The sequence below is a fragment of the Saccoglossus kowalevskii genome, chromosome 14 (assembly GCF_978046115.1).
Source record: "Saccoglossus kowalevskii chromosome 14, keSacKowa6.1, whole genome shotgun sequence".
Taxonomy (NCBI): domain Eukaryota; kingdom Metazoa; phylum Hemichordata; class Enteropneusta; family Harrimaniidae; genus Saccoglossus; species Saccoglossus kowalevskii.
This window is the reverse complement of record NC_140654.1, coordinates 20,411,928-20,484,016: the sequence shown is the minus strand read 5'-3', so window position 1 is coordinate 20,484,016 and position 72,089 is coordinate 20,411,928. Positions and strand designations below refer to the sequence as shown.

General features: G+C 35.8%; 2 protein-coding genes across 2 annotated transcripts; both read left to right on the top strand.

Annotated features, from left to right (window-relative positions):
* The first annotated feature begins 28,833 nt into the window (after positions 1-28,833).
* On the top strand, positions 28,834-35,958 carry LOC146734542 (beta,beta-carotene 15,15'-dioxygenase-like). Its single transcript, XM_085507507.1, has 8 exons — positions 28,834-28,928; positions 29,354-29,523; positions 29,727-29,868; positions 30,577-30,670; positions 31,033-31,147; positions 31,499-31,634; positions 32,018-32,223; positions 35,777-35,958. The coding sequence occupies exons 1-8, from the start codon at positions 28,834-28,836 to the stop codon at positions 35,956-35,958; spliced, it is 1,140 nt and encodes a 379-aa protein (XP_085363633.1).
* A 16,966-nt stretch (positions 35,959-52,924) lies between these two features.
* On the top strand, positions 52,925-65,200 carry LOC146734541 (beta,beta-carotene 15,15'-dioxygenase-like). The gene is made up of 11 exons (XM_085507506.1): positions 52,925-53,069; positions 53,309-53,450; positions 54,542-54,635; positions 55,016-55,130; positions 55,484-55,673; positions 55,993-56,198; positions 57,951-58,102; positions 58,887-58,988; positions 59,150-59,344; positions 64,657-64,804; positions 64,995-65,200. The coding sequence occupies exons 1-11, from the start codon at positions 52,925-52,927 to the stop codon at positions 65,198-65,200; spliced, it is 1,695 nt and encodes a 564-aa protein (XP_085363632.1).
* The last annotated feature ends 6,889 nt before the right edge of the window (positions 65,201-72,089 follow it).

The window sequence follows — 72,089 nt, the reverse complement described above, 5'->3', positions numbered from 1 at the left end:
ACCAAAACAAAAAATAGATTGATATAGTGCCCCAAAGCAATTGTCAATTTGTCCTTTCATATTTGGCAGAAAAAAAGTGATGATCGGATTCATAAAAAAACGATTACTGGTGTTATCAACTAGCCTGGTCTTCTTAACAACAAACCGTGTAGGACAACAACGGAATATCTGCTTTGATATCATGTAAAATTTGGCAGACGAGGTCGAAAAGTCCAACTAAATTAACGAAATAGTCAAAACTCAATATTATAAAACTGGGACGAAATATGCTACAATATCATTCGAAAGACTAAAAAATCACAGTGACACAAATGGCAGGCTTGAATGTATGCAAACAATGGAGACAACAGCCCCGCTCCTTTCTTAACTTGAAAACAAACAAACAAACAATACTTTACAAAATGGCAGACAGAAAGCAATTTTCGACGGTTTCTGTCTTCAGTAGCGGATAAAAGTATTTTTTTACTTGTATTCTCCTATTGGTGAATCCGTATTTGATGCCATTATGAAAATGTCAGCATCTACACCGAGTTTACACGAGTGTACACGAGTGTACACACGTGAATGTACTAGCGCTTATACCTGCAAAGTCTTAGGTGATGCAAGATTCGATTCATCCATATAATGTATTCAATTGTCCCATGAATGAGGCAAGTACTATTTCAATTGCCATTCAACTAGTCAACAGAGACAGTTATCACCATCTCTGTTCGTTACAACCTGATCTGTACCACCGACGCCTTTCCCAGTATAAGTTCGTCTTGCTTCACACATTATCATTCATATACACCACTCCTCATCCAATATGGCGCTTGGGTAGTCATTATTGCTTAGATATATCATTGATTGCATATGCAAATTTTGTGTTTGGACAAATCAAATCGATGGTTTGACACAAATAGTGTACTGGTACAATATAATACATAACTACGTGCAACTAACAATATATTGTTAGGACCGTTTGAAAATAAGAAACGTGACCAAATTGAGACAGAGAATTACGTGAATTATAGTTGACGTTGACACTTCACTTAGTTAAACACATTTGCAGCAAATAACTACAATATAAAAGAAGAGTTTCAATTTAAAAAATCTCTTCTTTCATTCGCTACAGTACATTTAAAACTATTCGTCTGTATTAGGAATCATACCACAGATTGTGATTATGGATTTATCTAGGACGATTTTCATTTTCATAAGTGCAAATTGCAAGTGCTAGTGCTGACACATAGTGCATTTTGCCACAGAAGTCATTTCCTGTTTGGGACTACATGATAGGGCTGTGTGGTCATCTCCCTATCAAATGGCAATTTTATTGCGCTATCCTGGCGTCAACCAGGCCCGGTCGAACACAAGCACCTGCAGACCTTGACCAAAGTTCCACCAAAGTCGCATTCGTTAGTGAATGAATCTCGGCCAATGGAATTGGCCTTTCCACTGAGTCTGTGGCACACTCACCCAGTGTAGGGGTCGACCCTTTGATGTTCAGCCTAAGGTAGGATTTGAACTACCGATCATAAGTCTGGTGCGACAACCACTATGCTACCAGTGACCGGTCTCATGTTAACATGAACGAGGCAATATTCACTGACACAAAAGCAGTAGGTACATTGAGATAGAAGGCGTAAATCAAATCAAATTGTGGCTAGCTGTTAGTGCTTCCTTTGATTTTGAATACTTAAACAATACATTCAAATTTACATTTAATCTGAATCAAAGATTGAGACTAAATAGTTAATTATTTTTACCAAATGTTGTGCACTAATAAAGCCATGTCAATAAGATAAATCTAGTGAGTGGGGTCATATGTGGTCAGTAATGATGGGAATCTACGTCTGTATTCTGCATTAATCTGATTTTCAATATAATTTGCAGGCGATTTGAGAGACGCAAGGCTTCTAGATTATCACTCACGATCAAATGCAAGCAATTTGACCTTGGACAAAATGCCAATATATAACACAACGTCACTTGCAGGCAAGGTAAGGTAAATTTACAAGTTATTCCTATGAAGAGGACATAATAAACTACATTAAATCATTTTAATTTTGGCCATTATTTCTTATTAGAAAACGTGCGCTATAAGTATTTTACCACTTTCTTTTGAATATGATTAGACCAGAGGTATTTTTTAGAAAATAATCGAGCGCCCTCTAGTGTTTAAAATCGTATTTTTTTTATCAACGTAGCTTTAGGATTATGTTGTCGGAATCGTTTTTATAGCATTAATACACATACTAAACAGTATTGGTGTGTATGCAGATGCGAGTATATAATTGAAGAATGCACTATGTGTGTTTGATTTAGCTAGCTTGTGTGGCTAATGTTTGCATGTACCAACTATGCAAATTTGTATTATTATTGAAACTGAATCTGTTTTTTATGTTTAGTCTACAAACTCACTTTTTTGAGTGCAAGATGGCGTCTGTATCGTTGACTCACGGTATACTCGCCTGCCGGGTGATAAAAATGTAACTTTAAATCGTCCGTTGATGATAAAATTACAAGCAGTATATAATTACTAGCTGACTGGAACTTGATCATTCTAATTCTCAATACACTAGTTGGAAAAAGCATCGTCCACAATTAATAATTTCTACTATTCCATAACTTCAAATTTCATTCACCCTCTGTTACATAATACATGCAATGATAATCATATTTCCTTATATATTTTCCATTATATAAGAACCATTATTTTTCAGAACTTATCTAGAACCCGGATGGTCGAAACAGACATGCGCAGACGCCTGTCATTTCTGCGATGTACATGTCACCAGCTGCAAAATACTAGTATACAGGTTTCTAATAAATATGTGAACTGTTCAAACGCTAGTGAACAAAACATGATGGCTGCTGAAAGTGGGAAAATACAGACAGACAATTATAGACAATTGCAGTTGTCCCATGAAATGTACATCGATGACAAGTATAAACTGATTTACTGTCCTGTTCCCAAAGTTGCAACATCAAATTGGCGAAGAGTGCTGATGGTAATGGGAGGGCGCTACAACAGCACTGCTGAAATAAAGGACAGTACATGGGGTATTTACACAAAGAAATTCAAAGAACTTGGAAGCTTTGATCTAGAAGGTAGAGTAGGCGCCTTCAAACATATACAAAAATAATATTTGTAAGGCATCCATTTGAACGGTTGCTGTCCGCATATCGCGATAAAATTGATGGAAAAAATTCGAAGATACCAACGTTTCAAAGTTTTGTGAGGTTTGTCTTAAGCCACCAGAAAAATATTGACGTTCACTGGCAAACGTATGAAGAGCTTTGCAAGCCTTGTGATGTACATTACGATATTATCGGGAAGTACGAGACCTTTACACGTGACGCCAACCACGTGCTGCGCAAGATCAAGGCTGATGATATAGTGACCTTCCCGGACTTGGAACCGCATGGAACAAATACGTCATTGTCTTTATTGGTCAAAGAAATATATTTCGAATGTTACAGAAACTGAAATGAAAAGTTTATACACAATTTATGAGAACGATTTCAAAATGTTTGGTTATCAATGGTAGTACACGCTCTAGAGATCTTCCTAATTGAGTTATAGCTCTTCATGTAAAGCCGCGAGAATTTCCATTTCATTGTCTTGTCTTGTCTTGTTTGTTCTGTCATTACTCTTTCGTTGATCATAAAGCGCGATTCCCTAAATCACAATAACACTCTCGCGAAAACAATTGTGGTTCTACTTCACGTTGCCACGATACAGTCCCCAACGTGGTTTCTTCGACTTCCAACTAAAACGAACGAATAACTCCTGTGGGCTCTGGGTGGCGCTCACACAACATTTGTCAAAAACCGTGAAATCTACATAATGTGCATACAAACCAATTAGTGATATCATATTACTTTTGCTAGTGCCCGTAAAACAGTTGAAATATATTATTAGACTTATTAAAGTAGCGAAATTAAATTTCCTTTTCTACTGCTTGCAATGAGTTTATTAGTCAAAACAATTATTTACAATCACTCTACCACTCAGAAATTGCAAAGCTCTTAACGTCTTCCATTCATATATAAATGTCAATAAAGCGAACTATGTTCTATAGAGGTTGGTACCAGAGTGGTATGTATTTTTTCCCGATGTACTGGATGATAGTGGCAATTTCCTCACCTTTAAAACTTTCTCGGACAAATATAACATATCATCAAATCAATTTTTAAAATATTTCAGTCATAATCTTGAATTTCAAACAACATTTATAAAAATAAATGTTATGAAGAAACGTTTTAGCTACTATTTAAATATCTTAACGATGGTCGACAGATGGTCGACATTTTCATAATCGGAAAGAAAAAGCCACTACAGTAGCTCCGCATAAGTATTTACATATGAAAATTTAAAATTAAACTCACTTTTCCGGTCAATTTGCCTTGAAAAATACCAAAACACAGCAACCTGATATTCAGTACATAGGAACAGAATAGAGCCAGGTACCATGCTACATTCGACCTTGTATTGCTTCATGGTAAATGGCGGCCTAATTGTGAACTGGCTTAATCTAAAATTCTGCATCCGATGGCCACACACACCCAACCCAATAATGCAATCAAATATTTTTCACTGTGTTTGACAATATTCAATATGTATGCTCTCTTCAACTAAATAATACATGCCACTATATTGACGGCATTTCTTTATTAAATGTTGGTAGTTCCCTCGAACTAAATAATACATACTACTACATTGACGGCATTCCTTTATTAAATGTTGGTAGTTCCCTCGAACTAAATAATACATACTACTACATTGACGACATTCATATTTTCAATGATAGTAGTTTCCTCGAACCAAATAATACATGCTACTAATTTGACGACATTCATATATTCAATGTTGGCAGTCCCCTCAAACTAAATAATACATGCTACTACTTTGACGACATCGCTATATTCAATGTTAGCAGTTTCCTCAAACTAAATAATACATGCTACTACTTTGACGACACCGCTATATTCAATATTAGCAGTTCCCTCGAACTAAATAATACATGATATTACTTTGACGACATGTCTGTATTGAATGTTAGCAGTTCCATCGAACTAAATAATACATGCTACTACTTTGACTGCATTCCTATAATAAATGTTAGCAGTTACATCGAGCTAAATAATACATGCTACTACATTGACAACATTCCTATATTCAATGTTAGTAGTTCCCTCAACCTAAATAATACATGCTAATACCTTGACGACATTCCTATATTCAATGTTAATAGTTCCAAGTCCTACTGGAATAAATAGTACATGCTAATAATTCGATACCAATCCTGAAATCGTAGCAGCCATCGACAACTACACTTTTATGTGACATTGATTCGTATATATATTATTACCAGTTCTCATGCACTACATGCATGTATTAGCTGCTCTCGGCAACTAAATGTTTTTTGCTGCTATTTTTTTAAAATTTCTCTCCAGTAATACAAGTTCTGATGAAATAAATAGCACATGCTAATATTATGGTAAAAATGCTAAATTAGTAGCAGCTCTCGAAAAAAAAATTATGCTGTTTTTTTATTTGTGCCATTGATCCCAATATTCAGTATTACCAGTCCTTTTGAACTACATAATATATTACACTAGTTTAGTACCATTAATGAATTATTAGCAGTACTAGCTAGATAAATGAATTGTATGTACTGCTATTTTTGTGCCACACTTATATTCATTATTATATAAGTTTCTTTGAACTAAATAGCACATGCTAATATTTCGGTACAAATTGTGAATTATCAGCAGCTCTCGATAAATAAATTGTATGTGCTACTATCTTTGATACCATTTATACATTCATTATTACCAGTCCTCTTTAACTAAATAGCACAAGCGAATACTTTGGTACAAATTGTGAATTATTAGCAGCTCTCGACAACTTAATTGTATGTGCTACAATTTTTGATACCATTTATACATTCATTATTACCAGTCCTCTTTAACTAAATAGCAAAAGCTAATATTTTGGTACCAATTGATAATTATTAGCATCTAATTATTCAGCAACTAAATTGTATGTGCTGCTATATTTTGATATTATCAGTTCTCTCGAACTAAATATCGCATCCCAATATTTTGGTTCTATTTCTGAATTATTAGCAGCTCTAGACAACAAAATTATACAATTGTATTTTGATACGATTCGTATATTCATTATTACCGTATAAGTCCTCTTCAACTGAATAGCACATGCTACTATTGTTGTACCATTTCCGGATTGATTATTAGCAGCGTTCCACGCCATTTCCATATTCATGATAACACTCCTCTCGATACATGGTACTTTTTTGGTACTAATATTGAATTGCCAGCTACCGAAAATTTAATTAAATATTTGGTACTATTCCTATATTGATTATTTTTAGTGCGTTAAAGTGTAATATTGCTTATATTTGCTAAACGTGAGTGAAAACAAGAATATTTCACAATACTAAATATTTTAGCATTAAGATTTATTTTTTACAAGTGCTCTAAGCTAATGTACGAACATTCCATGTAGCTAGACGAAGCACATTGATTAACTATGTGTTTGTATTCGTATTGTTCTGAATTGATTAAATTACTGCCATTGTATGCACAAGAAAGGTTGCTAAGAACATGACAGTGATGGTAAAAAGATACATATTTGAACTAATTTGATGAAGATAGTAGTCGAATAACACAACTTAATTTGCCAATGCTTCATACACACTTGAATAACATGTACAAAACGACATGTAAAAATAATCAAGGCAATTATAATTGCTAATTGGACAATGATGTGGAAGCTGTTGAATATAGGATTAGAATAATTCATATCTCTCTCTGGTGATTTGAACTGAAATTAATGTATATCACATTTACCGTGTTATTTTATATATTACTGCCCGAATATAGTCGTTTGCGCCCGGGCGCAGGTGATCATTTACCCGACGTTAGGAAGGCAAATAATCTCTTAGTCCTTGTATGTAAAAATGATGATCGCAGTAATTATAACTGCTAATGAGGCTATGGTATTTCTGTATTGATTGTACAGTCACAAGCTGGTGATTATGGGATTAGAATAATTCGCACGACTGTACTATGATGTGAATCGAAATTAATTTAGTTTAAATTTACCCGTTATTTTTCTTATATATATATGGAATCATTCATCAACACTAATTGTTGAAGTTAGAAGATGTTTTTTTCTCGAAGTCGACTAGCTATGTTTCGATTTCTTCACAAAAATATAGAAAGACATATATAGAACACTTCATTGCTTCCTTCGTCGTCATCGGTGCATCTTCGTTTTCATTAATGTGTTGAGTTCATCTTTTAACGTGAAGCTAAATTAGACAGTTTTCCCTAGTTGACTATCTACATCTGCAACCCAATTAGCAGTCGCAAACGACGTACAGGAAATCGCAATGTAACGCGACGTGTGACTTCATCCCATGAATTAGAGCTAGTTTACTAAACGAAATACGCCAGTATGGTGATATAATCGACAATATGTGACATGGTTTCGACCTGTATTAGCGAGTTATATGTTCAAAGTGAAATTATATAAGCTATACATCAATTATGTCAATAATTTGTGAGAACGATTAATATAATAATAATTCTTAATGAGTCAATGATGCCCACATTTAGACAAATTGATTTTAAATAAAAAAAAATAATGGTGAAGGAAAAGTTGGAAGTAGCTTTATATTTGTTTAACATGACTGTAATTTACTGTAATTCAAAAAGAATTTAGAAGATTATATACGAACACAACAAGCAAATATATCATCATTCTGGAACAATACTAATAGCAAGCTGCTCCTCAAGATGTATGTGTGTGCCAATGCAGAACAATGTATAATAATAAAAGCTAAACATCAAATGTTGGATGTCAGTCCAAAATAATTTTAATTAGTTCAATATTTTCTGCTACATTATATTTCACATCTACACAAATATGCTTATATTTGCTGAACATGAGTGTAAACACGAATGTTAGAGTAGAGTAAAACAAAAAAATTGCTATTCGGAAACTAAAGATTTTATCATTCAGATATGCTTTTGTACAAGTGCTAAGCTGCGTACGAACATTACATGTATGTAGACGAGGCACATTGACTATCTGTGCGTTTTTATTCGCATTGTTCTGAATTTATTATACTACTGCCGTTGTATGCACAATACGGGTAACTAATAACACGACAGTGATGGTAAATCATGAAACGATACATATTTGAACATATTTGCCAACGCTTCATTCACGCTTGAATAACACATGCAACTATCATAGAGCTGCTCAATGATATGTATGTATGAAAATGATCAAGGCATTTATACTTGCTAATGAGCAATCATTGGCAAGGTGTTAAATATAGAATTAGAATACTTCATGCCCCTCTCTGGTAATTTGAACCGGAATTAATTTGTATCACATTTACCGTGTTATTTATTATACATCGTCATTTATTTCTACATAGATGTAAACGTATATTTCGTAAATTTGTAATGTAAATGATATTGTGTACAGATAATAAGATTGGTTTTGATAACACTGACTGTATTACAGCATAAAATAATATCATTGTAGAAAAATACAAACGACTCTCTTCATTATTCATATATTATTTCATTACGAGACCTAAACTACTAACGAATATTCCATATGAATAGACGAGTTTTTTAAAAGTACATTAATTAACTGCACATTTTAATTCCCAATCCTCTGGATTTATTATACTACTGTCTTTGTATGCATGATAACAGTAATTAGAATTGCTAATGAGGCTATAATATTCATGTATTGAATGTACAGTCACATGCTGGTGATTATGGGAATGGAATAATTCGTGCGACTGTACGGTGATGTGAATCGAAATTAGTTTTTGTTTAAATTTTCCCATTATTGTTCATTCATCGTCATTCACATTTACACAAATATGTGGCATCGTTTATAAATAATCTAAATAATTACAAAAAATATTGTGTATCGATAAGAAACATTTTTGAAGTTCCTATGAAATGGTCAGTTATCATATTTTGCGCCATCTTATATTTCTGGCAACAGCTGTCACAGTTCGTGGCATTTGTTTCTCGCTTTAACGTGTTGCATGTATACCAAATCTTCCAATGAGACAAATAAACTATTGTCGATCAGTAACGTCCTTTGACCGCCATTTTGGATTACTAGCAATGTTGTGGTATATATGAGATACAGTGAAAAATAAAATAATTGTGATTTGTCTCTTGTTTATTGTCATGGTCGTGGTTTTACGAGAACATTGAAAAAAAAAACTATACTTCTATGGGCATAGGAGGACCGAATTTACCTGTATTCATTACTATTAATTCTCCCGGAATAAATAGTACATGCTGCAATCATGGTATCAATCTTATATTTATTATTATCAGTCCTCACGAGCTTAATAATACATGCTGCAATTAATTGTACCATTCCTATATTTATCATTATCAGTTCTCCTGAACTAAATATTACATGCCACAATTTTGATACCGTTTCTGTATTCAGTATTATCATTCCCTCCTTACTAAATAAAACAGACTGTTATGTTGGTAACATTCCTATATTTAAACTATAATGTACTCCCCGGTGGCTCACAATTAACGTAAGCAAACTTTGGACGACATAACAGCCTGACCAAATCGACCCTGTCTTTTACCTTTCTGACTGCCTGGCTGAAACTGGCTAGATTTCTGATTTATACCACTAGTCTGTCCATGTGCATCTCTAAACTTATCAGTTAATTCAGGAATTTACTTAACTGACTTGGGTGACCTTTCACCTATAAAAATGGACAACTCATTACCAAAAGTACTCGTCAATTGATCTCTCATCACTAAGTCCTTAGCTCCATCAAAGCTCCTACCAACTTCAGATCAGACAGCTCTACCAATCGGTCAAAATAACTACTTAATCTAGCTGCAAATTGCGAAATGCTTACGCCACCTTCTTCCCTACTAGTTCGAAATTTCTTTCGATAACCTTTTTTATTCATATCATGACGATTCTACAAAGCTGCCTTTACAAAATTGTAATCAATGGACTCTGCTGCAGACAACACATACAATGCTTTGCCTGTCAATAATGCACTAAGATTAATAACCCAACTACCACGGGCCATTTCTGAGTTTCAGCTCGAACCTTATAATAAATGCATCCATCTCGTCTCTAGTCTCATCAAACAAAGATAGTGTTGGGCCCTTAGAACTAGCAACGGACTGTGCCAACTGTTCTAAGCCTCCATTTTGACCATTAGCTTTCGCACGTAATCTCAACACTTCAAGTTCATGCTCTCTTATTTTCTCTTTTTCTTCACGGTCTCGTTCTCTCTCTATTGCCTCAATTTTCAACCTTTCAACTTCACGTTCATCCTCACGCTCTCTGTCCCTTTCCTCACGTTTCAACCTTTCAGCCTTACGTTCAGCCTCACGTTTGGCTGCTCGCTCATCCCTCTCCTCACGCACTCTCTGTTTCTTCTCACGCTCAGTCCTCATAAATTGAGTCAGCTCTTCCCCTTATAGTCTAATCTACTACATAACTCTTCGAGTTCAATAACAATATCCATGCTTGAAAAGGTGCAAATCAAATTCCAGTGATATTAAATAAAGCAATTTAATGTCAACCTGACAAGCTGGTCTGACAACAACGCGTTCTCTAGACCTTAAGCAGTTACGAAACAGTCAATTTAGTCAAAGGATTGCTGACAATAAAATCCAAATCAGAATCACAATCCGAATCAGAATTACAATCCCACTTCTGACACCAAAATGTCACAGTGTAAGTACTCAGGTTCTTTTAATGCTAGTATGGGGTAGACAAGACGATAGTACTGAAAATGAAATACACACACACCAAAATGTCACGCTGAAGCTCCTGGTTTTAATACCTCTCAAAATAATTACAAGAAATAAAGCACAGAAAAATACAATGAATAAAGTCACTAAAATAGGGGATTGCTCTGGGAAGTGTGCATTGGTGATAACTCACAGTTCCAGGATGCATTAATGGACGACAGTGAATGGATTTAGCAACACAACAATGAAGAAATACAGGAGTCTTGCTTGCAGAGGAACGCTAGTATTCTGGAGGGCACCGATGGAAGCAGGAGATCATACAAGTCTCACAAAATGATGGTTGTAGCCTGTATCACTTGTCACACAATATCGTAGCAGGACACACTGTATACCAAGTTGAACTGATGGAGCACAACTGTCCTGAGTCTGTCCAATTTATAGGCTTGATTCAGTGTCACCACCTGGGTTTCCACATGAGCCAATCAGAATGTCATCTTGCTAGAAGCTGTGTCACGTAGGTAACTCAGTAGATCATAAACATCCTTTGTTATTCAAATAACAGCACACTTGGTATATTCCTATTCTCCTTCCAAAGTTTAAAACACCATTTGTTATGTAAATTACCCGCACAATTGGCAGATTCCACTGTTTTTCCAGAGTTGAAAACAAGTATTACCTGTCTATCACCTTTATGACAGTTATCACAAGACAATGCACACAATTTCTTTCCGTGATTCCATGCACACTTCCATTTGCAGGGTTTGGGGTAATATGACAAAAAAATAAATAAAGGATGCTGACATATTTGTTATCGCTACAATGAATACAATAATTATCATCATTAGGTAGCAACAATGTTTTTTTAATAATCGGTATATTACTTTCTTGTATTCTTTCAGTACAACTAACAAAAAAAAATAGTACTAATGTTATTTTAGACGCAAATTTGTGAGAAAACTGAGCACAGCAAGCTGACTTTCAGTTGCCATTCAAAATGCAAACAACCACTTAATTATTTACATAATTCAAATGATGAACAAATTGTGGACAATAGCATTACGTTACTTCAAGTAATCTGTTGTCTCTACAGCTTGGCTGTTTGCTATGGTAAATAAAAGCCCATCTTATCAGCTTCTGTTATATTGTCAGTGTCAAGAGTTTCTGTATACACACATTCATTATTGAAAGAGCAAACGCACAACACCATTTTTTCAGCAAGGCAAAGCAACATCATTTTAACATGAGAAAAAAGAGAGGTCGTCAAAAAAAGTATTTTGAACCCATGAGTGAAGAGAAACGGGTCCGACTGAGTGGGTACAGCCGAAAATTAGATCCTGTTTCAGATGATTTAGAAGACACTACTTTTGTTCGGAGAAGATTGATTTGTATAGTGACAGCGACACTGTCATTTCCGTTGACGAAGAAGTACGCGCGCACAAGTGACAAACATTCGTTAATTTTAGTGAAATTAGAGTCTTTAAACGAGCAAAGTAGCGACATGCTGGTTTGTTGTTTATGAAAGAAAGGTGTAATTCGGTTAGTGGAAGACATGGACAGACTCCATGGATGGGGTAGCTATTTACACTACCGCACAACTATTAATTCATGGTCTCTTAATTTGCCCACCTATATATTGTATTTTATTATTATTTGTGTCATATTAATTGGCCACGTTCAAAAAAAATAATCAGTATCCTATTAATTTGCCATCAATATCGCTATATAACTTGTTTTCAGTATGTGTTTATCTTGTGCACTTTATCGAGAAGCTGTGACCACCGGCGATCGTCGCAACAAGCACAGCTTTGACCGGAAAAACATGTTTCATTCACGCACAATAAAAAGTTTTTTGCTGGATAATTATATGGTCATCGAGCAGTGAATATACATTGTGAATATCTATGATAAGCAACAATATCGAAAGAGTATGACAGCCACAGAGTTGAATCGGTATGCGTCCGCCACGTTGGAAATTAAATTCAGTTCTTACAAGGGTCTACTTTATGGACCGCCCGGGTGCGTGAATTGACGATTTTGATTGGCCGAACGTTTGACCGCTTTTCATAATTCTGTGATTGACGAGATGAGTGGAGCCTGGTTTAATAACAATGGTTAAAAAAACAAGCCCAAGTTACTAGTATGGCTTCGGTGCTGATTGCTGACCACGTAGTTTTGCGTTACACTGAAAGGGCACATGACCACGTAAATAGTCGCTAGATTCAGATCGCATGGCTTTCTTTTATTAATTCAAGCCAGTAACGTCAGAGGCAAAAAACAGTCCCCAGCACGCATATCATTTGGTACAGGATAACTCTTTCTGAGGGATTTTTGACAACGTTTGTTTGGTTACACCGGGATTTTACCGCTGCAGGGACAATATTCAAACTCAGACCTAGTGTGAATTCTTCGTAATGTTTTTGTTGCACTGTGACAGGCAAACGGTGCGTCTTCGGTCTCAAAATAATTTATCAGACGTTACACTGACTACTTCCTGACCCCTTCTAGTCATCTAGTCATTGTAGATATTATGAGCTCATTTGAAAATTCAAAGTTGTAAATAGATGGGCACGTGCCAGCTTTGTTTTTAAACGGGATGTGTCGAGCAATACTGACAATTTCCTGTCCCTTTCCAGTCAACAAAAGTGTTTCGTCTTTGCTCAGACAAAAGAAATATTTATTGTTTGTCTGAGGTCTTCGTACACGATATGCTTTTACAGGTGTTTCTCTTGTACATCTCCTTTTTCACGGCGGATTGTTTCAGTTTTTCGCATATCTCCCCTGGCTATGGTGACAAAAACCACGGTTTATAGTAACCGAGCAAAAACAATTTAATAGACCTGACGAAGATGCGTTGAATATCGCAATCACGTGAATATGTTAATTTGGTGACAGTGCAGGAAATGTATTTCTCAGGAACGCGTTAGACAGCGTAGTTGTAACTGCAGTCGCAACTAAGCAAAAATGTATGAAGTTCTAACGGTATTGATAATTTAAACTTAAACCTATTGATGATTTAGTTTACATAATCCGCAAATAAACTAGATGCGATTAAGTAATCAGTAAATATACTTGAGTGGGATGACCCACCCATGTTTAGCATAACAAAACATTTGAATTAATGAAGTGAATATGACGCCATGTTGACGAAAAGACAAAAGACAAAAATGTGTTGTCATCCAGGTAAATTTGTTTTTTGTTGTTTCCTCAGTTCATACATCTGCACTGTTTTGAACTTATATAACTTAGAAATAATTAGTATTTATGATAATTATTAGAAAAATAATCACATACATACGTTCATTTACACTTTATAGTAACCTTTCACAGCGACATTATTCCTAAAATTCCCAATCAAATGGTTAAATCGCAGCGGCAGAACTTTTTGATTTGTTATTCTGGCAGGGTACAGTTAATCCCTGGGCACATGACCCCTATGTAAACAATCATTTCAAAATATGAATTATCAAATTCCTGAATATTTCAGCTTTCATAAAATATATAGTTTGCTATTAATATGTTTTGATTTGAGTTGCTCAAATCATGTTGCTACCTTAACACCGTATATTTTGATACTAATAAAAAAATCCCCACTTAAATTGCTTACGAGTTGCACATTGTACTTCTTACTATAGGGTATCATTGAACCGACATCACCTTGATATAACTTGAATTACGACACATAATAACCCGGGAATCAACAACATTATTTATTATTCATTACTAAAATGCAAATAGCTATGACAAGTATCTTGAAAAGTAGTCGCCAACTTATTATGCAAATCGATTTGTGTACATTGTAAACATGTACAATGTACGTGAACCATATCGCATAATCTAGACTAGTTTGGCATACCTCCTTATGAAAAATGCGAATGCACATACAACACATATACAACATACGAGAACGAATAGGTTACATATCGAATATAGCACGTGATGTTGGGATGTGAATGGAACGACTACACTAATTAAGATATTTCAATGTTAACATTTAGAATTGTTTGACTAATTTGGTTTAATTAACAATTGTATCACAATTGTATTATTTGATAAGATAATAGCTAAATATAATGTTCACATCTACAACTGTTGTTCTTGTATTAACGTTTTGCATAAACACAAAAAGTATGTCAGTATAATGGAGTTCATGGTAGATTAACAAAGATGTAAACAGAATTGCTGAGAGGGCCACCCTCTCCGTTAGGTGAACACTGAAATGAAGGACCATACGTATTGTATGTTTGGCAAGCGGTGCAACTTGATGCGCACCATCCTCCATTCTGAACCGCAAACATTCCGTAACCATTATCTAGAGCTACGGCAGCACATTTCTCAATAGGGTTTATGCGTGTTTTGTAGTATCCATCGAGTCGTGCATCAGTACCTTCAAGGGTGGGGATAGCACGTGCATATGTGTCAGTAAAACACCCAATTAAAAAGTAACCTGTAAAAAAAGAATACAAACGCATGTATCTAGTAAATATTGAAAATATTGTTTTTGAAATTACTCTAGTAAACATACTAGTAGCTAATATACTTACCACATGTCACCCCGGTACATGGACATAATGGTACATTATATAACGAGCAAACATCACCACAATTAGCAGGACATGGTGTTTCTGCTGTGACTGCAATATATTACAAGACATGGTGTTACATTGTATAAGATATATATGTGTTATAGCATGCTTCTATGTAACTGTGGTGATTTATTTATTTCAATGTATAAATAGATAAGTTTATATTAATTAGGTTCACATGTTAGTAATGTGACAATGCATTCATTTGGAAATACGCTTACCTGTTTGAATTGAGAACATAGTTGTTTTGTTGTCATTGCCTGTAATGATGTTAGTATTATAATAGGTTTTTTTTAAAAATTCGATACAATTTTATTCAACAATAACACAACTAGGTATATTATGCGTGTTATCACAACATCAATCCTATCTCGCCTTTTAAAAATATCCTAGACTAAGGCGAACATTCTCACGAGTTTTTGACGTAATATCAACTACTTGTAAACGCTTACCTGTTTGCAACGTCCATTGTTTCTGCATAGTTGAGAACATGGCTGTACCGTTGCCATTGCCTGTGTATAAGATATATATGTGTTATAGCATGCTTCTATGTAACTGTGGTGATTTATTTATTTCAATGTATAAATAGATAAGTTTATATTAATTAGGTTCACATGTTAGTAATGTGACAATGCACTCATTTGGAAATACGCTTACCTGTTTGAATTGAGAACATAGTTGTTTTGTTGTCATTGTCTGTAATGATGTTAGTATTATAATAGGTTTTTTTAAAACTTCGATACAATCTTATTCAACAATAACACAAGTAGGTATATTATGCGTGTTATCACAACATCAATCCTATCTCGCCTTTTAAAAATATCCTAGACTAAGGCGAACATTCTCACGAGTTTTTGACGTAATATCAACTACATGTAAACGCTTACCTGTTTGCAACGTACATTGTTTCTGCATAGTTGAGAACATGGCTGTATCGTTGCCATTGCCTGTGATGATGTTAACATTTAAGATTGATACAACTTCGAACCCATTTTTTCAACAATAAGTACTTATATTGTGCGTGTTAACATATAATATCAAACTTATATTTGTGAAAAGCAAACATTGTGTAAGTGTTTGTTTTCACGATTTTCTGAAATATCAGGGTCCAATTGTTGAAATTCACCACTTGTTTGCCTGTAATAATATGCATTAACGTGCTTATTTTATTTGTAAATTCATACGTACCCGTTGTCTCTATAGTGAATTGTGCAGATGATGAGATGTGCGATGGCTTTCTTTCACGTGTCGTTTTTAACATTGTTGTTTGCAAATCTGCCTCTATTGTATTCTTCTCAGTGGTTGGATTGAATGTTATATCCTTTATTATGCCTGGTGTCGTCGAAACGGTGAAACCATTGTGCATAAATGAATATTTTTCACGTGAGACAATTCTGCAATCTGCATAGTAACACAAAAGATGGAAAATAAGTGTTGCCTATACATATCCATGGCAACTCAAACACATTATGATAGTGAGCGCTATACTGTCCATTACTACAAAACACATATACTACGTGTACCCGTAATGACGACGGATGGAATAAAAACGCCGTTGGTGCACTCCAAGGGCCAATATTGTTTAAGGCGGAAGACGCCAGGCTTCCTGCAAGACATATGAATAGTTACTACAGGGATAAAGAATTATGTTGTGTTTAGTTCAAGCAATGATACTTTGACCATCTAAACATCCCGAGGTGTCGACAGTACGTATGGGGAATACTAGGCAAATATCGAAAGCGGGTAAGTCGGGAACGGGAATGCACACTAGAGCTCAACCAAAGGAGCTAAAATGATCCTCCACCAGAGAAAGGGAAGAGATAATCGACAAGTCGATGGTTGATGCTGCAAATTTCTATGGAAACCAACACATGTTTGAAATGATATCCCACTAAGATACCGATATAGTATCGCTAATATAGTTTTAAGCCCTTAAATCAGTGGGTTATTGTTTGACTAATAATAAGTTATAACTTCTTTTGATTCAAACATCTGTTTTCACTACATATGCGAATATGACACGCCCCTTTGATATGTATACGTAAAAATACATGACGGCAATTGACAGTAAGTATCGTGTTCCATAAACAATACCACGAGTTATCCCATCTGTTATATGTATAAGTGGTGATTATTTCAAAATAAGAAAGCGAGTTCTAATGAAATAAATGCTTTTAGATATCACAAGAGTTAGGATTAGTCAAGGATAGTTTGCAACTATAATATACACATGTTTTAAATTCTAATCCTATCTGCTTTTCTTACAAATTAAAGTGGAATCTGACGGACATATGCTAAAAGAAGGCCACCCCAGGAAACATACATGTACATTGTAATTATGTTGCAGGCATTCAAACAAAAAACTCTTACAATAATACGTAATAACATGGCTGAATGAATCGCAAATGAAATATGTAGTTTACTTTGATCACCTTGTTATACAATAAAATTTGTAATAAAATTATGTCATACTCTATAATAATGTTATCTGTATCGTGTTTCAAATAAACCATGTGAATTACCCATTTCATACAGTTCATAACTGATTCCCTGTACGCATGTCTCTCACTCATATTGCAATTCAATGTTTAATTTAATCAAGTTCAATATTACGCGGCTGCTTTGCTCTTTGATGTCTTCTTGATTGTAGTAGTTAATCCCGTCAGTCTGAATTGTTATACGCATTTTTGAGTTCCCATGGGAGTGTTACGACACGCCCTTTTTCCGAAATATTATTTTTACTGCTTTGAACATGAATGAAGGTTTAAATATACTCGCAAACTGCCATATGTCAAGAGAGTCTGAACTGAGCTTCTCAGATGAAGTTTTCATCAAACAGCTCAATATCTTAAATTTCGGAATTAACATCACAAGTATGGGGTGGTTATAACACAAATATACACTCTCACCCAGGGTGATGGTAGTGCCGATATACAACAATTCTACCTATATTTTCGAGGACACTGATATCAATAGTTCTTGGAAAGATCATTTCAAATTGAACATCACTTGAACTTATAACAGATGAGATGGTTTGGAGGGATAAACAAATATAGTATTGTTTTATAGAACATAATACTTACCATCACGAGTTATGTATTCGTACGTATACAGATCAAAAGGGCGTATCAATTCACATATGTTGTAGAAATATAAGATGAAACAAAAAATTGAACACAGCCGTCTGACCTTTTGAAAGATATTTCCGAAAACCACCATAAGGTCGAGGGCCGACTGGTGTTTGTAAAATTATGCCAACAGAGAGGGCAAATAATGTCAAAGCGTACAGATTTATATCTCAAAGCGTGCCGACTTATATCTCAACAAACCGGAGGCTACGTTGCAAAATATAAATATCAGCTAAAAAGGTTTACAAATTATAGCGTTTAACAATTTTCTTTTGAATACAACTGCACCGGTCTACTCTGGGTATAATTAAGAATGGACTTAGTTTAAAGAGAATATCTATATTAGAAACAATTCACACACGTACAAAATTACACCAGGTTAACGGAGGTAAATTTAATTTAATTTCAACACTAAATTGTCCTTGTTCAACATTCACTATAAAATACACGCGCTTTCAAATTTGAAAGCAGAACAGAAGCATACAATCACAATCACAACCACACTGTCCTCCACCAAATGTACATAGTGCTACAATTACTCAGTGTGGCGTCATCAGAAACTTGACACAAAATGACAATCATGTCTTCTGTTAGCAATATATTTACATATATGTGCAATATCATGAACATATTTAAACATTGAACAGTTTGTAACATACATCACATACTAATACTAACATATATACGTTTAGCTTGCACTTGAATTGTGTGGAAATGGGGAAATACTAATAACCTTCTTAAAATATTGTCAACGCTAATATATCACATGAACAAACATATAGATAAACATTCAAGTATTCCCATTGTTGTTAAAACAATTCTGAGGACGTGTAGAAAATATTAAGCACATGCGTTGTATAAGTAATACTTGCCAGTCCTCATAAATCCAAGTATATATACACTGGGGAAAATGAGTATAACTACTCCAATCACAATTGGTAGAATTACGGCATTGCGGTGTTCACGATCGCGTGGTTCCATGATTACAGTCTAGGTTATGATAGGCATGTGGTACACGTATGAAGCATCGACGCATGCGCTATAAAATCACAAAAACAGTGAAAAAATTGAGCAATATTGTTATTGTATGAAAAAATTAGGGTGGCCAATCGCTGTGTTGGTTGGTTGATGTAATATCATTAGCTAAACATAGTGTGTAAAAGAAAAAAGGCTTACTTTGGAAAACGTTGCAGCTAAACATAATATACCAAAACAAATAACATTTATTGTAATTTTAGCTACGAGTGAAAGGCAGGTGTATGAGGTACAATGAACCGTTGATTGGAACTCGTATTACAGCGATGAGAGGTAAAATTAATTGTCGTCCAGCATTGAATAGAATTGCCTAACAGAGAACCGTTTGCAGGTTTCGTTTGATTGTGGGTGTGTAGGTTCGAATCGTCATGTTTTTGAATATTATTTACAGAAAAAATTAAAGATCTTATTCAGACTACACATGTTAACGTTGCATTTACAGCGTATAGTGGACGTGCTTCTTCGTTAATCACAGTACTGCGTCTTTCTTGAGAGACGCAAAGTACTCAAGAATTAGAAAACGATTTTAAGAATACCTGCGTCTTCTAGTTATACTAATGTACATCAATTATACATCAAACAAAACCAACATATATTACATTACATGTGTGTGTAATCTAGGTGAAAATTCGATATACCCTGTATAAATATAACATCTCAATAATGAAATGATTTTGTTATCACTTATTATTAAATATCTGTAGTCTTTACTTTGTCTTTGTTTAACACATTGCAAGACTGAGACACTGAAGGATTTACAATGGAAACTTAATTTGTATATGTTGCTGACTCCACAACTTTAATTTTATTTTATTTAGGGCGCTTCGAATCATTAATTGCAACACACACATAACCTGATGATGAACAACAACTTGAAGGATCTAGTAGAAAATGATGATGTATGTGAGGCCCTTATCAAGAAAGGCAGTGATATCACCACATGTACAGCTTCAATGACACAGTTTCTAGTTACAGTCATTTCCAGGTAAATGAAGCGGACCATACTGGAGCAATTCCCAGTGGTTCACTATATTCACCCTAGCACATAACACGGTTCCCGAATTTGTGTTTGGTTTATTTGTTGGTACATTTCCTTCTATACAAACCTAATGTCTCTGCCTTGACCAATGGAACGTACATTATGTATTCAACTATTATGTGGTCAGTGACTAACTGACTGAAAGACTTATATTCTGTTTAGTGATGAGAGAAAGCTGTAAAAACGGTTTACAAAGCCTAGAAATACAGGCCAAAATTACATGTGCTGTACATGAAAAGGAAAGGCCACTGAGAGAAACAAAAGATCTAACATCATGAGTGTGGCAGACCGCAAATTGTTGATACAAATCTCCTAGAATATTCTAGTGTAAACCCCAAATACAGCTGAAATCCTGAAAAATAAGTTTGTCAAAGGGTTCAGTAAAAAACATTGACATCCAGCCAAAAACATTATTGAGAAGTTTGGAGAGGAATCAATTGAGAACTCGCCACTCCTGAATACCTAGTCTTAGTGGGGAAAAAGTGAACCACTTTATCGAGACTGATGATGTTTACAAACGTTATGTATTGTGCCAGGTTTTCGCACCTGGTACAACATACATTATGATAATAGTGGTGGCGTTTATTGTATTTATTTAATTTTTAAGTTTAATGAGATCAAGTCAATTTTTACTTCAATTTTCCTGGATTTCCGTCAACCAAATAGTTGTCTTCTTTGAGCTCTCTTTGTTTTGTTTTGTAATCCCCAAAACACATCTCCCTGAATTTTGCAATCTCGTGGTAGGGGTGCTTGAACGCCCATATTACCAAATGACTGGGGACCAGACTATATTTTTTATAAAACTGCATAAATCCGTGTGGCTAATCAGAGTTGGCATATCACGTGATAATTGGTTCTATTGATGTAGAACGCCTTACGAATATGTGAGTTAGCACAAATTATTAAAATAGCCATTTTTACTCTATTTTTACTTTATTACACTCTCCAGTGTGAATTGATGTAACTATTCAAATGTTAGTTTGGTGGAATTGTAGCACGATCTCTGCGATTTGATTGGACAATGCATCCTATGTATTGCCAAAAAGTCGCACTTAAATGCACATATATGAATATGAGCTGTTATGGAATACAATACTCAAATATTGGCTGGAGAAGATGAGGGAGCTGTAGCCTGACACACAAATATGATATATAAAATTGAATCTGAATATCTCAGGGAAATAGAAATTTAATTTACATATCCCATGTATCAAATAGAAGAAACAATCGGATTAGATTTCCTCCATTTTAACATTATCGGCGTAACTAACATTCACTAATTTTCCATACTTTAAGTTATTATAGGGAAACAGTAAAGCTGGAACAATATATATTGAAAATTCAAAATGCCCCTCACTATCAAAGTGATCTTCCAATGTAGACTAACTTACATTTAAATCAAATTACAATATACTACATCTTCTGCATAATCAATGATTGTGAAATTAGTTGAGAGTAGAGTGTTGTGATATTATTTTGTGTGTTGTAATTGTAATGTACAATGCCCAGTTAGCTAGCGAGGCTAGCCCAGCTGCAGAATTAGGATAGATAGCGTGTATTCTCATTGCGAATTACTTGGGCCAAACAACCGTGAACACGAGTTAATCAGTCTTCACACAGCTCCAGGCCAGTGTCGTACGTTACAATCCAGCTCCAGTGCAGTTCAGCGCAAACGTCGACGTGGCAGCTAGCAAATGTTTTCAACTTGAAGATTAGTCTGTCCAATACGGGACTGATAGAGGCAAGACATCTTGCAGTGGTTCTATGCCGTAAACCAACCTGTGTTTCACGAGAAAGAGTGGTTTGCTGAGCATGTCAATTTCTCTACATGGGCAAGTTTGAAGTAGCGTGAGATTACGGTTAGTGTTTTTGTACACTATATTAATTCAGACATCGTCATTTGGAGCTATAAAACTTATTTCGTCGTCGATGTTACAGTGTACGACCCAAATCTCGTTGGAACTACATGGTGCAAATTTCGGAACTCGGTAGAGCAGGCAATTCCGAACTGGGCTATTATTGTTACTATAATGTTTATTGCAAATTGTTAATTACTCCTGTTAATTGTCTATGATTATTGTCTTATTAGTTATTAAATTAGTATCATTTATTTGTCATATTCTGGATGTGTGTCTTTGTTTGACCTCCAGTGTTGCGTTCTGGAGTGCGGGATATTGACGGCTAGGTTCGCGGGTGACTAACCCGTTCGTAACAGTGAAAAGCAAAGTAGTTCTTGGACATTCATTTGAAAACGTTCATAATATTCTGAATACAATACAATTTTGCTAAAATTCAGGTTAAATTTTGTAACGCACATTTCAAGTGAATCCTGAAAACACAGGCATATAAATCATTGAGTTCAACTGTTATGAACGTGACTTCCAATATATCATGCAAATTGTTACTATAAGATAACTGTCAGGGCGCTTCTTAAACAACTGGTTTTATTCGGATGCCTTTATTTATACGACAGGAAACATAAAAAAGCTTAAAACAGGCCAATTGTTCTACTCATCCGCAGTTCACTATTCTGGTAACGTAAATTTCACGATGGTGAATTTATTTCACATTTCTAAAATGTATACTGGTAAGGCAACCTGCATTTCACCACAGACATTAGCTAGCCTTTATGCTTATTTTAAACAATGTGGACTGGTATCATAGCGTTTCTAACAAACATGTATTGTATATTATACAACTTACAGTTGATAAAGAAATTATATATTGGCGTATTTGTCATATTTATAGCGCGCATCAATTTCCTCCATCAGGCCATTTAGGTGTGCATTTCATTTGAACTTGGAGCTTCGACATTTCCATCAATAACATTTGCAATAATATAGTATATTTATAACTCATTGTAACTATCTAAATAGTATGTTATTTTAGGGGTATAACACTTTTCGAAAATATAACATGACAGCCGCAAATTAAAACAACTCTAACTACAAGTTTAAATTAATTGAACAGAATTGACAATGCATATTCACAAAATTAACACTAACATACAAGGAGAAAAAAAATGATTCCACAGGGAGCCCAGGAACTTTGATCAACTTTAGGCACTCTCTGTGAGCGGGGGGGGGGGTATCGGCTGGTATCTAGTGTAAGAAATACACAAGGGATGAAAGCACCAGCGAGCTCATATTTTTTTAAACTGGAAAAACAGAACAGAAAGCCAAAGCCTTACCTATATTTTACCTCTATCTGCAGAATAAATCAAGAAAACTGGACTATCTGTAATTAACGAATGTGTATAGCTTTGAGTCAACCTTGTATTTCTACGTGTTCGTGTGAGCAGGCGAGTCAAAGTTTCCTGAACACACGCTATAAGTAACGACGTCCCCACCATGCCAGTGAGTCTCACATGATTAACTCAGTAACAGAGGCGGTGGCACGAGATGTGTGCATAAGGGGACAATATCTGTTCACTAACCTTGCGCCGCAGGCGCGACCTTACACGGGGGTCCGGGGCATGCTCCTGTCAGGGGGAAATTCTTCTCTCCGGGGGTTCTCCACACGTGTCAGGGGGGAATCTCGTCTCGTCTCTCTATCTCGTCCCCTTGAGGTACGGGATCGGGAAAGTCACTTTAACTTTACAGTCAAATAAGACACACACAACGAAATACGTTTCAGCTCTCGTCTTAGTCGATCTGTGGAGCACTCTATAAGACACAGTGCCCTGGGGAAAAGTCCCCAAGACTCTCACAAGGCTGAACCAAGACTCGCCCAAGACTGGACTGCCTCAAGGCTCGCCCCTGGACTGGACTCTCGACTCGACTCGACTGCGTTTGTCGTGGAGTATTCGCCAAGACCAACTCAAACTCTCTTTATTCATTTTCAAAACTCTAACCAATTACAAAACAGTAAAACGACTCTAGGGCGTAACCTTCAATCATAAAGCCAATCACACTAAGTACTGAATACATCATATCTTTTGATTAATCGTTCACTACATTAATAACTATGAATATAAACTGTCAGAATCGCGACGGTTATCTGGTAATTACATGTAGTTCCAAATCACTGAGCCAAGTTCCGTCCAAAACTTCAAATAGACCTAAACGATGACGGACATAACACAGCAATTCGCTCGTAATCAACTAATTAAGTCGGTTAACAGATACGCAAAAACAAATTCATGACACATCCCTTCACCCAAACTGAGATATGCCTCTCGGCATTGCACGTTCACAAATCAAAGATACCGTCAGCCACTCATCGTCATAGGGTTAAATACAATACTAAGAAAAGGAATAAATCAAAAAGAGTAAAACACACTAATTAAGTACAATGATTATAAATTCTAAATACAATGGTTATAAAGTTTCAAATATCAACGGTTATAAATAAAAAAAACAAGGGAAAGGCTACCAATCGACTCACGTTTCTCAAAACGGTTCGCTGAGATAACCCGTCGCTTCACTTTCTCCGTTACTAAGGTTACAAACTCTATATCAAAAGGTCAAAAAACTAAGGCGTGGCGGTGTAACCAAGCAATCAGCCAATCGCTGCAGTCGACAGCATGATCACGTGATTACCAGGGATGCGTCTCTCGGTTAAAGCATTGCAAAGCGGTAACTAATAAACAATGAATAAAAAGCTATTAATCAAACTCCTGTCATATACGCTTATAAACTTCAACTGAACTCACAAGTCGTTAATCTAAACACAAGTCATACGGCGTAGAAGCGGAATGCAAAGACAAATTCGCTTTCATAACACATTACTTCTCTGGCAATAAAGACGGGAAAGTAAAACGATAGAAACTACTGAATTACATATAAACCTGTCAATCATGAACAAAAGCTTGCGTTATCAAACAATACGTATATAAGCGCACCATATTCCTATCTCAAAAAGACATTAAAAAACGTTACAAAGTGCTCTCAACTCAAAAAGCGTCAGAAGTATTCCGGAAACAACACATAAACAACAACAACTCTTAAAACGTCGATATCTCTGTACATCGACAAATCTCAAAACTCTGAAAAACTCATTGGGGCATTACTTTCCCCATCATAATCCGTACTCATAAACTCATAAAAACTCCATAAAAACTTTACAAAACTCAAAACACTGTGTTGCAAATACTTGTCCACTGAGGCGCGCTTAAATCGTTATAAAGGACCTCGCACGTCACTAAATATCATTTCAAAACAAAGATCTGGGCGCTTACATAACATACAATTCGACATCACTAAAAGAAACGGTAAAAACGATAGGAAAAGCAAGCAATACATTACATTACTGAGCAATAGGGTTAGGATTCTGGAAAAGAGTTCAACGTCCTTGAGTTACACAGTGTCAGTTTCAGTGTCCAACGAGCGGTTCTCTAAGCAATACAAAGATAGCTAAAGTTAAAGTCTATAAGCGTCTCTTCTCTTGTCATCGCGTTAGTCCGGGTCGTTCTTTCATCTTCTTGTCTTTAATGTCGCTCAATTCTTAATTATACAGTCCTATCCGGTACTGGTCCTTCCGAAGGGGTTCTGAAATCTTCATCTCTTCAGCGTTGTACATCGGTGTCGTACTGTTAACGGTGTTAGTCATCGAGCGCGGTTTCGTCTCTGCCATCGAGCCAGTTAGTTCGGTTCACAAGAAAGACACATCTTCGCCATTTCACTTCTCTTCACAGGATGTCAATGTGTGTAAAACACAATGCCCAGGGTTCTCACACCACGTATCAGTGGGAAATCTCTTTTCTCTGGGGTTCTCCACACTGTCAGGGGGAAAATCTCGTCTCGTCTCTCTATCTCGTCCCCTTGAGGTACGGGATCGGGAAAGTCACTTTAACTTTACAGTCAAATAAGACACACACAACGAAATACGTTTCAGCTCTCGTCTTAGTCGATCTGTGGAGCACTCTATAAGACACAGTGCCCTGGGGAAAAGTCCCCAAGACTCTCACAAGGCTGAACCAAGACTCGCCCAAGACTGGACTGCCTCAAGGCTCGCCCCTGGACTGGACTCTCGACTCGACTCGACTGCGTTTGTCGTGGAGTATTCGCCAAGACCAACTCAAACTCTCTTTATTCATTTTCAAAACTCTAACCAATTACAAAACAGTAAAACGACTCTAGGGCGTAACCTTCAATCATAAAGCCAATCACACTAAGTACTGAATACGTCATATCTTTTGATTAATCGTTCACTACATTAATAACTATGAATATAAACTGTCAGAATCGCGACGGTTATCTGGTAATTACATGTAGTTCCAAATCACTGAGCCAAGTTCCGTCCAAAACTTCAAATAGACCTAAACGATGACGGACATAACACGGCAATTCGCTCGTAATCAACTAATTAAGTCGGTTAACAGATACGCAAAAACAAATTCATGACACTCCTCTTAAATTTGGAAATCTAGATTCTCTGAAACACTATTTCCTAAATTTGAGGGTCAAATTTTGCTGATACAAAGGGTTTCAGCTTGATTTTGGAGGGGCGACGCCCTTCAACATTTTTTGAGGAGGCGACCGCCCCTCTGCCCCCCATGTGCAGCCGCCACAAAGTTAATACTGATTATGTCAGCTAGGAGTAGTTACTTAGTTGTTAACAAAATATGTTTTTACTTGGATCGATGACACTTAACAACCTACTACTTTGACCATAGTTACCTGACCCAAGCGAACAGCGATCGCTTGACAATATACGAGGGGGAATACAGTAACATACAATATTTTTCACTCACACACGGATGGCACACGGAAAGTGACGCGGATGGAATACCGGTATTAGGTTAGTTATTCACACAATAGGTAGTGACCATCAGTTACATCTATGGAAAGCAATTCGGGACGTCGGATGGATTAATAAAATACCAACAGAGAAACATAAAGAGTTGAATGTCCATTCGACGTGTGAGGAATCGGCTATTCAGTCTGTCAACGGCATAATATTTACTTAACTAGGTGGGGGAAATAGGGGGCGAATCATCACATCTTCATTACGATGTGGGCTTCATGATCGACAGACATACAGACAAAACATTCCTTCACATTTCTAAATCAATGTCAAACAGACATACAACCTACGATTCATTTGGCATTGGTAGAATTGTTTCAACTGAAGGCGTTGCCGGAATATCATGCTGCCTCTAAGTCCATGTATCTTTCAGTGACTATCCAGTAAATAAACCCAACAGCGTCTTACCTCAAATTGACCTTTTGTATCTGGTCAAATAGTCATCACAGTTTCAGGCGTTATCATATGACCGAACGATTAATCTCTAAAGATAGCGTGACCGATTCATAGTTATTGGCAGTTCTAACACTTCACATCTCTCTTGGTCACCATCGACCAAACACTTACAGGTTGGTACTATATTATTTAAACGTGACATTGTTTTTAATTTAAATATGATTTGGCGGCACAAAATATAGACAGAATATGCAATATCTGATCAGTGTGAAATTCCCCAGCTGGTCACATTGGTCCGCCCAGAACTCATTTGGACAGATAATACGTAAGATCACAATAGTGATTATTACTGTGTTAATTTGTAGAAATTGAAAACGATATTTTTTTAATGATGGCACGTACACATTTACATGAGTTTTCAGAGCTGTGACAGTGGTCATGGGAGTGTTGTTAATTCAACCCACTTAACATTGATGTAACATAATTATGTGGTTTTTCTACTGGCACTCGCGTTTTCTAACGTTCACATATTTCATTTACGTTGAAATGTGGTATATAAGAATCAAATATAATTTTTAACATTGAAGTATTTATCAACTTATCATATTATCGTTGACCGTTACAAAGATCACATTCAAGGACGTTGTCACTTAAACCAATAGTAAAATAAGGCATGGGCAATCCCGTTTGTTTAGCCTATCAGTTCTTATATCTAGTAAACATTGCAGAGCAGCAAGATTATCATTAGATCTCATAAAATAACGCGAGATATATTCATATTCCAATCAACTATCGCGCGACATAGATAATTCTTTTTACCTCCATGACCACACTGAAATTCAAAAGTGGCATTTACGGAAGAATTTAGCGAATCTGTGGACGATAGTTACGAACAACGCGTATAACACGTACTATGAAGTCGAACGCGACAAAAATACCACACCCTAGTTTTTACCGATAACCGGCTTACGCTGATATCCTGAGTGATATCATGTATATGACACCACCTATCCCATGTTTCGGTACCCCTGAACACAAAAATCAAAACTGTTAATGCACAAAGTGGTATGATCGCTCGAAACGCAGCGATATGCCCTTACCGAAAAAAATGTCGGAAACCATCCGCAAAATCTGCAACAGTGAGAAATATCGTTTCAAAGTAGCTCAGTATATACTCTTTGAGGTAAACACTAAGACATTCAGGTACTTGCAACTCGCCAAAATGTTGCTCGATTCTTAAAATTCTTACAAAGCTGCAAAGGTCAAAATTTCCAGAACTCATCTCTTTTTTAAAAAAAAATATCTGGATCCGTTTTACGACGAAATAGGCAATTTCCAATAAAGCGCGGAGTTTGCAGAATATTCGGTGTTCGGTAAACTTCGACGGTTTCTATGTCAATACCACTTAGCGTGGCACACCTAGCATATACAATTAAGCCCATTAACACCTTAAACAATAGGCGTTGCCAGTCTGTTGTATTAGTAGTCTGAGCTTAAAAAGAACTGATAACATTACTGACCTCGTCTGAGATTTTAAGCGTTGCACTTAATATGTTATATGTTAACAGAAACATTAAACACGTTAAGATTACTGATACTCCTGTTAACATATGTCATATTGCTTTCAGGATGTTATCTCGTATGCTATTCAAAATGATTGTGTCATGTCTGTTTGCATCTATGGCAAATTGCTGGGATGTACCAGACAACATATACGATACTTACTTCGGGACAATCTCGAGGGAACGACCGTATATGCCGACTGAAATACATGGAGAGATACCAGACTGGATTGAAGGTATGACAAGTATTGAAAGGGCGGTGGTCGTCGCGCAGCGCGTGTTCGGATTTTATGTAAATAAACAATGTATTTTACACGCGTTGTATACGTCGCTATGAGTCCCCCTTTAATGTTACGCATAAGCTCATGGGTACAATTAGTTAATAAAGTCGTGATTAAAACGTAATTTTTCAGTAATGTACACTTACAAAATTTTACAGGGTACTTTTTAAAGCAGTCTGGTGGTACATATGGTAACTGGAATAACCCTGAACTTGGATCCAAAATTACCCACGCGTTTGATGGATTAGGAACAGTGGCATCGTTTAAAATGCGTGATGGTATGGTGGAATACGGAACTAAGTATGTTATATATCAATCGATTCACCCATATTCTCTTCAGTAATAAAATGATTAAACTGGTATTAGTTCTATGCTAGCGGGTTCGCTTGCATTGTCTCGTCTTATATCAGGCATCGTATAATGACGTGTGTTTTGTTCTGAGTTTGGAAGAATGAAACTTACCAACGTTCTATTTATTCCTAATATTTTGCCCCCATATTTTCGTCGTTGTTGATGATAGTACAGTTAGATGAACATGTCAACAAATAAATATGACTTCGATTGATGTGACAGTGTGATAATCGATATTTCTCGATTTCAAATTCTTCTTAAATTCGAGTGAGTGTTATGCTCAATCATTTAGTTTCGGAATTCACATGCAATTCATAAATGGATGGCAGCTTCAACAACACGCTTTCCTGTAAAATGTTTACGATATTGCGTTATTGTCTTTTATAGTCAATATAAATAATATCTATTTAGTATATTCAGCCTCACGTCTTTCAGGGTGTATGTTTGAAATCGCGACGTTTCAAGTGATACCTTAAATGGTAGTCGTCACGCTCCGCATGCGCGAGATATAGGTCAAAAACAAAAACATCAATACTGGTTAATTATCGAAATTGTGAATACTATGGCTCAACATGAAGCTAGATTTGTGCTATTTGTAAACAACGAGCATTTTCCGTGAAACCACATTAGTACATTTGTGTATGTTCATTTTTCCAGATTTTATTTGACTCAAAACTATAAAACGTGGGATTATTATGAATGGGATATGGATGTATCTAAGGTCGCTTGGGCAACGACGTATTCTCCTATTGTATGTATAGTTAAATCTATAGTTACCTGAGTGAACATGAGTACTCGGTCTCTTGAATTGCGACAGGAATTGAAAATCCATTAAAATAAGTCGCACAGTCTTCGTTATACCAGAATAAAGTAATGATGTAAATGGGTCTAAGTGACGCATGTGCAGCTGACACAATCGATATTGTTTTCATTTGTAGTCTTCATTGGATGGGAACTGCTTTTTTTACATATTTGATATAGTCGATTTGAAAGCAATGTCCCACATATCTACACCATTTTCACATTACTGAACACTTCCTCACGCCGACTTATAAAGAAACACAATATGCCAATCATTCTTTACTGTTATTCTGAGTTCACGTTCTCATGTAGCACCAAGAACAGTTCGAAAAATGGTCCATTTTCAGCGATTATTCTGCCCTTAATCCAAATATTGCTTTCTGGAAGATTGGAGATAATGTCGAAACCGTGACAGAAGCTAGTTTTGGTTAGTTACCGGTATAGTTTTTAAAATCTCTGTGTATATGCATTAAGACTGTACAACTACGGTGGTGAAACATAACAAATATTGGGTTGTAATATTGGAGTTAAAGCTATGTTGGTTAAAGCTATGGAGTTATGATGGACAATAAGCCGTAAACAGCGTTTGTAAATTATATTTTTTGAACAAAATCAAACGACAGCAGCAAGACGAACGAGGCACATTAAACGCACAATTCATTTTGTTAGTTTTGACGTACATTTGATCACAGCGCAAGGCTGAATTTTTCCGAATCTATCTATCTAATTTCCTTATTGCCTGTGCTTGAATATATACATGTTAACATGTCATTCATAGGACTATGGATCGATCTTGAGACTCTTGACACCAAGGGAGCATATCCGTTCAAAGATGTTAACTTCGGGCTGCCTCCATATATGGTGAATTTGAATAATCCGGCACACGAACACACTGACGCTGACGGTGTAACACTGTAGAGTTCTGCACTCATGTTTGATATGCGTGATAGTGAAAACATCAATGCGTGGTATGTATAATATAAAGTAAAATATATTGTATATAAGTGCATATTGTTATTCTGTCACAGAGGGCGCACTAGCTCTGCAAAAAATGTTTACAAGTAATAGGCACGAGACCATGCTTTGTGTGGAGGTTCCCGAGATGAGTGGACTGCGCAAAAATTCAAATGTATAAAATAATGTGCCCGAAAAAGATTTCCCAAAATAAACCACAAACAACTGATGCGTCAATATAATTGTGTTTGTACAACACAAACACAATGACTTAATTAAATAATTTATTCATTAAGTTTTTATGCAGTGTCGTGAATAAATTTATTCATTAATATATTCAAAGGCGAATGGTGTATAAAATCCAGAATGACGAACGGATACCTTTAGCGTCTTACTTAGCAGGCGGTCCCTTCAATCTGAGCCAGTGCGTGGATGATGGTTACCCCGACTTTGATCTACCCGGTGGTTACCTCCATTCTTTTGCTATAACTGAGAATTATTTTATTATTCCAACATCGAATTTTTTCATGGATGTATGCAAAAACCTACGTGAGTTGACTATAGTGTTTACTACATTGGTATTTGTATAACAAAATGAAATAACCAAGAAGTCAGACTTTTTTTACAGAATACACAAGTACTGAATAAATAATCATTCCTCACTTTTTTTTCACAAAACAATTCTGTTATTTAAACATTTATGCACGTTTATCATGGACTTGAATCTTTAACATTTGTTCACTTGCTAAACATTGATGTTTTTTTTCAATCGATGTAGATTTGTTAGCGTGGTTTCGATAATCAACATTATCATTCTGCACATGTTTTTAAAGCTATGATATTACTGAAACACAATTTACAGACACTGTGAAATGCAACTGGTTCGGGAGATCATGATGCGTGATTCCCTTTGAAAAACGTTATTGCCACGTAGGGATAATTCTGAAGGGCGACTATGAATTCGCACATTTTCTGAATGAAATTGTACGCATACAGCACAATGTATATTACAGTGTATATGCTGGAAAATGCATCTCAACACACTATATGTTTACTGCTCACTTGATTGAATGGAGTCAACCTTTCTCTCCCTAACTGTGGCCTTCTTCAGTGACTACAAATGATAATGAAATTGTATCATTATAACTGAAAATAACAGGCAAAATATAAAATGAAAACGAAATAAATCTCAAAAAATGTGAAATTGTAACAAAGAAAACTAAAACAAATGCTGTAAAACATCATGCCGCAGGGGTAGGAGTGTATGATAATAGCTCTTAGCGTATGATGCGCCCTCACTGTCCACTATTGATCCTTTGGTGTATGGGTAGTTTGCTTGCAGCCATTTTTCCATCGAAATGGTTCTAGTTTTTTGCGTAGCTTGTTTTCGCATTTATTTATTTTTTATTACGCCTATAAATAACATGTCGTTTATAGGGTGGTCGATGCTATTGAAATGTATGGCTACTGATGTGTCTAGATTGAGTCATACTGTTGCAAGTTGGTTGTTAAATCTGGTTCTGAGTCGTTTCTTTGTCTCCCCTACGTATGTGATTAAATATATTACATTTCTAATGTTGCATTTTATGTGATAATTTACTCTGATAAATGCTAGTTTTGTGTGAACATTTACATATTTAACATCAAAAACTTCAATATTAAACAAATACCACGTTCCCATCTTTACGTACTGAATCAGTCACCAAGTTGTCAAAAATGCCATCTCGGATCAACATAATGTTACCTGTCGGATCAATATGAATTCTGACATAATATTTTTTAAATGATATGCAAATGTGGTGAATATGTCGTCTATGAAACATAAATTATACAAAGTGGTTGGATGATGGTGAACATGATAATAGTAATGTGTGGAGATTTGTCCATGTATTGCCAGGCGCATTAGTTATTGTTGTTAAACTGAAAACTATTGTTATTAAGTATAAGTGTTAGCCAATTGGTAATGTTAGAGGTTGATGGAAGTAGAACCTGTCTAAGATCAACTGTCTACTTGGGGTTTTGTATAGTGTTAACTTTGTTAAACCTAGTTGTTCAAAATTGAATTTAGAAAACCATCATAGCAAAGAATAGCTAAATCAAATTTTAAATAAATGACACTATCCAGCCATATTTATTGACTAGAAAGTTTTTAAACCAAGTAAAATATACACACTGAATGGTGACAAAACCCAAAATAGATGCACATGTATTATTTACACTCTTATGCAATAGAGCGCCGACCCAAAATACTCGCCAAAAACATTTTCTTTAAATACACGTTCATTTCTATAAGGTAATGTTCTAAAAATGTGCTTTACTCTATTTTTACACGTTTTATACGAGTTTCGCGTGTTTAACAACCGACCAATACAACCACACTCCGGATTATTTTTGTGCACACTTTCGCTACCACGGTTGACTACTACTATCAACTCCCTCTTTTCACGTTACGTTGTTGTTAAATTATTATTTCCTACACTGACACTAACAACAATAACACAAGCAATATTTAGGTTTGTGGGTCGCACATGCATAGCGATTGCGAGGTTGTAGCCTGGGCTGAAGAAAAACATCAAAAGACTCCCAGGTCCCAGTGAATATTTAAGATAGTTACACTGAATACAAACTAGCAGCCTGTTGGCTGATATAGCTCCGCTGTTTGTGATGCATGCTCTGAAAGCAATGACTAAAAAGCAATTTAAATTTAATGCTAGCGTCTTTAATATCGCAAGACACCAACTTTCTTGATTTTGTTGAAGAGAATATTTCACTAAAAGTAGAGATTTTAAGATATCTTTACGAAATGGACAAATCTAATAGAGGTCTACCCAAGCTGCATGTGTACAAGTATCGAAGAATTTGGACTACTGGTTTTGAAGGACAAGTCAAAAATATGTTTTTTACCAAAAATGACAAAATTATTCACTAAAATTAGAAAATTGAAGATATCGTCATGAAATTAACAAATCTGACTGAGATCCGCCCAAGGTACCTACAAATAAATTTACAAAGCAATCAGGTTAGAGGTTTTCAACAAGAAGTTGAAAATAACATTTTTACGAAAAATGACACAAATATTCACTAAAATTAGAGATTTGAAGATATCGTCATGAAATTACAGAATCTGACAGAGATTCACCCAAGGTACCTACAAATAAAGTTACAAATTAAGCAATTGGATTAGCAGTTTTCAAGAAGAAGTTGAAAATAACGTTTTTGACCAACAATTACAAAAATATTCATCAAAATTAGAGAATTGAAGATATTGTCACAAAATCAACAAATCTTACAGATGTCCACCTGATATACCTACATATACAATATCAAAGCAATTGGACAAGCAGTTTTCAAGGAGAAGTCGAAAATATAATTTTTTAACAAAAATGACAAAAATATTCATCAAAATTAGAGAATTGAAGATGTCGTCACAAAATCAACAAATCTGACAGAGGTCCACCTGATGTACATACATATACAATATCAAAGCAATCAGACTAGCAGTTTTCAAGGAGAAGTCGAAAATATAATTTTTTACCAAAAATGACAAAAATATTCATCAAAATTAGAGAAATGAAGATATCATCACGAAATGAACAAATCTGAGAGAGGTCCACCCAAGGTATGTACATACCAAGTATCAAAGCATTTGGGCTAGCGGTTTTCAAGAAGAAGTCGAAAATAGCATTTTTGACCAAAAATGACACAAATATTCGCTATAAATAAGACAATTGAACATATCCACATGAAATGAACAAATCTGAGAGAGAACCACCCAAGGTACCTTCCTAGAAAGTTTCACAGCTATACAGTTTGTGGTTTATAAGAAGAAGTCAAAAATGTAAAGTTGACGACGGCGACGGCGACGACGACGGACGCCGACGGACAATCAGTAATACTATAAGCACCGCTCGACTTCGTCGACAGCGGAGCTAAAAAAATCAACTCTACGAACAAAATATACGACAACATTAAACGAAATGGTTGACCTTATCAGGTGCAATCAGACAAAGTGGTTAGCAGGCGAATAACACATTGTGGCGACAAGCTAATACAATTAAATGTTTATGAGTTTTATAGCATTTTATGTTGCTGTGTATATTAGGTAAACGTCAGCGCTTTCACGATAATTCATTCGCCAAATATCTACCAGCCAAATCACCGAGTGAAAAGAAGCAACGAGGATATGGATCAAGCTTCGCTGACGTAATCATACAGACACATCACGTGATCCTGAAACCCGCAACAACTCATTGTGTACAACTTGCCATTATGATTCATGAATAATTACCACGTGACGTCTTAATTTAAAAACTACAGGAGTTGTAATTCAAATATTCAATCTAGTCATTAGTAATACCTGTACAAAAATATTCAATTGTGAGCAAATTCATTAATCGTATAAACAATTGACAGAACAAAGTCTGGGCTAAGTAAATGTTATCGAAGTAGAATGAAAATATAAGGCAAATTTCAACAATGCATTCCATTTTATTTGAGACTAATGTATTGTTGACACTAGGTTTCAATAAAAATTAAATAAAAGGTTACTTCTGGTCCACTAACCTATATGTTCGACATATAAATGTGTCCAGTTGTTGGCGTACGTGCGGAACATGGGACTGGAACAAGCAAACGTTAGTGGAAGGTAACAAGGTCACCCATGCAGTCAGATTATTTACAACCATTTCTCTATGAAATCTTTGTTCTAAAACGTCACGCTTGTGGGACCTTTTACTTCGCAGGCATATTATTCAACAGTGTTGGCGAGTCTCGCCATTTTCCCCCATGAACGGCTTATTTAAATATGAATGCACATACACAGTCTAATGTTGCTAGATAATTAGAGTTCAAGCCAATATGTCTCGCGGTACATTATTTTGTCACCATCTGGCTCGTCTTCCATTATTTATTTAGTCGAGTTTTTTAGTATAAATTCCCTGCTAATTCAGGTTGATGGAGTCCGACCTGGTTCATTAAATTCGATGAATGATTACCGGCTTATCAAGAATAATTCATTCATTCAAACATATGTTAATTGTGGATAATAAACGCAGAAATTGAGATACATTAAATGCAGTACAATTACGGTTATTCAATTGTCGCTATGTGTACTTTATTGGTCAAAATGTCACGTGACACTGGTCAGGCCGAGCATAAGCGAAACACCTTTTGGAATATTCAACAAGTGCGTGGGAATCATTAGTTTCTAGTCAAAACATTTGTTTATTGCACTCAAAAATTGTCAGTACTCAACCAAGCTTCCTATCGAGTGTTGAAGTCAAAGAAATAAATTGGTTTTGATTTTCAGTAAATGGATTTTATTTTCGTTAGTAATCCGCCATTGCCGATAGAAAATCCGTGAGGATGTGTTTAACTCTTCTACTGCCTATCAGCAGTTACATGGCTAAGTATACAGTGGCGTAGCGACCGGAACAGCATACATGTATACAAGGTTATTTTTTTCAGTTTCGCCGCTACTGCTCGCCGATTAACTGTCACTTTGCGTAAAGACCGGTAATATAAGCGACCCAGATTTTCGTGAAAATGATCAGCACTAGAGGGCGCTGTTTGATCTGGATGGAGTAATATTATTACAGTGAAATATTGATGTGCCCTTACATTTACGGCGGATCAAAATCATGTCTTTAAAAACACGTTGAAATCAATTTTTCGAATATTTTTGTTCAGTTCGTAACGATCAGTAAACAACCACATTGGATATAAGGATGAATTTTGGCACAGTTATCATTGAAAAGACGATTCTATAAATTCTACGTAATCACCTTCCTGTATGCAAATAAATAGTAAGCGCGAAGAAAATTCTACAGGTGTCATGAAATGAATCTGCCATTTATTTATTTGCGTACATGTCCGCTAAACTCCGTAATACACATTTCATAGAAATCACATTATCAGGACAGTTTTAAAATTCGGGTAATTTGTTGTCTTTCCAGCTACTTTAATGTTTTATAAATGATAGAAATGTTAAACCTTGCGTACATGAAATTTATGTGAGACACAATTGCCATAGTACTATTTCTAGTGTTAATTGTGAAAAAATACCGTATAAGATCAGATAATTAACTCGTTTATTGAAAATAAATAAATCACGAGAATTCAGTAATAACCGTAGTATATTCATGAAAAGGGGTGCAATTCCTATCCTGTGAAACAAAACGTCCTGCGTTTTGAAATTCAAATTGTTCAATTGAATATGCAAATTGGCGTATTGATGAATGCTTGGCGAAGTTTTGAAAACAGAAAATTGCTGCAATTTTTGAAATAGCTTGTGTTTTACTGAATGAGCGAACTGTAGATTTATTTACCATTGCTGACTTAGGTTAAAAGGCGGTAGTCGTCGCGCCACGCATGGACGAGATATATGGGTCTCATATAAGCAAATATAGCGACTTTGACTGTTGCGCAACGAGTATAAACTAAGACGTTACCAAGCTTCAATTAGGTTTGTTTTTGATGATTGGAAGGTATCGAAGGAGTCGCCGGCGGTAATAAGTGCAAGTTGCGCCCAGTTCAAACCTCATACTTGTGATTTTCATTAGAAAAGCGCATTGAATTGTTGGAAAATCAATGTGTATCAACACAAATGTAGTACATGCGCAGCGCGACGACCACCTCCTATTAAACTATTATTGGATAATGTGAGTTGTACACCAATTTGTCATTCATTTTTAGTGAGTGGCAAACTAACATGAATTAACATTGTTATAAAGCGAACTAAATAAAATAATCCTGATGAACCAAATTTGAATCACGGTGAGAACAATATATAGATATTATGTATATAGTATGCATAAAATTACAGTACACTTATTTCTGAACAAATCTTGTCCCAATACATCTTAGCCCATAAAGTATTAACATTAGGTATTTGTTATCGCTACAATGAACAAAATAATTTTCATCATTAACACTGTATATTTATACTAAAAAATAGTTGTACATTGTACTTCTTAAAACAGGGTATCATTGAACCGATATCACCTTGATGTCAACTGGAATTACGACACATAACAACCCGGGAAACCAACCTCATTATTTTAGTATTCATTACTAAAATGCATATAGTTATGACAAGTATCTTGAAAATAAGTCGCCAACTTATTATGCAAATCGATTTGTACGTGAATCATATCACATAATCTACACAATTTCAGCATACCTCCTTATTGCATTCTAACCTAATTTAACCTTGCTGCATGCACATACAGCACATATACATTTACGAGAACGAATACGTAACATATTGAATATATCACGTGACGTCGGGATGTGAATGAAACGAGTACATTAATTAACAATATATAATTAGGATATTTCCATGTTAACATTTAGAATTGTTTGACTAATTTGATTTAATTAGCAATTGTATCACTTACATATCGGTATTATTTGATAAGATAATAGCTAAATAAAATGTTCGCATCTACAACTTTTATATTGTTTGTCACGAGGTCAATCTTTAGTTGTCTTTCTTGTATATATCTATATAGTGGTACACAGTGCAGTCATGTATATTTGCATAACAATGGTGGTGCTATCACAGTGCAGAAGGGTGGGCCACCCCCGTATTTAAAATAGATGCGCCATTATCCGAAGTGTGGCTAGTGGCAAACCATGATTGGCTGAATTTAACTATTTACGTTTGGCAAGGTGAAGTGCACAAACACAAAGAGTATGCCAGTATAATGGAGTTCATGGTAGATTAACAAAGATGTAAACAGAATTGCTATAAGGGCCACCCTCTCCGTTCGGTGTACACTGAACTGAAGAATCATACGTATTGTATGTTTTGCAAGCGGTGCAACTTGATGCGCACCATCCTCCATTCTGAACCGCAAACATTCCGTAACCATGATCTAGAGCTACGGAAGCACATTTCTCAATAGGATTTATGCGTGTTTTGTAGTATCCATCGAGTCGTGAATCAGTACCTTCAAGGGTAGGGATAGCACGTGCATATGTGTCAGTAAAACACCCAATTAATAAGTAACCTGTAAAAAAAGGACACAAACGCATGTATCTAGAAAAGATTGAAAATATTGATTTTGAAATTAGTCTAGTAAACATACTAGTAGCCAATATACTTACCACATCTCGCTCCGGTACATGGACATAATGGTATATTATATAACGAGCAAACATCACCACAATTAGCAGAGCATGGTGTTTCTGCTGTGACTGCAATATATTATAAGACATAGTGTTACATTGTATAAGATACATATGTGTTATAGCATGCTTCTATGTAACTGTGGTGATTTATTTCTTTCAATGTATAAATAGATAAGTTTATATTAATTAGGTTCACATGTTAGTAATGCGACAATGCACTCATTTGGAAATACGCTTACCTGTTTGAATTGAGAATATAGTTGTTTTTTTGTCATTGCCTGTAATGATGTTAGTATTATAATAGGTTTCTTAAAAATTCGATACAATTTTATTCAACAATAACACAACTAGGTATATTATGCGTGTTAAGGTAGAGATGCAGTTTACCTGACAGGGATTTTAATTAGTTAATTAGGAAACCAAGATGACCTCCCTTGTCCACAAAACTATATATTTTCGGAAAGCTTATTGTATGAATTTTAAAATTGTGTTATTATTATTTTTTATGGACACTGTAGTTTGAAATATGCACAAAAATGTGCTTTTTTGGTCAAAAGTGATTTAAAAAAAATTAGCTTCTAAACAATGCTTCTGTTTCCTGTCAAAATTGGTTTATGGGTACTTCTGTTTACTATGAAGAAAGTGCCGTCTTGAAAACTGTCTATCAGTTGTCAATTTTGCAGGGCAGCAGCTCAAATTTCACTACTTCAAGTTTATTCATAAATTAACACCCAGGCTAGTTGTCTGTACGATTGTTGTAACACTGTTCAACCAAAAACAATGCTCCGACGGCGTTTTGAAGATAAACACATTGTCAATCATTTGTGAAAATTTCAAAACAAAAGGTCAAAGCGTCTAGGAGCTATTTTTTTTTAAAGTTCTGGGATGTGCACTAAAAAGAAGCTGAGATAATTGCTAATTTGCATAACAATTCACTCAGTAAGAATTTTGCTAATGCTCATAATTAAAAAGGCTGTAACAGTTTCAAATTTAAATGTATTACCGTTTTGTTAAAAGTTAAATACAGTGCATAATATGGAGATCCCGTCATTTCTTTTTTTCATCATGTTTCTTTTTTATTATTTATGTACAGCCTTGCTAAATCTTGCTAAGCATTCAAAAGAGAGAATGTTTGCACCTGTTATCTATATTTTAAAATCGTTTTTTGAGTATGTTCCACTATTCACAATTCTACAAAATTTTAACAGTCTATAGCCAAGACTGTTTGGATAATAAAAAGCAAAAAAAAAATTCACTCCCAAGTGCCCACGAACCTGCATCTCTACCTTAATACAACATCAATCCTATCTCGCCTTTTAAAAATATCCTAGGCCAAGGCGAACATTCTTACGAAAAAAGAGGAGTTTTTGACGTAATATCAACTACTATATTATGTAAACGCTTACCTTTTTGCAACGCCCATTGTTCCTGCACAGTTGAGAACATGGTTGTTTCGTTGTCAATGCCTGTGATGATGTTAACATTTAAGATTGATACAACTTCGAACTCATTTTTTCAACAATGAGTACTTATATTATGCGTGTTAACATTATAATATCAAACTTATATTTGTGAAAAACAAACATTGTATAAGTGTAGTTTTGTTTTCACGATTTTCTAAAATATCAGGGTCAAATTATTGAAATTCACCACTTGTTTGCCTGTATAATATGCATTAACGTGCTTATTTTATTTGTAACTTCATACATACCCATCGTCTCTATAGTGGATTGTGCAGATGAGGAGATCTGCGATGGCTTACTTTCACGTGTGGCTCTTAACATTCTTGTTTGCAAATCCGCCTCTATTGTATTCTTCTCAGTGGTTGGATTGTATGTTATATCCTTGGTTATGCCTGATGTTGCCGAAACGGTGAAACCAGTGTGCATAAATGAATATTTTGCACGTGAGACAATTCTGCAGTCTGCATATATGGAAAAATATGGAAAATAAGTGGTGCCTATACATAACCATGGCAACTCAAACACATTATGATAGTGAGCGCTATACTGTCCATTACCACAAAACACATATACTACTTGTACACATAATGTCGAGGGATGGAATACAAAAATCGCCGTTGGTGCACTCCAAGGGCCATGATTGTTTAAGGCGGAAGACGCCAGGCTTCCTGCAAGACATATGAACAGTTACTACAGGGATGAAGAATTATGTTGTGTTTAGTTCAAGCAATGATACTTTGACCATCTAGACATACAGAGGTGTCGACAGTACGTATGTGGAATAATAGGCAAACATCGAGAGCGGGTAAGTCGGGAACGGGAATGAACACTAGAGCTCAACCTAAAGAGCGAAAAGGATCCCCCGACAGAGAAAGTGAAGATATAATCGACAGGCCGATGTTTGATGCTGACAATTTCTATGGAAACCAACACATGTTAGAAATTATATCCCACTAAGTATCGCTAAGATAGTGGAACAAATTGTCGGGGTGATGGTTTCGAGTCGGATTGGGTTGGTGTGAGTTCTGTTTCGGACCAGGAGTGAGAGAAAAACGGCTTAATTCTGCAGTTGGGGTACTTTTGACTCACTTGGCTTCAGCTTGAGGTGCCGGGTCGTAACGCTTGCAGACGCACACAATGATGAAGAAACACCAAAATTACTTAGTTATAAATATATTGATGAGATAAGACGTGACTTTTAAATACAATGGTTGTTGATACTTAGGCTAACTGAACGCAAGAATACGGATTCGTGTAGAGAGTTGGCTGTGTTGCGACGTGTCGGGGAAAGGACTGGATCTGGATCCAATGTGCGTCCTGTGATACACGTAGTTGAGCACGTAGAGCTGGCGGTCCGTCGTAGGTGCTATGTCAGTCGGTTGCTACTCTCTGCCTCCGCCTCCTTGCCCTCAGTATGCTGCCCGTAGCCCAGTTCGACTCGTTGTGTGTACTAACCCTCTAAGGGTTAACTTCTATCATGCGTCAGCTGCACTTAAGCCAGTGTTTGTAATTGAAAACAATACGCTTCGAATATTAATTACAATATTTGATTAGCGCTAATTAATGAAAAGGAAACCACTATTACAATAATTGGCAATTAAGATAAATGAAAACAATACATCTCGGATGTTGGTTACCATGTTTGGTTAGCATTAATTATTAAACAAAAGACCGCTGTTACTATACTTGGCGATTGAGATAAATTACGCTGTACCAGTTTCCCAAGTTCAAAGCCGGTGGAGATGATTAGACTATCACCTGCTGTGCCTAATTAATGTGCCCATTGTCTCAGCTACTAATCCTCTATAATGATACGGGTAACGAGAGCTGGTACTGAACAATTGATTCGTTAAACATATACCATGACAAAGGAAAACAAATCAGCTGGCGACATATCATGAACTTTCACATTGGAGATGCGACAGTGAATAGCGCTGGAAAATAAATATACCTAAAAAAAAACTCCTAACAACTTCCTAACATGGCGGAACTGAAAAATATGAAACGTCCTCTTTTCCGGTATCAACTAAACTAAAACATAATATATACGAAAACTGCTAATAACTTCCTAACAAAATGATAGTGTGACGTAGTAGTTTTGAGCCCATAAATCAGTGGGTTAATGTTTGACTAATGATAAGTTCTAACTTCTTTTGATTCAAACATCTGTCTTCACTACATATGCGAATATGACACGCCCCTTTGATATGTATACGTAAAAATACATGAAGGCAATTGACAGTAAGTATCGTGTTCCATAAAACAGTACCACGAGTTATCCCATCTGTTATATGTATAAGTGGTGATTATTTCAAAATAGGAAAGCGAGTTCTAATGAAATAAATGCTTTTAAATATCACATGAGTTAGGATTAATCAAGGATAGTTTGCAACGATAATATACACATGTTTTAAATTCTAATCCTATCTGCTTTTCTTACAAATTAAAGTGGAACCTGACAGACAGATACTAGAAGAAGGCCACCCCAGGAAACGTACATGTACATTGTAATTATGTTGCAGGCATTCAAACAAAAATCTTACAATAATAGCCACAATTATGTGATAAACGTAATAACATGACTGAATGAGTCGCAAATGATTTACTAACGGTTGCTGAAATATGTTGTTTACTTTGATCACCTTGTTATACAATAAAATTTGTAATAAAATTATGTCATACTCTATAATAATGTTATCGCACGAAGATTCTTATCTGTATCGTGTTTCAAGTAAACCATGTGAATTACACACTTCATACAGTTCATAACTGATTCCCTGTACGCATGTCTCTAACTCATATTGCAATTCAATGTTTAATTTAATCAAGTTCAATATTACGCGGCGTCTTTGCTCTTTGATGTCTTCTTGATTGTTGTAGGTAATCCCGTCAGTCTGAATTGTTATACGCATTTGGGAGTTCTCATGGGAGTGTTACGACACGCCCTTTTTCCGAAATATCATTTTCACTACTTTGAACATGAATGAAGGTTTAAATCTACTCGCAAACTGTCATCTGTCAAGAGAGTCTGAGCTGAGCTTCTCAGATGAAGTTTTCATCAAACAGCTCAATATCCTAAATTTCGGAATTAACATCACAAGTATAGGGTGGTTATAACACAAATATACACTCTCACCCAGGGTGACGGTAGTGCCGATATACAACAATTTTACCTATATTTTATTGCTCAAAGTCGAGGACACTGATATCAATAGTTCATGGAAAGAACATTTTGAATTGAACATCGCTTGAACTTATAACAGATGAGATGGTTTGGAGGGATAAACAAATATAGTATTGTTTTATGGAACATAATACTTACCATCACGAGTTATGTATTCGTACGTATACAGATCAAAAGGGCGCATCAATTTACATATGTTGTAAAAATATAAGATGAAACAAAAAAATTGAACACAGCCGTCTGACATTTTGAAAGATATTCCTGAAAACCACCATAAGGTCGAGGGCCGACTGATGTTTGTAAAATTATGCCAACAGAGAGGGCAAATAATGTCAAAGCGTACAGATTTATATCTCAAAGCGTGCCGACTTATATCTCAACAAACCGGAGGCTACGTTGCAAAATATAAATATCAGCAAAAAAGGTTTACAAATTATAGCGTTTAACAATTTTCTTTTGTATACAACTGCACCGGTCTACTCTGGGTATAAATAAGAAGGGGCTTAGTTTAAAGAGAATAACAATAGGGACAGAACAATGAATGGATTAGAGTTCAGTAATTATTTGTCTATATTACAAACAATTGACACACGTACAAAATTACACCAGGTTAACGGGGGTAAATGTCGAATTTAATTTCAACACTGAATTGTTATTGTTCAACATTCACTATAAAATACAGGCGCTTTTAAAGTTGAAAGCTGAACAGAATCACACAATCACAACCACACTGTCCTCCACCAAATGTACGAAATTACTCAGTGTGGCGTTATAAGAAACTTGACACAAAATGACAACCATGTCTTCTTATTTAAACATCGAACAGTTTGTAACATACATCAGATACTAATACGAACATATATACGTTTAGCTTGCACTTGAATTGTGTGGAAATGGGGAAATACTAATAACCTTCTTAACAATAATTTCAACGCTAATACATCACATGAACAAACATATAAATATACATTTAAATATTTCCATTGTAGTTAAAACCATTCTGAGGACGTGTAGAAAATATTAAGCACATGCGTCGTATAAGTAATACTTGCCAGTCCTCATAAATCCAAGTATATATACACTGGGGAAAATGAGTATAACTACTCCAATCACAATTGGTAGAATTACGGCATTGCGGTGATCCCGATCACGCGGTTCCATGATTACAGTCTAGGTTATGACAGGCACGTGGTACACGTATGAGGCATCGACGCATGCGCTGTAACATCACAAAAACAGCGAGAAATTTGAGTGATATTGTTATTGTATGAACGCGTTTGAGGTGGTATGCAATGTGATACAATAGAGACAAATGAATAAAAAAATTAGGGTGGCCCATATTGATAGGTCGCTGTGCTGATTAAAGCCATCTATCTCTTAGGATAATTAGTTGATGTAATATCATTAGGTAAACATAGTGTGTAAAAGAATGAGAGATACAAATTAATTGTCGCCCAGCATTGAATAGAATTTCCTTACAGAGACACGTTTGCAGGTTTCGTTTGATTGTGCGTGTGTAGGTACGAATCGTCATGTTTTTGAATATTATTTAAAGAAAAAATTAAAGATCTTATTCAGACTACACATGTTAACGTTGTATTTACAGCGTATAGTGGACGTGCTTCTCCGTTAATCACAGTACTGCGTCTTTCTTGAGAGACGCAACGTACTAAAAAATTAGAAAGCGATTAAAAGAATACCTGCGTCTTCTAGTTATACTAATGTACATCAATTATACATCAAACAAAACCAACATATATTACATTACATGTGTGTGTAATCTTGGTAAAAATTCGATATACCCTGTATAAATATAACATCTCAATAATGAAATGATTTTGTTATCACTTATTATTAAATATCTGTAGTCTTTACTTTGTCTTTGTTTAACACATTGCAAGACTGAGACACTGAAGGATTTACAATGGAAACTTAATTTGTATATGTTGCTGAATACACAACTTTAATTTTATTTTATTTATAAGTTGGGCGCTTCCAATCATTAATTGCAACACACACACAATGAACAACAACTTCAAGGATCTAGTAGAAAATGATGATGTATATGAGGCCCTTATTCAGAAAGACAGTGATATTCTTATCACCACTGGCCACAGGTCCAATGACACAGTTTCTAGTTACAGACATTTCGAGGTAAATGAAGCTGGACCATACTGGAGCAATTCCTAGTGGTTCACTATATTCCTCCTAGCACATAACAATATTCCCGTATTTGTGTTTGGTTTATTTGTTGGTACATTTCCTTTTATACAAACCTAATGCCTCTGCCTTGACCAATGGAACGTACATTATGTATTCAACTATTATGTGGTCAGTGACTAACTGACTGAAAGACTTATATTCTGTTTAGAGATGAGAGAAAGCTGTAAAAACGGTTTACAAAGCCAAGAAATACAGGCCAAAATTACATGTGCTGTACGTGAAAAGGAAAGGCCACTGAAAAAAACAACAAAAGATCTAACATCATGAGTGTGGCAGACCGCAAATTGTTGATACCAATCTCCTAGAATATTCCAGTGTAAACCCCAAATACAGCGAAGATGCTGGTTTAAGTTTTTCAATTGTCACAGGGTACAGTAAAAAAAACATTGACTGCCAATCTAAAAAATGATTGAGAAGTTTGGAGAGGAATCAAGTGTGGAGCTCGCCACTCCTGGATACCCTCTCTCAGTGGGGAAAAGTGAACCACTTTATCGAGAGTGATGATGTTTACAATAGTTTTGTATTGTGCCAAGTTTTCCCACCTGGTACAACATACATTATGATAATCGTGGTGACGTTTATTTTGTTTTTAGTTAAAAAACGATTAAAAAAAATGATACAAATTATTTAAATTTAATGAGATGGAAGCGTAAGTAAATTTTTTTCTTTAATTTTTCCTTGATTTCCGTCCACCAAATAGGTGTCTTTTTTGAGCTCCCTTTGTTTTGTTTGTAATCCAAAAAAAAATACATCTCCCCGAATTTTACAATCACGACCATAATACCAAATGACTGGGACCAGACTAAAAACATTTTTTGATAAAAATGCATAAATCCGGTGCCCCAATGCATGTACCTAATCAGAGTTGGCATGTTCATACGAATAGGTCAGATTGTACACAATATTGAAATAACCGTTTTTTAATCTTTAATGCCTGATCAGTTCACACCCTAGACAAAAAATACACTCGCAAGTGTGAATCGATCAAACTATTCAAATGTTAGTTCGGTGGAATTGTAGCACAATCTCTGCGATTTGATTGGACAATGCATTGGAGAAAACATCCTATGTATTGCCAAAAAGTCGCACTTAAATACACGTTGCCTGAATATGATCAGCTAAGGAATACAATACTCAAATATTGGCTGGAGAATATGAGGAAGCTGTAGCCTGACACACAAATATGAAACTGAAAAGTGAAACTGAAAGCAATATCGTTCTTGCTTTCAGGGAAATAGAAATTTAATTTACATATAGAAGAAACAATCGGATTAGGTTTCCCCCATATTAACATTATCGGCTTAAATAGCATTGACTAATTTTCCATACTTGAAGTTATTATATGGAAGCAGTAAAGCTGTAACAATATATATATATATTGAAAATTTAAAATGCACCTCACTATCAAAGTAGACCAATGTAGACTAACTTACAATTAAATCAAATTACAATATACTACATCTTCTGCATAATCAATGGTTGTGAAATTAGTTGAGAGTAGAGTGTTGTGATATTCTATTTTATGCTGTACTAGTAATGTATAATGCCTAGTTTGCTAGCAAGGCTTGCCCAGCTTCAGAATTATGATAGATAGCGTATATTGTCATTTCAAATTAATAATCATTTATTCGTGCTTGTGCAAGACGACCGTGAACACGAGTTAGTCAGTTGTCACCCAGCTCTAGGCCAGTATCGTGCGTTGCAGTCCCCTCAAATCAAGCTGAAACCCTTTGTGTCAGCAACATTTGACCCTCAAAATGCAGGAAATAGCGTTTTAGATAAAAAATCTTCCGGGCCCATGCCCTTGATTCCCTAGTAAATTCGCACCCTCGGCACGAGAGATGGTAAGCACATCTTGCCCCCATGCAACATTTCGTGCCGGCGCTAGCACATGTTTTCAAGATTATGTCTGTCCAATACATTGTAATGTAGGACTGATAGAGGCAAGACACCCTGCAGTGGTTCTATGCCGTATAACCAACATAATTTAGGGACTTGTGTTTCACAAGAAAGAGTGGTTTGCTGAGCTTGTCCCTTTCTCTACATGGGCAAGTTTGAAGTAGCGTGAAATTACGGTTAGTGTTTTTGTACCCTACATTCATTGAGACCTCGTCCTTTGAAGTTATATACCTTATTTCGTCGTCGATGTTACTGTGTGCGACTGAAATCTCGCTAGAACTACACGGTGCAAATTTTTGAACTTTGGATTATTATTGGTTGTGTGACTTTGTTTGACATCCAGTGAAAAACAAGGTAGTTCTTGGGGATTCAATTGTTACTACAAGATAACTGTCAGGGCGCTTCTTAAACAACTGGATTTATTCGGGTGCCTTTATTAAATATTATACGACAGGAAGCATAAGAAAAAGCTTGTAACAGGCCAATTGTTCTACTCATCCGCAGTTCACTATTCTGGTAACGGAAATTTCACGATGGTGAATTTATTTCACATTTCTAAAATGTATACTTGTAAGGCCACCTACATCTGTAAGTTAAGATGAACAAATCTTGAAAATCAAGCAGAATAAGGGCATGTCCGATACTTCTGAATAACTCGGTGATCAGTCCGATATAAAGTGTATTATAGACAGGTAATTGTGAGTGTAAGACGAATTTAGTAGTTGTAATAACAAGCCCGTTATACACTTGTGCTTGGGAGAAATACAAATGATATGTAAAGTCCGCATTGTAACCAGCTTGCCCGAGGAATATTTGTGGTGGAAGACAGACCGGGACTGTGAATGCATGTATTGCTTCTGTTTGTGTTGGATCAATCTGGGTAGGCCCAACTGAACTGTCGACCCCATGTCTCTAATAATCCAGTAGGTGTGCAACTATCATTAGATTGAAGTGCGAAGTGAACTAGATAAACAGGGTTGTTTTTTCAGCCAATGTTAGTTTTCCTTAACCGGTTTGAATGATTAAAGACTTAACAATTATTCTAGGCTTGTTTTCAAATCTGCTGGAATATTTTCTTCGAAATTTTATTAATGGTGGATCTATCAACGTTTAATGCACTGACACAACCCCGCTGCTTGTTTGAAATAGATATTTTTTGCTTGTTTTTATCAATGCCGCGTTAATATGGTCGTCGAACGGGATGAATCGTTGCTTTTGTTTCAACCTCAAACGCGGCGTTTTCCCATTGAGTTCAGCGAGCACTTTGAACTACCAAAAGTAAACAACGTAACCAGTTTTTTTCGACCACAGGCGTTGATGTCTCTGCATTACTGTGATGCTACGTATTGGTCATTTGGGCATCGATTCACAGGAAGGCAAGCTTAATGACGGCTGTATAAACACTGTGGCCGCAGGTCTGAATGTAGCTCAATATCTGAACGATTACATGATCATGAGTGCATTATCCGGCCTACATCCCGTCAACCAGAGATGAATTATTTTGGTTCGTACAAACCATATTCAATATGAGAAATTGTTTCTATTTGTTTTCGTTTATATTTTCTACGTAGTCAACTGAACCCGGCGGTTGTACTGACAAATCACGTTCAAACGATTGTATCGGTATATTTACACGTGTTCGGGTTTTATGGTGAAATAAACAACCTTGAATCAAATATTATGTATCTTCAACTCGTGGGGGAAATCTTCGTTCGTTTCAGTCCCCTGGATTTAGAACACTATTAGATCCAGCACCGGACAGCAACTGTCAATTTACTGCAATTGCAGACCAATTAAGGCAACACGATATATTTAATCGCCTTCGACATTAAGACAAGAATGTTTTGCAAATCTCCACAACATCAGATGGGTGCCCACTAAATAATGTTGTTGAAGGAATTGTTCTGAGACTCCCCTTAGAAATAGAAACTAATGGAACATTCGACGATCACGTAACACGTAACAATAAGCTGCAGTGATATACAATGTTCAGTTTCTAGTCAAATTGACAATGGTGTAAAGACTACCTACCGAATGCCATTCTCGAACATATGGCAGAAAGGCCAAGGGAACTTTACATAAGTCAGATGGGTAGTATTTATAAGTTCATCAGTGAAAACACTAAAACATGCGCTAAATATACAATATCGAGTAGTATCTACGAAATTAATCGCGATGACGAAACTTGTCGGGCTGATATTTTATTTAATCACTTCCATATGCAATTATTAAACGAGTTCTAATGGACATGACGACTTGGCGAGTTCTATCTACATTCACACATTTCACCAACATTATCAAACAAGTGCCTGCTGAAACATATTGAGTCATGTATATTCATTAAGAAATTTAAGTTCCCTGAACACACGTTCTAAGTAACGACGTCCCCACCATACCAGTGTGGCACTGCACGATATTTTGCATGAGGGGGCGAGATCTGTTCACCAACATTGCGCCCTTAAAGATTTTGAAATCTAGACTCACTGAAACGTTTTTTCTTGCATTTTCAGGGGCTCATTTTGCTGACACAAAATGTTTCAGCTTGAAACTTTTTTGAGGAGGCGATAGCCCCTTCTGCCCCCGTTATGCCGCCACAGGGTTTATACTGATTACATCAGCTAAGAGAAGATACTTAGTAGTTAAAAATATGTTTTTACTTGGATCGATGACACTCAACAACCTACCACTTTGACCATAGTTACCCGACCCAAGCGAACAACGAACGCTTGACAATATACGAGGGGGGAATTAGACAACATACTTTTACGGTACTTTTCACTCACACACGGATGGCACACGCGAAGTGACGCGGCTGGAATACCTTATCAACTTAGCGACCTGTGTTAGATGACTACTCCACCTATCGTTATTCGACAAAAGGTAGTGACCATCAGTTACATCTATGGAAAGCCGATCGGAACGCCGGAGAGTTTAATAAAATACCAACAAAGAAACATAGATAGTTAAAAATTCATTCGACGTGTGAGGAATCAGCTATTCAGTCAGTCAACGGCATAATATTTACTAGGTGGGCGAATCTTCACATCTGCATCATGAGATGGGCTTCGTGATCGACAGACATACAGACAAAACATTCCTTCACATTTCTAAACCTATGTCAAACAGACATACAACCTACGATTCATCTGTGGTTCAGTTTTATGAATACTGGAACATATAATATAATGGCATTCAAGTTGGTGGATTTGTTCGACTGAAGGCGTTGCGCGAATATCATGCTGCCTCTAAGTCTATGTATCTTTCAGTGACTATCCAGTAAATAAACCCAACAGCGTCTTACCTCCGATTGACCTTTTGTATCTGGTCAAATTAGTCATCACAGTTTCAGGCGTTATCATATGACTGATAGAACGATGAATCTCTAAAGATAGCGTGACCGATTCATAGTTATTGGTAGTTCTAACACTTCATGTCTCTTTTGATCACCATCGACCAAACACTTACAGGTGGGTACTATATTATTTAAAACGTGGCATTGTTCCGAATTTAAAGATGATATGGCGGCACAAAATATAGACAGAATATGCAATCTGATCAGTGTGAAATGCCCCAGCTGGACACATTGGTCCGTCCATTGCGCATTTGGACAGATAATACGTAATACGTAACATCACAATAGTGATTATTGCTCTGTTAATTTGTAGAAATTGAAAACGATATTTTTAAATGATGGCATGTACACTTTTAAAAGAGTTTTCAGAGCTGTGACACTGGTCATGGGAGTGTTGTTAATTCAACCCAGTTAACATTGATGCAACATAATTATGCGGTTTTTCTACTGCCACTCGCGCTTTCCAACGTTCACACATTTCATTTACGTTGATATGTGGTATATACGAATCAAATATAATTTTTAACATTGAAATATTTATAAACTTAACATGTTATCGTTGACCGTTACAAAGATGACAGTCAAAGGACGGTATCACTTAAGCTAATATTGAGATAAGATAAGGCTTGGGCAATCTTTTAAGGAGATAACATTTACGCATTTTATTGTAGGTGGCGCTCCCAAGTGAATTTCACGCAATCCTTGGCATCTGAGTTCAAACACTGTTTCGAAGCCGTGCATTGTATAATAACATAATTAAACCTGTGCTGACTTGTTTAATGTAAAACACACGTCATGAAATTCGTTGGCGCAACGTATTTTGAAGCCAGTGTACACATTAAAAAGAACTGATAACATTACCGACCTCGTCTGAGATTTTAAGCGTTGCACTTAATATGTTATGTGTTAACAGAAGCATTAAACACGTTTACCTTACTTACTCCTGTTAACATATGTCATATTGCTTTCAGGATGTTATCTCGTATGCTATTCAAAATGATTGTGTCATGTCTGTTTGCATCTATGGCAAATTGCTGGGATGTACCAGACAACATATACGATACTTACTTCGGGACAATCTCGAGGGAAAGACCGTATATGCCGACTGAAATACATGGGGAGATACCAGACTGGATTGAAGGTATGACAAGTATTTAAAAGGGCGGTGGTCGTCGCGCAGCGCGTGTTCGGATTTTATGTAAATAAACAATGTATTTTACACGCGTTGTATACGTCGCTATGAGTCCCATATCGAACAGGACGCGGCGCGACGACTGCCGCCCTTTAATGTTACGCATATAAACTCATGAATACAATTAGTTAATAAAGTCGTGATTAAAACGTAATTTTGTAGTAACGTACATTTACCAAATTTTACAGGGTACTTTTTAAAGCAGTCTGGTGGTACATATGGTAACTGGAGTAACCCTGAACTTGGATCCAAAATTACCCACGCGTTTGATGGATTAGGAAGAGTGGCATCGTTTAAAATGCGTGATGGTATGGTGGAATACGGAACTAAGTATGTTATATATCAATCGATTCACCCACATTCTCTGCAGTAATAAAATGATTAAATCGCGATTAGGTCTCAACTAGCGAGTTAACTTGCATTGTCTCGTGTTAGACCAGGCATCCTATAATGACGCGTGTTTTGTTCTGAGATCGCAAGATTGAAACTTAACAGCAACGTTTTATTTATTCCTGATATTTTGCCCCCATATTTTCGTTGTTGTTGATAGTACAGTTAGATGAACATGTCAAAAAATAAATATGACTTCGATTGATGTGACAGAATGATAATCGATATGTCACGATTTAAAATTCTTCTTAGAGTTGTGTGAGTGTATTGCTCAATCATTTAGTTACTTTTTGATATATACAAATTGCAAAGTTCATTTTGGAATTCACACGCAATTCATGAATAGATGGCAGCTTCTACAACACCTTGCCTGTACAATTTTTACGATATTGTGTTGTTCTCTTTTATGCTCAATATCAATAATATCTATTTATATTCAGCCTCACGTCTTTCAGGGTGTATGTTTGAAATCAAATCAAAGTATAAATTGATAGCTTGAATGGTAGTCGTCGCGCCACGCATACACGAGATATGAGTCGCACATGAAACAAGATGGCGATTTTGACTATTGCGCAGATCAACGAGTATAAACAAATACGTTTCTAAGCTTTAACTGTACAATTTCCTTGGTGGTTGGAAGGTAAAGAAAGAGTCACCGGTGGTATTTAGTGCACGTTGCACCCAGGTCAAAAATAGTACTGGTATTTTTTTAGAAAAGCGCCGTGGATTCTGGCTAAATCAATATTTATCAACACAAATGTCAAACATACGCGGTGTAACCTTCCTTTAACACAACTTTATCTAACTTGAAGAATAAATCTGATTCTGGATAAATACAAAACTATTACGTAACAATAAAAAATAAATTGTAATAACACAGTAAAAATATAAAAAAACATCAAAACTGATCCATTATCACAAGCTGTGAATACTATGTGTCAACATAAAGCTAGATTTATGCTATTTGTAGACAAATTTGCAGGCATTTTCTGTGCAACCGCATTACATTGGTGTATGTTAATTTTTTCCAGATTTTATTTGACTCAAAGCTATAAAACGTGGGATTATTACGAGTGGGATATGGACGTATCTAAGGTCGCCTGGGCAACGACGTATTCTCCTATTGTATGTATAGTTAAATGCATAGTTAGTTAATGCATAGTCAAATCGTATCTGAGTGAACAGGAGTACTCGGTCACTTGAATTGTGATAGGAATTGAAAATTCATTAAAATAAATCGCACAGCCTTCGTTATACCAGTAAAGTAATGATGTAAATTAGTCCAAGTGACGCAGTTGACATCATCGATATTCTTTTCATTTGTAGTCTTCATTCAATGACATTGTTAACTGCTTTTTACAGATTTGATATAGTCGATTTGAAAGAAATGTCCCACATATCTACACCATTTTCACATTACTGAACCTAACCTCACGCTGACTTATAAAGAAACACAATGTTTCAATCAGTCTTTACTATTAATCTGAGTTCACGTTCTCATGTAGCACCAGGAACAGTTCGAGAAATGGTCCGTTTTCAACGATTATTCTGCCCTTAATCCAAATATTGCTTTCTGGAAGATTGGAGATAATGTCGAAACCGTGACAGAAGCTAGTTTCGGTTAGTTACCTGTATAGTTTTCAAAATATTTATGTCTATGCATTAGGACTGTGCGACTACGGTGGTAAAACACGACAAATATTGGGTTGTAATATTGGAGTTAAAGCTACGTTGGTTAAGGCTATGTTGAGATAAAGCTATGGAGTTATGTTGGACATGGTTTCAATAAGACATATACAGCGCTTTTAAGCTACAAAAGCACGACGAACGAGGCACATTAAACGCACAATTCATTTTGTTTGTTTTGACGTATATTTGACCACAGCGCAAGGCTAAATTTCTCGCAAATCTATTGTATGTAATTTCCTTATTGCCTGTGCTTGAATATATACAAGTTAACATGTCATTCATAGGACTATGGATCGATCTTGAGACTCTTGACACCAAGGGAACATATCCGTTCAAAGATGTTAACTTCGGGCTGCCTCCATATATGGTGAACTTGAATAATCCGGCACACGAACACACTGATGCTGACGGTGTAACACTGTATAGTTCTGCACTCATGTTTGATATGCGTGATAGTGAAAACATCAATGCGTGGTATGTATAATATAAAGTAAGATATATTGTATATAAGTGCATATTTTTGTTGTGTCACAGAGGGCGCACTGGCTCTGCAAACAAATGCTCAATAGGCATGAGACCATGTTTTGTGTGGATGTGTCCGAGATGAGTGAATTGCCCACAAATTCAAATGTAAAAAATAACGTGTCCGAAAACGATTTCCAAAAATAAACCACAAACAACTGATGCGTCAATATAATTGTGTTTGTACAACACAATTAATTAATTAAATAATTTATTTATTAAGCTTTTCTGTTGTGTCGTAAATTAATGTTATTTATTAATATATTCAAAGGCGAATGGTGTATAAAATCCAGAATGACGAACGGATACCATTAGCGTCTTACTTAGCAGGCGGTCCCTTCAATCTGAGCCAGTGCGTGGATGATGGTTACCCCGACTTTGATCTACCCGGTGGTTACCTCCATTCTTTTGCTATAACTGAGAATTATTTTATTATTCCAACATCGAATTTTTTCATGGATGTATGCAAAAACCTACGTGAGTTGACTATATTGTATACTATATTGGTATTTGTATAACAAAATGATATAACCAAAAAATCAGACATTTTTTTACAGAATAAACAAGTAAAGGACTGAATAAACAATTATTCCTCACTTTTTTTTCACAAAACAATTCTGTTATTTATCATGGACTTAAATCTTTAACATATGTGTACTTGCTTATCATTCATGGTTTTTTTTTTCAATCGATGTACATTTGTTACCGTGGTTTCCATATTCAACATTAATATTCATTATTACATGTCTTTAAAGCTATGTAATTGTTGGAACACAATTTATAGACATTGTAAAATTCAACTGGTTCGGGAGATCATAGTGCGGGATTCCCTTTGAAAAACATTATTGCCAGGTAGGAATAATTCAAAAAAGCGGCTAAGATTTCGCACATTTTCTGAACGGAATTTTACGCATACAGCACAATGTATATTACAGTGTATACGCTGGAATTGCATCTCAACACTCTGTATGTTTACTGCTCACTTGATTGAATGGAGTCAACCTTTCTCCCCTAAAAGTTGGCTTCTTCGGTGACTACAAATGGTGTAAAATATCATGCCGCAGGTGTAGGAGTGTCCGATAGTAGCTGATAGGTGGCTCTTAGCGTATGATGCTCGCCCATTGTCCAGTATTGATTCCTTAGTGTATGGGTAGTTTTCTTGCAGCCATTTTTCTATCGAAATAGATTCTATTTCTTGCGTAGCTTGTTGTCTTATTTATTTATTTTGATTATGCTTATAAATGACATGTCGTTTTTAGGATGGTTGATGCTATTGAAATACTTTTGCAAAATGGTTGGTAAATCTGGTTCTCAGTTGTGTCTTTGTCTCCCCTACGTATTGTTTTTGACATTGTTTGCATGCGATTAAATATATTGCGTTTGTAATGTTGCATGTTATGTGATAATTTATTTTGTAGTTATGGTACTCTATTAAATGCTAGTTTTGAGTGAATATTGACATATTTAACATCAAAAACTTCAATATTAAACAAGTAACACGTTCTCATCTTTACGTACTGAACGTTGACAACAATTCCATCTCAGATCAACTTAATGTCGGATAAATATGAACTTTGACATCTGAGTGTAATATAGTATATGTAATGGTCTCGTGCGATCGGTAGTTGAAATCATAATATTTATAAAATAGTATGCAAATATGGTGAATATGTCATCTATGAAACATAAATTATACGAAGTGGTTGGATGATGGTGCACATGATAATAGTAATGTGTGGAGTTATGTCCATATATTGCCAGACGCATTAGTTATTGTTGTTAAACTGAAAACTATTGTTATTAGGTATAATTGTTAGCCAATTTATATTGTTAGAAGTGGGTGGAAGTTGAACATGTCTAAGTTCAACGGCTTTCTGGCAAGCACTACTGGCTTCTGTAATACTAGGTATTATGGTGTAGAGTGCCATCACATCAAGTGTCGCTATGTGACTACGTTGTGGTACCTCACCCAAATCTAGGTGTATAAAGTTTCACGTTAGTCTTATATTGGACTCCCAACAATTTTACACTGTGCATTCATTAAAACCACTGGTTGATCAGTTCTTGCTCGTGACTTCCGAGGGAGATAAGAAAACAGGCTCAACAACATATATATATTGTGTTGAATTTTGTTTTAAAATAAATGTTTATTTCCATTGAACATGTTATCAATTGTACTTGGTAGAGCGTTCATAACATAAACTATTGACTGCAAATTTCCTATTTCAGTGTCGGACCCAGATGACCCAGTACTGCCCACCTTCCTGACCGGTTATGAATTTCGATCAGATATTCCGACGAGATTTGTTTTCATAAGCCGTAAAACCAATGAAGTAGTAGGCGAATTCTCCACACCAGATGGGTTGTTTATAACACATCAGGTATAAAAGACTGGACAACTGATACATGGCTGAACATTATTTTAGATACACCAGTTAACATTATAGTTAATTTATCAGGCGATATATTATATATATTTTTATATGCCGAATGATCAGTTTAACACAATAACTCAATTAAGCTATACAGATGATTGGCTTGTATTCTGACGTAGTTTTCTTCTATACCATGGCCTAAAACTGAATGTTATCAGTGCAGTTCACATTCTCAAATCTCAACATGATGTGTGAAAATTTATGTGCCAGTAGCACGATAATTTATTCTGAGCATTATCCATATAAATTCATTATTATAAAATGTATATACTGGAAACATCAAAATTCAGTGGCGGTGGCACCGGCGTCTCCCCCAAACCAAGCTGAAACTTTTTGTGTCAGCAAAATTTGCCTCTAAAAATGCAGGGATAGTGAGCAGATGTCGCCCCACCATACCAAATTTTGTCCCGCCGCCTCTGCAATTTGAAATTTATTTAAATTTTGTTTACACAAATAATTCGGAAAAAAAATTGCAAAGATTTTTATATTTTGTTTGAACATGCTATAGTCCGCCATGTATTATACGAATACGAATATTGTTTTTTGATATAACATACAAAAGCAGAGTTAACTCTTCGAATAATTCTGTGTTTTGTCCATTATCTGACGATTGTATAATGGGAAAATATCGATTGATGAAAAAGTAAAGAATCATGATAATAAGCTATCACTATTGAGATATATACATGTGGATAAACAAAAGAATTGATGATTAATTTGTGTGTTGCAGCTCAATTCTTATGAACTGGATGGCAAAATGTACTTAGATATGATGACATACTCGTGGGATGTATACAGATATTTCGATTTGGAAGAAATTGTAGCAGGACCAGTAAGTTATTTCATAAACATCAATTTGCAATGTTGCATGCAAACAAATATTTTTGAGCACAACTATACATTAAATGTTGGCGATCTGCCTATAGCTGTTATTACAATTTGACAAACTTTCTGGCTAAGTTTCGCAATATTACAATCATTGTTTTTATCTAGGGCACAAAGAGAACAGTGGTAGAGCGGTTTGTAGTTGATATGAACGATTGGATGCTTATTGACAGAATTGATCTCTATCCATCGGGCTATCAAGTTGTTGATTTTTCAACCATCAACTATTATAATTATAACACTAAACCCTACACGTATGCGTACATGGCAGGGTTAGACCCAGTACCAAATACGGTTATCAAGGTAAGTTGATAAATTGTTTGTATGCTATACAGGGATGGTACAATGCAGTTTAGTGATCGCAACGATACAAGGTCAATGGGAATACAATGAGCCCGTTGTCTCTTTGGCATGATACGTATGTGTTTAAATCCCGCCAGTGGCAGTAATGAACAAGAACTGTTTTCCTGCTGTTGTTCTTCTCGCAGTGTTATCTTTTGTCAGTAAACATCGATTATTACATGGATGCTAACAACCTATTGTTTGCTATTCAAATTCGCTTGGTGTACAGCCTCACTTTCGTCACAAACTAAAGAAATTGTGATTCCGCAGTTAAGTCACAAATTTCTTCAGATTTTAAGCATCCGCTATGAGAAACTATCTACGACTGCAACAAAATGTACCACCTCAATAATGAATTGAAGGTGTTAATGTATAAACGCAGGTTCGTGAGAATGTGGTTTTTGCTTGTTTTTTTTGTTTGTTTTTTAAATGCAGCTTTATCACATACAGAACATGCTACACATTTTAAAAGACCATGGCATCCATGAGTTTATCAAATGTATTATCTACGTTTTGGTAATTCAGTTGGTGAAGGGGTTTCAAATTCGACTAGCTCCCAGAAATGATGTCAAATGTACGTTTAGGGAATAATGTTTGTCTTCGTTGTTGTTGTTCTTGTTGTTGTCGTCGTTGACTTCGTGTCATTTGTTGTCGTATGGTTACAATAACACAAACATTTATTTTTCCTACCTTTCAACTTGGATATTATATTAACTAGCTCACGAACTCAGCCAAATTGAAATATGGTACATGTTGTATGTTTATTTTTCCAAAATATTCTTTAAATTTCAATTAAAATAGTTTTATTCTTTTGGTTACACTAACTCAAACATTTTTTATCTGATCATCTTCAAATATGGGAGTCTGTTTTGTTATGAAATTCTAGTGCAACTATCAATTGTAATTTTCAAGGATTAAGTGAATTAAACGTACCATCCACAATTCAATGAGCAAAACTACAAGAGCACGTGGAAGTTGCACAGGAATCTTAGTAAAATCATATAAGCTAATCAACTTCAAACTTTCCTTAATAACTACAAAATACAAGTTGGGAGAATGAGTTATGTGTATAATCGTTCACCCAGTACAGCTTTTATGGGCACTTACAAAATGGTCACATCTATCACATCAACGGAACGATTATTGCTTTGCAATATGTAAATTAGTGGTAAAGTAAATGTAATACTAGTAGTATCTGACGTCGCCTTTTACACTGATTATATTTTCTAATATTTATTTATAGCCTTGTGAGTTATGCAAATTAAGAGTATCTTTAGTATGTTCCACTTGGGGTAAAATTCCAAAATGTAAACAGCGTTAAACCATTACTGTCTACATATACAAAATGTGAAACAAAATAAAGGACTGCAAGTGCCCACGAACATGTATATGTTATATAAATTAAATAAATACCCTGTACCCAATAACCGTGACTGTGGGACATAACATCAACTTGGTGTCGTTTTACTGAATAATGAATAATTCATTTACATAGGTTTATGGGACCGGAGTTCTAAATGTTCATAATAATTTGGTATTAAGGTAGCGAGAATGTTTTGTGACGTTTTCGAATAAAACATTCTCTGTCTGTTGTCTCGTTCAGAACAGTAATTTAGCTTATATATTTCAAAAGACTAAGTATAGAGGTACAAGTTCGCACAAACTGGACAGTCATTGTTTACATAATTATCACGTGACATCAAAAATGGTGAACCTTGTAAAAATTACTAAGTCCGCGATTGCGAGGGCACACTGCGGAATTTCCTGGTGAAATTTACGTCATGCATTGTCCGTAATCAAGTCCATTGAAATGTGTCCCCGGTAATCAAAAGACCTATAATTCCGATTTCTATGCAGGTTTGTTTTTTTGTCCCCAAATTATTTCATACTTGGCACCTTTAACAGACTATTATTCTGTGACAAAGCATTTTCTTTAAAAACCCAGACATATTTCGCACCATCATTATCTTTTGAACGACAACTGCGAGTTTGAATGTCCTAGTCCGAACGCACTTCATTTGGCGGCGGTCCCAATGAGTCGTACTCAGTCAAAACTTCAACTCGAGAAAAACGCGAAAAACAGTTTTGGTTAATGAAACACTGTAGATTTGCTGCATTATTATAAATATACACTAAAAATGGCCAAAAGTATTAACCTCTGATATCATAGAACTCATAAAGAGTGTCAGATAATGAATAATTTCATGCTCGAGCGTGAAAAATGAAGAAAACTGCTGGCATTTGAGTCCGTACTCCAGGAACGTTCGGGTTTCCATTGTTATGCAAACGCACAACGAGGGATAATCCTCTGACAAACATTACTGTCCCACTGTACACGCTGACAGTTTACAAACATGCTAATCCTTCAAGTGTCTCTGATAAGAGATCTAATAAAACGGTTTTCATGGTGAAGCAAAATGGCCGATGTTTGAAAAAAATTGCTGTTTCAGGCTGCGACACTGAGTGGCAGATTTTTCTTTGCCTCGTCTGTCAACGTTTTCTTTTCTTCACCATTGCGTTATAAAAAATGGTATTAGTAAAATAGATAATTGACTTGGAAAATAAAACGATTTAAAAGAAAGTTGCGCAAAGTTACAGTACTTATTTCGCACAACCTCCCACCCGCTTCCGCTTTCCAATCACCTTTTTCACTCGCTTTTGCGACCGCTCGTTGAATTCGACCGGACAATTTCCGCTTTATTTTTGACCGCGCAAACCCCGAAATATCACCGCCCGCTCGCTCGCTCGCGCGCATTTGAAATTAGGATTAATAGAAACATTTCCGAGGTTCACATTGTCTTATAAATTGTCTTTCTGTTTTTTATGAATGTTCAACAGCTGACAAAAGTTCAAATACTTTTTGTTTTAACTATCTATAATTATATGCACGCAATCTGACCCTTTGACCTCGATTTGGCTTGGACTGAATATTTTATTTTGAACAATATTCTGACGTGTAATACAAAATGTATTTCAACACAAGTACGACATCTTGTCTGGGTTTTCTTTCCTGATTGTTGAGTCTTCGCAATGTGTTTTGTATAATTATTGTTGTTTTTCCCCGAGGCAAAGACAAGCTGAAGGACCATGAAGCTAAATGGCAGTTTCATGCAAGGGCTGAGTGAAAGGAAATATTTCTAAGCCTAAAATAAAACCTTATATTACACCTCTTTGTGTATTTGTTAATTTTACATATGTTTTTAATGACAGTATGTCTGTAAATATCTAGAAAAATCTCGTTTTCGTTGATAATTTTGATTGTTTGGAATGTCTGTTTACCGTGTCCCAATAATTTGTTTGGAATGTCGATCCCAGTTGGTTTCTCCATACTGAATTTAGGAAGGGCGTCGATCAACACAATCAGCCGAAACGGGACAAACATTTACCGTAATTCATGGGGATCATGTCCGTAATTTGTGGGCTGAGACCCCAAATAATTTAACAAGTACTATTATTATTATAATATATATTTTAATTACATCGCAAAACTACAACAGAGCTGGAGTTGTTCGCGGTGAAACAACCGCCTTGAAGTCGATGCAACTAGCCATTTCTTACCTTGAAATAAAAAACAACAACTAAAAATTCGAAGAGCATCGGGGAAAATATTAATAATCATTCTTATCAATCGCTTGCTTTATTTTATTCGAATCCACGAAATTCACGAGTTTTTTGACATTTGTTGGCAACTTCCGCTCTAAAAAAGATTGAAAATGTGGGTGTGGTTCTTTTGCGAGTTTGTCCTGTTGATAATACGGACAAATATGGTTCTGTGACCCAGGTTGTGCTCCGATCATGTGACTTTCAACCAATCAATGATGTTGTAACAAAGCATATTTGACGCTAATTGAAAGGTCGTCGTACCATCCAATTTCCGGCGTCGATTCACATAGTGTTTTTGTGCTGTGACCGGCTTCAACATTCTTTGAAAAACATCGGTATATTTTGACAAACGGATGGAATTTGACCTCAGTTCAGAAAGAAAATACTAGGCTTAGATACATTTAGAGTCCACGGCGAATCAGTTTTCTCTGCGAGTTGGGAAATACAGTAAACCAGAGTAGGGTCGATGATTTTCAGCCCTGAAGGACTTCCGTGTGAATCCTGAGTTACGAATTGTTCATCGACTGGCCACCAAATATTTATGACTATAACTAAATTTGACACGTTTTTTAAGCCCAATAAATTATTCATACATGTCAAGCTCTGTTCGATTTTTTCAGGGCATGTGGCCGTTTTTAGTCAAAAATATTTGTTGTGGGAACACTTTTACGGTACGGTATAGACTGAACTCATTCAATGATCGTGACTTATTTTTGAAAATTGAATGTCAAATTTTACCAGACATGGACCGACGTGGATTCGGTATCGTTATTTTTGGAATTAATCATTAACATTTCCTCGTTTCTCTACTCTGTCAAAATGAGTTACCTATGCTTTTTTCACGTAACTGTCATTAAAATAATAAAAAATAGAACAAGCACCCAAAACATGTAACAAGAGGTCACAGTTCAGTTGCTTTCACGATACAAGTGTCATACAACAATTAGATTTGAGGTGTCGTTCAGAATTTAATAATAGTTACCGGTAATACTAGTTGTATGTTCAAACTTTACTATCAAAACCACCATTTCGACCACTCATGTGCCAGTGATCCGTGTTTGGGTAAGCGGTCGGTGTTTCAATGAGCGAGCTAGCGGAAAAAAACGCGATTAAAATGCGGTCGGTTTCCGGTCAGACAAGACCGCATGGTCGGAAATTAAGCGATAAGCGGTCGATGTAAAAGCGAAAGGTTGGACGAAAGGAGTACTGTATGCCCGGACTGTATGACCATGTTTCTCCGACGAAGTCACGACTGACAATGATGCTGGCAATGGACGTTAGATAAACACGCATTGTTTGCAACTGGAAGCTTATCACCCGTTACATCAGAATCGTCAACAACAGAGTATACAGATAAGATGTTATCATTTAAACCCTTCCAAAGATAAACATTATGCAAATATGCATGAAACGGCAGTTGTAGTCTTTTCTTCTAGCGTTTTAAAACACTAATTTAAGCAACGTTATTTTGCAATGTCGATCTTTTGTAAACCTGGGATGATGTATCAAGGTCTGAAGTAACCGTTTTATAAATTTTTGAAAAATCAAAATAAAAGTGAAAATTTCCACAGGTATGCTGACGTCGACTTTATATTTACTTAAACACGAACCCCAATTATATTATATTTATACTCATATCATTTAGTTATGAATCTATTAATTGCACACAGTTGAACGTGGAAACAAAAGCAGCACTGTATTGGGGTCCATACAATGGTTTGATAACAAGTGAGCCAATATTTGTTCCTACTCTTGACGCCGTTGACGAAGACGATGGTGTTGTACTTGTCGGTGTACTGGACACACATACTGAGACAGGTAACGCTAGATTTGTATTCTAAACCGATGTAATATATGATGGCCATGTTAATACAAGATATTTATGTAGTTAATGAACAGTAACTGTCAATCATTCACGAAGCCTGAATACAAACATTATTTACAATAGTTTATTCGAGTTACATTATGTTTTACGTATTCAATCTAATGACTTACGTTCGTTTTACAGGAATGGTCATAGTGCTGGATGCGAAGGATTTCTCCGAGATCGGCAGGGCGATTTCGCCTGAACTTTTGCCGTTTGGTTTACACAGCAAATTTGTTGTTCAGAAAGTGGAGATGAAAGAGCCACCAATATCTCGTAGCGGGAGTGCTAGAATACAATTTAATATTTGGATAATGTGCTATGCCTTTCTATTGTATTGTACATATTGATGATTCATTATCATATCTAATAGTATGCAATGTCTACAACACAACTACAACGATAAGTGCTAAGTTTTGCTAAACGTTTCGACAGGTTTATTAAAATATACATATAAAATACAAAGTTAAATTAGAATATTTTACAAGGAATAATTAATTCATTAATAGTTGTTGAAACAATGTGCAGATCCATGAAACGCCTAATAAATTGTCAATAAATTATTCTTTAACTGTAGTTTTTTAATTTTCACACGCAAATGTTGTGAAATGTAGATTGCAATATTTTCCATCTGTAGTGTAAGAATACATGCAGTTGATTCACACACAGACAAAATGATGCTTTCAATGCCCGTTATGGGTTGTTCAATCGTACTTAAGTCATATAGAACACTTTACTAAATGGACCTTAATTGGACCATTAAGTTTGTTTGTACTCCGGGGGCGGCAAATGCTACTACTGAATGAAATAGATTGCACAAAATCATTTTAATAATACTAATAATAATTACAATAATAATTAATCAGCATAATAACATATGATTCTTTAGTGCTCAGCATATGACTAAGTGAACTCATTGCGACATGTCAAGTTATGGCACAGAGTGATTCAAATTGCAATGAAGGCCTTTTCATTGATGTTCATCATGTTGAATATTACGTAATATCATAACTAGACAACAATCAGAGTACATGGAATTTACTACCATAATGTGACATTCCACTTCTTCCCTGTTCAGTACTAGCTGTCAGTGTTTTAAGCTTTGTTGTGCCCCCACCTGTTCAGATTCTGCATGCAATCCCTGTTCTTCCCTGTTTCAGCTTCATATCCTGTAAAGGAATTAATAGCTTGCTGTCATGTTCCGCTTCGGACCATTATTCAGTTGGATAATGACTTCCTTATAACTTGCCTCATATGTCTATCGTAATATCGCACCTGGCACACTTTTATAGAATTGCACTTTTCTCGCCACATCTCTTGTCATCTTTCAGTGCATCATCAGCTTTACTGGATCTGTGCAGCACACTATTTCTCAAATCCAGCTTTTCCCATTCCTGAAGGGCAGTTTCCACATCAGCTTGCTCAGCTATGTGTTCTCTGTTATCAAGTCTGCACCCATTCAAAGAACTTGTACACTCTTTCAACCACTGGTCCCCATTGTTGCTTCTTTAACCACATGTCAGGTATCATATCTGTAGGGGCACTTGACAACCATAAGAACTTGGTTCAACTAATGCTGAGGCACTGCAGGTGATGCTACACACAAAACTCCGCACCTGGCATTGTAACCACCAACTGACTCCGGCATACAGCAATCACTTCTCAGATGTCATAACCTCTTTCTTGGGCTCAGCTGGTGGTCGCAAATGGATATTTGCACTCCACAGTTCACTCGAACTCAGGCTTATGGACTGCATTTTTGTTTTTATTACCTCACGTGATATATAAACCAATAGTAATTCCATACAAGGGCATTGCTATCTTAGTAACATTCTTCACTCATGATTGTTTTCACATCTTTTTCTGGCATTAGCCATACCTGCAGGGCTACAGTCATGGCAAAATCTATCCGTACTCCATATTTGGGAACATTATGCTCTTCACCTCTTTCCTGAAAAATTGACATTTATTAGCTACAACCTTCAAACAATTGTCTCAGCCTCTCAAGATTATCAAGGAATGAGACACTACATACAACCACATCATTTTGTTACACTAGACATGTCCTAATTGCCAAGTCAGCAAGACACTTCCCATCACCATTTGAAAGGGGCTGTTTCTCTTTACATATGAATAATGTAAATTTGAATTTGAACACTTTCATTTAGATTATCTGGTGTAAATAAATAAATACAAAGGGGCTAGCGTTGCCTGAAAGACCCACAGGAAGACTGTTGCACTTAACTGGCGGGACAATGTCACACTCATCTATACTCATTTGCCAGTAACCAATTTTTACGTCAACAGTTGAGAACCATTCAGCACCCTTGTGCATCCATGATCTATTCTATCCTGGGTAGTGCTTAGACATCATGAATAGCTTCATGTTTAATTAATGCAATATGGGCAACATATGAACTGTTTAATTCCCTGATTCTCCACTGTCCACTGTCCAGCATTCCCCTTAGGATCTTTTTCACACACACCTGGTATACATATTATAATGCAGGGCTTTGCTATATAAACTATAGCATACTGTTAAACATGACTGATTTTTCATTTGTATTTCAAGTACATGCGTTGGCTTGGCCTATGTAGGCGCGTCCGTACTTCTGCCTATATCCGATAAAGCATTGAGGGATTATCACCTCGTGCAAGTCTAATTGAATGATTAATTAATTAATTAATTAATTAATTAATTAATTAATTAATTAATTTATTTATTTATTTATTTATTTATTTATTTATTTATTTATTTATTTATTTATTTATTTATTTATTTATTTATTTATTTATTTAATAACACTATCAATTATCTCATAAAACCTTGGCTTTATTTATGTTGTAAAATTACTGCGTTGATAATAACCATAGATGTCAAGTATTTTTACTTCTAGATTGAGATACAGTTTTTCATGTCAACATTATTACAGCTTTCAGTTTTTCTGCACGCCATTATCCTAACTTATATTGGCTTAGACGTAGTTGAAACCATACTCACTCGGGTTGAATTGGAAATAAGGTTTTCAAGTTCACCCCTAGTCCTGATCCATTAGAGCTTTAGTCGATCTGAATGAAGAAAAGAGAAAACGGTGGTTCTCACTATAAAATTTAGCACCGAGTACTCATACTGAGTATACCCTGATATCAGTTAAACCTATACGTGTACAGTTTTTAAATTTGTATTGTGATCTGACCTTTCGATCCAGACTATTTATCATGGAGCAGTGGTGATTCGCATCAAGTCGTTAAATATGTTATACCCCTTTGTTAGACAGTTTTAATGTATTCTACTTCACTCTATACTATATCTTTGAGCAGAGGTGATTCGCATATAGTGAATCTATATTGAACAAGCCTTTGTTAGTCAGTAAAACATTTTTTTATGCAGTGACAACAAAAGACTAAGTTATGTACCAGACGATAAACTGTTTACTTTCAGACTGTTGACTGGTTAGACAACCACACTTATGTCTTATAAAAGAAGAATCAAAATTGGCAAGCGTTTTTAAATCTGTCTTGTGTAGTTTTTGAGGTGTTTCTAAGTTTATCAGCTTCACAGAATGAACCAGATTTTCGACTTAGCTTGCAACGGTGCGTCAACGAACAAATCTTTTGAAATACGCAGTTATGAGCGTTTTTCAAACAATATTAACGATGTCATGTTTCAGGACTGGCTGTTATGTGCCTGCTGTCTTGTGTAATGTGGTATTATTATTGGTGCCGGGGAAACGGTAAGAATAATATGTATGATGTACGCTGAATATTATAAAGTATGTATAGGATGAAACCTGGTATTTCAGCGCAGGATGACATGACGAGTCCGCAGATGTGTTACAAAATTCGTTGCGTGAGCGCTGACCTATTGGAATGTGTGGTCACTGTTCTCAGACAGTCTGCATACTAAAATTAAAATCACGTCCAACATGTACGTAACATTTCCATAATGATTAACTTATGAATTTTCAAAATCTAAAACAAAAAAAATTAGATTGAAATAGTGCCCCAAACCAATTGTCAATTTGTCCTTTCATATTTGCCAGAAAAAAAGTTTGGATTCATAAAAAAACGATTACTGATGTTATCAACTAGCCCGGTCTTCTTAACAACAAACCGTGTAGGACAACAACGGTATATCTGCTTTGATATCATGTAAAATTTGGCAGACGAGGTCGAAAAGTCCAACAAAATTAACTAAATAGTCAAAACGCAATATTATGAAACTGGGACGAAATATGTTATGATATTATTCGGAAGACTAACAAATCACAGTGACACGAATGGCAGGTTTGAGTGTAAGAAAACAAACAAACAAACAATACTTTTCAAAATGACAGACAGAAAGCAATTTTCGACGGTTTCTGTCTTCAGTAGCGGATAAAAGTAAAAATTGTTACTTGAATTCTCCTATTGGTGAATCCGTATTTGATGCCATTATGAAAATGTCAGCATCTACACCGAGTTTACACGAGTTAACAAGAGTGTACACACGTGGATGTATTAGCGCTTCTACCTGCAAAGTCTTAGGTGATGCAAGATTCGATTCATCCATATAATGTATTCAATTGTCAAATGAATGAGGCAAGTACTATTTCAATTGCCATTCCACTAGTCAACAGAGACAGTTATCACCATCTCTGTTCGTTACAAACTGATCTGTACCACCGACGCCTTTCCCAGTATAAGTTCGTCTTGCTTCACACATTATCATTCATATACACCACTCCTCATCCAATATGGCGCTTGGGTAGTCATTATTGCTTAGATATATCCTTGATTGCATATGCACATTTTGTGTTTGGACAAATCAAATCGATGGTTTGACACAAATAATATACTGGTATAATATACTACATAACTACGTCAAACTAACAATATATTGTTAGGACCGTTTGAAAATAAGAAACGTGACCAAATTGAGACAGAGAATTACGTGAATTATAGTTGACGTTGACACTTCACTTAGTTAAACACATTTACATCAAATAATCGCAACTACAATATAAAAGAAGAGTTTCAATTTTAAAAATCTCTCCTTTCATTCGCTACAGTACATTTAAAACTATTCGTCTGTATTAGAGGATTCATACCACAGATTGTGATTATGGATTTATCTAGGACGATTTTCATGTTCCGGACATTGAATGTCACTGTTGTCTCTCCTGACTTTTCTTTTATGTAAGTGCAAATTGCAAGTGCTAGTGCTGACACATAGTGCATTTTGCCACAGAAGTCATTTCCTGTTTGGGACTACATGACAGGGCTGTGTGGCCATCTCCCTATCAAATGGCAATTTTAATGCGTTATCCTGGCGTCAACCAGGCCCGGTCGAACACAAGCACCTGCGGACCTTAACCAAAGTTCCACCAAAGTTGCATTCGTCAGTGAATGAATCTCGGCCAGTGGAATTGGCCTTTCCACTGAGTCTGTGGCACACTCACCCAGTGTAGGGGTCAACCCTTTGCTGTTCAGCCTAAGGTAGGATTTGAACTACCGATCATAAGTCTGGTGCGACAACCACTATGCTACCAGTGACCGGTCTCATGTTAACATGAACGAGCCAATATTCACTGACGCAAAAGCAGTAGGTACTTTGAGATAGAGGGCGTAAATCAAATCAAATTGTGGCTAGCTGTCAGTGCTTCCTTTGATTTTGAATACTTAAACAATACATTCAAATTTACATTTAATCTGAATCAAAGATTGAGACTAAATAGTTAATTATTTTTACCAAATGTTGTGCACTAATAAAGCCATGTCAATAAGATAAATCTAGTGAGTGGGGTCATATGTGGTCAGTAATGATGGGAATCTACGTCTGTATTCTGCATTAATCTGATTTTCAATATAATTTGCAGGCGATTTGAGAGACGCAACGCTTCTAGATTATCACTCACGATCAAATGCAAGCAATTTGACCTTGGACAAAATGCCAATATATAACACAACGTCACTTGCAGGCAATTTGACTGGTGGAATTTTGCTAAGAGATAATCAAGCTTCACCATTAAATGCAGAACATGTGAGTTGAATCATAATATACGAATAGTATTTCTAATAGTATTTACATATTCTGTACCTTTCATTGATATTGTCATTGGTATTTCTGTAATTCTACTATCACTCATTTTATCTCCACTGTTGTCCTAGATGACAGAGGGGAGCTGTTTATTCATGTGACCTTTCCTTCTCGTTCATCCATACGCCAACAATTACCGTTTCCACTTTTTCTTGAAAACTATGAGCTCGGTTGTTTTGATATGTTTAATGTACCTTGAGTTGACCTTTATCAGATTTGTTCATTTCACCAATTTGCATTTTGATGATGGGTGGATGATATTTTCGTCTTCTTCTTAAAACTACCAGCCTGATTGTTTTATGATTAAGGTGTGGATAATTTGTGTGAACACTTGACTCGACGAAATTTGTTTGGCAGGTTCTTAACAGCCAAAACTTTTGTCATATGGCTGAGCATTAGAAGAGCGGAAATATTGCGCTGGTGTCTTAGATGATATAAAAAATGCAAATTGTTCAAAATAAGAAAATGTTATTGTATAGTTTAAAATAACCAAAATAACAGTTTCATACATTTACGTTTTTGAAGGTAAATTTACAAGTTACTCTTATGAAGAGGACATAATAAACTACATTAAATCATTTTAATTTTGGCCATTATCTCTTATTAGAAAACGTGCGCTATAAATGTTTTACCACTTTCTAATGAATATGATTAGACCAGAGGTATTTTTGTAAAAATAATCGAGCGCCCTCTGGTGTTTAAAATCGTCCTTTTTTCATCAACGTAGCTTGAGGATTATGTTGTCGGAATCGTTTTATAGCATTAATACACATACTAAAAAGTATTGGTGTGTATGAAGATGCGAGTGTATAATTGAAGAATGCACTATGTGTGTTTGATTTGGCTAGCTTGTGTGGCTAAAGTTTGCATGTACCATCGATGCAAATTATTATTATTTGGAACTGAATCTGTTTTTTTATGTTGAGCCCACAAACTCACTTTTTTTAGTGCAAGATGGCGTCTGTATTGTTGACTCACGGTATTCTCGCCTGCCGGGTGATAAAAATGTAACTTTAAATTGTCCGTTGATGATAAAATTACAAGCAGTATACTAGCTGACTGGTATTTGATCATTGTAATTCTCTATACACTAGTTGGAAAAAGCATCGTCCACAATTAATAATTTCTACTGTTCCATAATTTCAAATTTCATTCAACCT

What these genes read in the sequence shown, in the direction of transcription:
- LOC146734542 (XM_085507507.1), top strand. Translation starts at nt 28,834, where the DNA reads ATGTCGGAAACCATCCGCAAAATCTGCAACAGTGAGAAATATCGTTTC. An exon ending in CAACGACGTATTCTCCTATT is followed by an intron (nt 30,671 to 31,032) that starts GTATGTATAGTT and finishes GTTCTCATGTAG; the next exon opens with CACCAAGAACAGTTCGAAAA. An exon ending in GGATGTATGCAAAAACCTAC is followed by an intron (nt 32,224 to 35,776) that starts GTGAGTTGACTA and finishes TGTGTATATTAG; the next exon opens with GTAAACGTCAGCGCTTTCAC.
- LOC146734541 (XM_085507506.1), top strand. Translation starts at nt 52,925, where the DNA reads ATGATTGTGTCATGTCTGTTTGCATCTATGGCAAATTGCTGGGATGTA. An exon ending in AGTGAAAACATCAATGCGTG is followed by an intron (nt 55,674 to 55,992) that starts GTATGTATAATA and finishes ATATATTCAAAG; the next exon opens with GCGAATGGTGTATAAAATCC. An exon ending in AAGAAATTGTAGCAGGACCA is followed by an intron (nt 58,989 to 59,149) that starts GTAAGTTATTTC and finishes GTTTTTATCTAG; the next exon opens with GGCACAAAGAGAACAGTGGT.